Here is a 54,646-nt window from a genome sequence, read left to right on the forward strand (position 1 = left end):
TGAGGACTACCTGAAGTAAACTGTCTCTTACAGATAGTGATGGGCTACCAAAAATTTTACTACCACACTGTGGGCATGGCTTATGCATTTTCTTTCAACATCTTTCAGTGCAAATTGGGTGCTCTGGGGAAGGGAAACTGATGCTTTTCTCATAGAAACATAGAAGATGGACGGCAGAAAAAGACCTCATGGTCCATGTAGTCTGCCCTTATACTATTTCTTGTATTTTATCTTAGGATGGATATATGTTTATCCCAGGCATGTTTAAATTCAGTTACTGTGGATTTACCAACCACGTCTGCTGGAAGTTTGTTCCAAGCATCATCTACTATTCTTTCAGTAAAATAATATTTGTATTATTATTATTATTATTATTATTATTATTATTAATAATAATAATAATAATAATAATTAGATTTGTATGCCGCCCCCCTCCAAAGACTTGGAGATTTTATCACGTTGCACCCTCTGAACCGGTTCCATGATGTCATCGTGACATCACCAGCAGATTGCTACCAATTCAGGTGAACTGGTCCGAACTTGGAGGAACCCACCTCTGGTACCATACCCTTCTATTTGTAGAACACATTCGTTTAGAACATATTCACATACCCTTCTTTGGATGCCTTCCTTTTTGCCCAAGACTGGTGGTGTGAGGCCTTCTTCCATCCTTCTGTCTTAAGCTGATGGAGTCAATTTTTTTCAATATTTTAATTGCCACAGATGGCTATGAAGTGTCTCTGATAAGAACCAATGGGTATAATATTGCACCAGCATAGCAGAATCCCCTCCCGCAAAAGAGAAAAAAGGGAGAATGCATTTGCTCTGAACTAGAAAATAGATAAAACATTTAGAGAATGTCAGTGGAAAACCACTTGGATAGCATCGCTAGGAAAACAAAGTCATCAGGAGTCAGGTTTGTCTCAAGTGAGAATCTACCTTTTACTGTAGGTTTGAGATAATGAGCAAAAACCTGTTTCTCTTTCTTTTCAGCCTTTATATTCTCTCTCAGTTTATGAACTTTATCTCCAGACTGCTTAGTTTTATCAGCTGTTTGCAAAGTGTTTGATGTTTAATTTTATTGTAGTATTGTATTTTTAATCTTTACCACTTCTGAATGCAGAAAAGCAGTGTATGAATATAAATAAATAAAATTACCTGCCTCAAATCAATAAGCAAGCAATGCAGATTCCTGCTGACAGATTGTCCTGCGAAGGACAACCAAGAAAACAAACCAATGCACCATCAAATAAACCAATCTAGAGTTTTCACTTGAGTTGCAAAGGACCAGGCTCAAATTATCCAGCTCTGGATACATTATACCAGTGATGGTGAACCTATGGCACAGGTGGCAGGCAGAGCCATATCTGCTGGCACATGAGCCATTGCCCTAGCTCAGCTCCAGCTTGCATGTGCATGCCGATCAGCTGATTTTTGGCTCACATGGAGGTTCTGGGAAGACATTTTTGGCTTTCGGAAGGCCTCCAGGTAGGTGGGGGAGGGCATTTTTGCCCTTTCCATGCTCCAGGAAAGCCTCTGTAGACTGGGGAGGGTGAAAAACAAGCCTACCAAGCTCCCTAGAAGTTGGGAAGTGGGCTGTTTCTGGCCTCCAGAGGGCTTCTGGGGGGCAGGGGAGGCAATTTTTCCCTTTCCGGGCATTGAATTATGGGTGTGGCCATTCACTCAGGTGCAATAGTGTGTGCACATACATTTTCGGCACCTGAGGGAAAAAAGGTGCTCCATGACTGCATTATACTATGAACTACCTGTCTGGAGAAGACTCTAATGCTAGATAAGTTGTCAAAAAGAGAAGAAGAAGGCAACCAACCCACATGGTAGATGGACTTTGTTAGGATGAACTTATGAGAGCACAGAAAAACTGAAGGACTAGATTAGGGAGAGATATCGTGGAGGATATCTGCGCGGTTGCTAAGGGTCAACAACAACTTCATGACATGTAATCCTAAATCACCACAATAAGTTCAAACATTAATATCAGAGTGTAGAAACATGACTTGATTTTTTCAAAGATGGTAAGTCTTTAGTGCCAAGCTGATTTAAGTTTTCTAACTATGTGCCTGTTGTACATACTCCTGGTCAGTTGGAGGATGATGAAGATATTGAGGACTCTGATTCAGATAGTGTTTATGAATTAGTGGTAGTAGAACAGGTGGGAGGCCAGCCACAGGATGGGGCTATGAGTTCAGGATCTAGCAAGGGAGAATCAGACGCTCGCTGGATTAACCCTAAATTCAGAAGGGCCCAAAAACGTAGAGAACAGAGGTCTGGAAGAAGATATTAAGGAGAGGAATGGGTTAAATACTGTAGTGATATATTTGGCACATCAGGGGGTCACTGGGGAAGAAGGGTGGAGTTTCAACTTTGCTGATGAGAAAAATTGAGGTTTTTCTTGCCGCTCTCAAGTAAGCAAAAGTATTCTGTGTTGATTTAACAGTCAGGGCTGCTGTTTTTAGAGATCAGGCTGTTGGGAAAATAAATCTTGTTAAGTGGAGAAGGAGAAGGAATGTGAGAAATGCGGTCAAGGGAGATAACAGACCAACAGATAAGTGCGTGTATGAAATGTGTTTGAATTCCAGAAGAGCAGAGAAATAAATGGAGTTTCTTTATTCATGATATAATGCATTTAATAAGAGTTATTTGTAATTGATAAATTTCTACCAGAAACCAGAACAGTGCCAAACAAGGAAAAACTCTAATGATATATTGATAACAATTGCCATTTCACACATTAAAGATGATTGACTTTGAACTGGAAGAGTTTGTCTTGCATTTGCAGAACAGACGTTGACATCCATTGATTGATTGATTGATTGATTGATTGATTGATTGATTGATTGATTGATTGGTTGGTTGGTTGGTTGGTTGGTTGGTTGGTTGGTTGGTTGGCTGGATTTATGTGCCGCCCCTCTTCGAGGACTCGGTCGACTTACAACATATAAAAAAGACAATGAGAAACATCTTAAATCCAATTTAACTTTAAAATTAACTAATCTAAAAACCCAAATTTATTTCTAATCAATCATTCCCATTCACATAGCAACCATACATTTCATTCATCAGCCAGGGAGCAAGTAATTAATAGCCCCAAGCAGTGTTCCCTCTAATTTTTGGGGTGGGTGGGCAGAAAAGTATAGTGTCTGAGTGGCAGTCCCTTCGGGACTGGGCGGCACAGAAATAAATAAATAAATAAACAAACAAACAAATAAAAAACCCACCCTGTTTTGCCTCAGAGAATTTCAAAATAAAATACTGTACTGTGTGTGTATAACAGTGAGCTCATAATAGGGCAACTCTATCAATATCAAAATGCCACTTAAATAGTTGAGCTAGTTTCAAACTAGATTTTGATTTTCTTTCTCTCTTCCTTATTCCCATTCTTTTTCTTTTTCTTCCTCTCTTTTTTCTATCTGTTTCTCTCTCTTCCTCTCTCTCTCCTTCCCTCTCACTCTTTCCCTCTTGGCTTCTGGGCAGGTTTGGAAAACTCTGAGTTGATGATGATTTTTAAGTGAGCGATTGCTCACTGCTCAGCTTAGAGGGAACTATGGCCCCAAGCCTGACGGCACAAATGAGTTTTCAGACTCTTGCGAAAGACAGTGAGGTTGGGAGCAGTACAAATCTCTGGAAGGAGCTGGTTCCAGAGGGCTGGAGCCCCCACAGAGAAGGCTCTTCCCCTAGGTCCCGCCAAGCGACATTGTCTAGTTGACAGGACCTGGAGAAGGTCAGCTCTTTGGGACCTGACCGGTCGCTGGGACTCATGTGGCAGGAGACGGCCCCTTAAGTAATTTGGTCTGATGCCATGTAGGGCTTTATAGGTCATAACCAACACTTTGAATTGTGTCTGGAAACCAATTGGCAGCCAATGCAGCCCGCAGAGTGCTGGAGAGACATGGGCATACCTGTGAAGGCCCATGACCCCTTGCGTGGCTGCGTTCTGCATGATTTCTAAACACTCTTCAAAGTTAGCCCCATGTAGAGAGTTTTACAGTAGTCAAACCTCAATTACTCAGTTTCCCTAAAAATAACAAGTCAAAAAGTTCATGCTGGAAGAACATCTACTGTGCTAGAACTCTGAGCGTTTTTTACTTTTAATGAGGCAGAAATTTCCCTTTGTCTTCCTCTCTCTGCAGATACTCGGCCAATACATATTCCTTTTCCACTGTCCTGTTCTCCAGCCATGCCTCAGTTTTTATTCCCCTGATTATCTTTGTTTTTCCTTCTTTTGAAAGGAGGGGAAAGTACATATGTGGGAATGAGAGTGATGAAAACAGACACATGCATACATATGTTCAGTGCATTATCCACACATTTTTTAAGGGGAAAAACAAAGTAACTAGGATTTATTTCATCTGGAACTGGTCACTTTGGTAGGACAGAGAAGCTGGATTCGTTTTCCTTTCTGTAAATGCAACAATAACAAAATAAAGCTTGCCTCGAAGTTATCCCCTCTGACCTAGCATTCAGAGTTATTTGGATTCCTAGATGTGGATGCCAGTTGTGGTGAAGTTTATGGAGGAAAGTTACGTTGTGCAGGTATTTAGTTACTGCCTCCATGTTTCAGAAGGTAGCACTGCCAAAGGAAAGAATAAGTCCTGCCTTAAATTTCATCTGAGCAAACATGAATCAAAACGGAGTTGGGCATGCATGTCAATCCTCACTTCCAGCCTTGGGAAGGCTAGTATGTACATTTTTTGAAAGGCAAATGTCATTGAATTTACCGTGTTATATTGCTGAAAATACAAATTTAATTGCACTGTGAAGAATTGCAGCAAAGGAAGTTTTGCCAATGAGAAAAATTGGCATTGGTTTTGCTAGCTTGACAGGGGGGAAGTTGCAGGAGGAATAGCCCAACTAAACTCAGTCCCTAAGAGAAGAAAAGTGCTTGATGAGTTTCCTACTTCTGAAAACACTTTTTACAAAACATCTGAGTGGGTTCTTTATGTACCTTAGCCTGCATAATTACCTGATTTCTTGCTACTCTATAATAGCTTTTGGGAAAACTGGAATTATTTACACACACTGGATTAAGTCACTATGGAGGCAAGAGGTAAGATTGGGCCCTCCTTGTTGGCACCACCAATATTTAAGATTCAGTCCAAAGAAATCTGGAACAACTGAAATCCCCATTAGGACCAAAAAAAAAAAGCCATAAAATGCTTAAGACTCTGATTAAGTTCCAGCTCATCCCGTTTCTTTGGATTTCATCCAATAGACACAAATAGGATGAAATATGTTGCATTATGAAAGCTCATGTTCTTGGTAGAACTGCCAAATTCTAAATTACATTACTACCCAATCCACAATTAGAGCATTTGAGCTAAGTGTGTTTTTAGAGAAATAGGAATTGTTCTAAAATGCAAATGTAAAGCTACACTAATCAGAATATGTATTAGATTAAAATGGTTGTCTACCTGGAATTTATATCTGACAGAAACCATGCAAGTGAAACTCAAATTATAAAGAGAAACAAATCTTAAAATACTGAAATTATACTGAATGGCTTAATAAAAAAAATCAGCTACTAGCAAGTTCTGGGCTGGTGGTTCTCGGCATTTTTTAAATTCCCTGGCCTCCAAATCAGCCTGCGTTGTTTGTCTGTGGCTTCCGGGATTTGAGGAATCATACTCTCTAACGTATGTGGTTTTCTTATGCTTGATTATTTCTTTGCTAGTCTGTATACAATTTTCTTTTATTAATGGACTCAGAATCTCATTTTTTGAAACTTTAGACCAGTGATGGCAAATCTTTTTCAAATGTGCACACGAACCCCAAAATACAATGTGAGCATCCCTATGCATGTGCCCCTGTGCATGTTTTCAGAGAAGGGCAGCATAAAAATCTAATAAATAATAATAATGATGGTGATGGTGATGGTGATGGTGATGGTGATGGTGATGGTGATGGTGATGGTGATGGTGATGGTGATGGTGATGGTGATGGTGATGGTGATGGTGATGATGATGATGATGGTGATAATGATGATGATAATAATAATAATAATAATAATGATGATAATGATAATAACAATTGATGATAATGATAATGATAATGATAATGATGATGATGATGATAACAATTATTAATAATAATGATGATAATGATAATGATAATAACAATTATTATTAATAATGATGATGATGATAATGATAATAACAATTAATAATGATGATGATAATGATAATGATAATGATAATGATAATGATAACAATTATTAATAATAATGATGATGATAATAATAATTAATGATAATGATAATGATAATGATAATGATAATGATAATGATAATGATAATGATAATGATAATGATAATGATAATGATAATGATAATGATAATGATAATGATAATGATAATGATAATGATAATGATAATGATAATGATAATGATAATGATAATGATAATGTGCCCACCACCACCCATTTTTGGCTTCCAGGTTGCTTCAGGAGGCCTTCTAGGTCCAAAATGGAGCATGGGAGGCACATGCACATGTGCGAACCCCCAAAATGCAATGCAAGTGCCTCTGTGCATATAGCCCACCCACCCATGCCTGTCAAGCCGGTGCAGAAGTTGGGAATAACTTAATGGTTTGCCACACTATCTATAGAAGGCCTGATGGTTATAGGAATTTGAGAGTCAGGCCCACCACCACACACACCAAATGCCTGGCATCAGATCCCATCCCTCAGCCAAAGGCCAGATCACCTCCCCCTTCCAGGGAGGCCCAAGACCGCCAGAATCAGGATGGCTGGCTCTGCAGTGGAAAGAACACCCTTCCCCTCCAGACGATGATGAGACCTCGCCTACAGAAGAACACTCCAGAAGATAGGTGCAAAATACAGAAAGATCTTGACAACCTTGAACAATGGACACTATCTAACAAAATGAAATTCAATGGTGAAGAAAGTAAGGTTCTACATTTAGGCAGGAAAAGCAAAATGCACAGGTACAGTATATATGGTTCATTGCTCAACAGTAGTAACTGTGAGAGGGATCTTGGTGTCCTAGTGGACAACCATTTAAATATGAGCCAGCAGTGTGCAGCAGTTGCCAAAAAAGCCAACACAGTTCTAGGCTGCATTCTACCCCTGCAGAGGGATAGACTCAAGATCATGTGAAGTGTTAATACCACTTTATAAGGCCTCGGTAAGGCCACACTTGGAATACTGCATTCAATTTTGGTCATCATGATGCAAAAAGGATATTGTGAGACTCTAGAAAAAGTGCAGAGAAGAGCAAGAAAGATGATTAGGAGACTAAAACATATGAAGAACAGTTGCAGGAATTGGGTATGGCTAGTTTAATGAAAAGAAGGACCAAGGGAGACATGATAGCAGTGCTTCAATATCTCAAGGTTTGCCACAAAGAAGAAGGAGTCAACTTATTCTTCAAAGCACCTGAGGGTAGAACAAGAAGCAATGAGTGGAAACTAAACAAGGAGAGAAGTAATTTAGAACTAATGAGAAATTTCCTGACAGTCAGAACGATTGATCAGTGGAACAGCTTGCCTCCAGAACTTGTGAATGCCCAGAAGTTTTTAAGCAGATGTTGGGTAACCATCTGTCTGAAGTATTGTAGGGTTTCCTGCCTAAGCAGGGGGTTGGACTAGAAGACCTCCAAGGTCCCTTCCAACTCTGTTGTAATAGTAGTAGTAATAGTAGTAGTAGTAGTAGTAGTAGTTGTTGTTGTTGTTGTTGTTGTTGTTATTATTATTATTATTATTATTATTATTATTATTATTATTAAGAAGCAGTAACCTGTTGGGAAAAAGAGAGCAGCAATGAAGATGACCCAATGGTGAGTGAAGTAGTTCACCAGTTCCTCATAAACGCAAAGATTAAAGTGCTGAAAATGAGAAAGGAGGGGGAGATATATGCTATAATAGATACAGGTTGCTCGTGGTGCCTAATCAGTAAGGTAGTGGTGGAAAATCTGGGGATCTACACAGAGCCCTAGCAAGCCCCATCCAGTTCCAACAGCTGGACAGATCATTAATCAGGGAGCCGCAGCCACTCTCCTCATCAAGCCCATAGAGTTAAGGATGGGGAGACATTGCAGAAGTCTTCATTTTATAGTAGCACCCAAGATGTCAGAAGCCATCATCCTGGGCCTGGCATGGCTAGACAAGTGGATATCAAAGATGGGAGGATGGGTACCGGAAATTAACCATGCACGTTGCCCGTCTGAGGGACCAGAACCACCAAGAAGGACTGATGTCTGGGGCACCGACCAATCCTCAACTGGCAGCCCTTGTGAGAGAAGCCACTTCATCAGGTTCTCAGAAGATGCTGAGAGAATATTGAGACTTTAGAGAGGGTGTTTAGTGAGGAAGAATTTAATGAACTTGCCCCCCACCAGCTGATGCACTGCGCAATAGAATTTGAGCCAAGTGTAATGCTCCCAAAGCCAAAGATGTATTACATGTTCCCAAAGAAACTGGAAGAGTTGAGGAGATATATCGATGCCAACCCAGATAGGGGTTCATCCAACCAGAAAAATCAAAAAGAAGAAAGACGGTGGGTGTATCAGATTATGTGTTGACTTCCAGGGATTAAATGCTCTGTGTGTGTGTGTGTGTGTGTGTGTGTGTGTGTGTGTGTGCAGAACATCTATCCTCTTCCCCTCATGAAAGACTTGCTGACCCACTTGTCCAAAGGCAAGATATTTACCAAGCTAGATTTGAGAGAAGCATACTATCACATCTGAATCAGGGAGGGAGATGAATGAAAAACTGCATTCAACTACCCTCTGGGAAGCTTCCACTTTGGACTGCAGGGAGCCCCCACAGTTTTCATGCAGTACATCAATGAGGTGCTCCACCCCAACTTGTACAAGGGAGTGTTTGTCTATTTAGACGATATTCTCATCTTTAGTGAGACACTGGAAGAGCATGTGAAACTAGTGCGACAAGTCTTGAAAAAACTCCTAGCCATCAAATTTCCAAATGCAAGTTCCACAAGACTTCACTGGACTATTTGGGATACCATATCTCCAAGGACGGAATCGAGATGAGAGCAGTACTCGATTGGCAGCCCCCATGCACTCACAAGCAATTGCAAAGCTTCCTGGGTTTTGCAAATTTCTATAGGCAATTCATTCCAGCCTTTGCTGAAGTAGCCCTGTCACTGACAGAGCTGTTAAAAACAGGCCCAACACCCACCAAGCCAAAGCCAAATCAATCAGCTGGATGATGGATTGCCAGAAAGCCTTTGAAAGATTGAAGTGGCTCTTTTCCCAGGAACCAATCCTCCAGCACCCTGACTCCAAACAACAATTCATCATTCAGTTGAATGTTAGTGATGTGGCTGTGGTGGTGGTGCTGTTGCAAAAGAACTAAGAAAGCCAACACCTTCCATGTGCTTACATCTCCAAAAAACTGAAAATGACCAAGAGGAGATGGCCCATCTGGGAGAAAGAAACCTTTGCTATTCACTGCTAACCAGGAGGCAATTCCTAGAAGGGGCCAAGATACCTTTCGAGGTATGTACAGACCACAAGAACTTTGAGGCTCTGAAGGCCCCTAGGAAACTTTCACCTAAGCAAGTGCTCTGGGTGCAGTACTTTAGGTGGTTCTTCCCCAAGGGGAAGAACCAATTGGCTGATGTGTTGTCCAGGAAGCTGCAGTATGACAGTCAAAGAGAATAAGAGTTCCACTCCATGATTCCTGTCTCAGCAGAAGAAGCAGTAGGCACTTCCCCCTCAAAGAGGGAACTAGTAGCCCTTGTCCTCACCAGAAGCCAGACCTGATGGTCAAGCAGCCAAGACCAGGGAGAGTGGACTGAGAAATTTAAGGCAACTCTGCCTAGTAATCCCTGGCTTAATAAAGACAAGGATATCCTAACCATGAGAAAAGGGCTGGCATGGAAGGGGTCCATGTTATACGTGCCTGCCAGCCTCAGATTGCAACTGCTCCAGAAGAGCCAAGATGCCAAGCTGGAAGGACACTTTTTGTTTCTGAAAATGCTCTATCTGACATCGAGACAGTTTTAGTGGCCAAAAATGAAATCAGAGATCGAGGACTACATGAAGAGTCTGCACTACCTGTGCCACCAAGAAACACTGGCCAGATAAACCACCCAGACTCCTACAGCAGATAGCTGATCCCAGTAAACCCTGGGATGAGATTATGATGGATTTCATAGTGGAACTCCCAGGCAGCAAGGGCAACAATGTAATTTGGGGCTACCTTTGAAAAGTGTTCGGAAACTTCAGATCATGCAGAATGCAGCTGCGAGAGCAGTCATGGGCTTACCTAGGTATGCCCATGTTTCACCATCACTCCGCAGCCTGCATTGGCTGCCGATCAATTTCCGGTCACAATTCAAAGTGTTGGTTATGACCTTTAAAGCCCTTCATGGCACTGGACCAGAATATCTCCGAGACCACCTCCTGCCGCACGAATCCCAGCGACCGAATAGGTCCCACAGAGTGGGCCTTCTCTGGGTCTCGTCAACTAAACAATGTCGGTTGGCGGGCCCCAGGGGAAGAGCCTTCTCTGTGGCAGCACCGACTCTCTGGAACCAACTCCCCCCAGAGATTAGAACTGCCCCTACTCTTCCTGCCTTCCGTAAACTCCTTAAAACCCACCTTTGCCATCAGGCATGGGGGAATTGAAACACCTCCCCCGGGCATGTTCAATTTATATATGGTATGCTTGTGCGTGTGTCTGTTAGTATATGGGGTTCTTTTAAATCTTTAAATATTTTAATGTTATTTGGATTATTTATGATTTGTTCTATCTTGTTGTGAGCCGCCCCGAGTCTTCGGAGAGGGGCAGCATACAAATCTAAATAATAAATAAATAAATAAATAAATAATTTGGATGGTCGTTGACTTGTTCTCCAAACAAGACCATTTTGTCACTTGTTTCGGATTGCCATCTGCCAAACACTTAGCAAAGTTGTTCATCAAGCACATCTACCACTTGCACAGGGTGCCCAAGAGGGTCATATCCGATAAAGGCATACAGTTCGCTGCCAAGTTTTGGAGAGAACTCATATGCATGATTGGGTCCACACAAGGACTTAGCTCAGCTTTCCATCCAAGTACCAATGGTGTGGTAGAATGGGCCAATGCAATGGTGAAGCAGTTCTCTGTTGTTATGTAGATTACCAACAAGATGACTGGGCGGAGCTGCTATCATTTGCAGAAGTAGTGATCCTTTTCCAAGTCATCAGGAGCCAAGAAACTATCCATGGAAGTACCCACTTCCATGTCCCTGGCTTAATGGATGGAAACCTTAAAGAAAGGATGGGAAAACACTAAGAAAGCACTGACCAATGCTGCCAAAGTCTACAAGAAGCAAGCTGACAAGCACCGATCGTTCCAACTCACTTTCCGAGTGGGAGATAAAGTTTTCCTATCCACAATATGTATCCCATTGAGATTGTCCAGCAAAAAGCTAGGGCCAAAATTCTTAGGGCCCTTCCCAATAGTCAAAATAATAAACCCAATCACCATACAGTTTGCATTGCCCATAATATTGGGGAAAATCCACCCAGTGTTCCATTGCAGTTTATTAATATCAGTGATAAGATATGAATTAAGCCCACAAACCCTACCACTGCCTCCCCCTTTGTAATAGAGGGAGAGATGCATTATGAGGTGAAAAAAAAATCTTAGACTCCCAAATATTTAGAGGACAATTACAATACCTCATTCATTGGAAGGGGTATCCTTTGTCTTAATTCACAGGAGTAAAAAAATTGGAAAGTGAAAGCAGACAGATTAGTTAAACAATTTCATAATAAATATCCAGATATGCCCAAGGGTCCCCCTGGGGGAGGGAGGGGTGGCTGAACTGATTAACCCCTTGTGATCTCTCTCTCCACTGCAGGATATGCTTCTTTTCTTGAGGGGAGGCTGCCTGTCAAGCTGGTGCAGAAGTTGGGGATAAATTAATGGCTTGCCACACTATCTATAGAAGGCCTGATTTAGATTTAGATTTAGATTTAGATTTAGATGATTTAGATTTAGATTTAGATTTAGATTTAGATTAAGATTAAGATTAAGATTAAGATTAAGATTAAGATTAAGATTAAGATTAAGATTAAGATTAAGATTAAGATTAAGATTAAGATTAAGATTAAGATTAAGATTAAGATTAAGATTAAGATTAAGATTAAGATTTAGATTTAGATTTAGATTTAGATTGATTTAGATTTAATTGGATTTGTATGCCACAGATTTGTATGTACAGAAAAAACAGGAAACAATAATAACAATCCAATTATACCTTAAAAACAATCTTAAAATTCTAATTTAAAACTATCAATATCATTCATTCAGCAGTCAAACTAAGCATTCATCAGTCAGGGGGGGAAATCTAAGGAACCCCAGGCCTGGCGGCTAAGATGAGTTTTTAAACTTTTTCAGAAGGCAAGGAGGGTGGGGGCAGTACGAATCTCTGGGGGGAGCTGATTCCAGAGGGTTATGCAATGGGGGTGATTTTCATACGGAACACAGCATTATTTTGAGTAGTTCAAGGCCACCCTATGCCCACCCACTTGGGCGGAAGTGAAGGAAGGACTTGCCATTCTGGCACAATCTGCCTGGGCAGTGTGAAAAGTTTGTGGGTAGGGAAAAGCAATGTGAACTTTCATCTGGGTGGGAAACTCAGATTCAGGTTTCCCACTATAGGTGCCAGAAGGGCTCCGGCAATAAATTGGGACTTTGAGGAGTATTTTGACTTGGACTCTGATTTGGTTTGGATGCCACCTAGAACCTTGAAACCTGCGCACCTCTGCATGTGTGGTAAAGACCTGAAGACTTCATTATTATTATTATTGTTGTTGTTGTTGTTGTTGTTGTTGTTATGTCAATACAACACAGCAAAGGAGATCACTATGCTGGATTTTGTATTTCATCACCAGTCGGACGCTTCCCAAGCACCTAGGACTGCGTGATGTAGCGGCGAATTATGTTTGCCGATCCCAGTAAAGAGGCCTTTTGCAATTGACAGATGGAGATTTTGTCAGTTCCAGTGGTTTTCAAATATCCGCTGAGATCCTTTGGCACTGTGCCCAGCATGCCAAGTACCACTGGGACCACTTTCACTGGCTTATGCCAGAGTCGTTGCAGCTCGATTTTTAGATCTTCGTATTTCACTAATTTCTCTATTATAATTATTATTATTATTATAATTATTATTATTATTATCATCATCATTATCATTATTATCATTATCATTATTATTAGCAGTATTCACCCTGAAGGAATATGAGGGATGCATACATTTTTATAGACAATATATAAACCTGTTGTACATAATTGACAATACCTTCATTCTCTAATATAAAAATTAAGCCATTTCCTTCACCCATCACTACCCCGATGTTACTGCCTTGCAAATGTGAGGTCATCCCGCATAGGAACAGGAGCATCCAGGATGTATGAAGTAGAACAAGAATTGCTTTCACAAAAAGGGGGTAATCTTTTTTATTATTATTATTATTATTATTCTTAGCAGTATTCACCTTGAAGGAATATGAGGGATGCATACATTTTTACAGACAATATATAAACATGTTGTACATAATTAACAATAACTTAGTTCACTAATCCAAAATTAAGCCTTTTAAAAAAAAAAAAAAAAAGAACCAGAAAATACTGCCAAATCTTTATGTTGATATAAGTACAAAATAATTTAAATCCTGACTGTGGTACTTTTATGCTGCAGTGACTGGCAATCTATTGCACTTGGTCAACCTTGGACTTGGTCCAGCAAGCATTTATGACGTGCAGCCTCAGTCATCCTTAAAAGGAGGCATGAGTAGGCCTCCCCTTTGAGAGGGCAGCAGTGATACTGGGTGGATTTGTTTCCTACCATTATTATCTCCCTTTTCTCTCACCCAGCCATTCCCCCCAACTTCTGACCCTCACAAAATTTGAACTGATTGCTACAAAAGGTGGATAACTGTACCATATACGTTTAAAATCCCCTTTGCTCTCTCACACACAAACACACACACACACACACACACACACAAATTAAGGAAAAGGCGTAAATAATTTCCATCTTGGCTAACAGAAATTAACATTTATCCCAGGTGGAATTTCTTTCAGTTTTTGGTCTGGGGGTGTTTCTTGTGGGGCTTTTTTGTGGTGGCGTTGGTGGGGCATTGTGTCATTTCTACTTCTTCACAAAGTGCAGCTACATTATGCCTACAGAAACCAAAACAGTGAGAAAAGACATTTGCTCAGAATGTTTGGTCCATTGTACCAAAAACTGAATTACAGACTTAGGAGGAAGCGAAAACAATGTACACCTGGATTTTTGTTTTAAGCAGACTTTTGCAGTTAAAGATACAAGTTGGGCTTGACTTGGGGGGGGAAATACATTTAAAAACTTGCCACAGAGTTAGCTTTATGCGATTTACATTATCAATCCCCTTTGTTAATTGGGGCCAATTTTTCTTTCATCAGAAATATAGCTACATATGTACATCATATGTTATATTGGACCTTGTGATCATGAAAGTCATCAGATCATAACAATCAGTAGAATACAGTTCATACTGGCAAGAGTTTTATTCCTCAGCTGTTTACGTACAGTATGGTTTCAGAATGAGAGACAACTTTGTTTCTGAACACTTTGATTTTCTTGAAAAACAAATCTATTTATCTACATATATATATATATATATGCTATGCGAAACCATATACCCCATTTTCCCCATGCGCAGATTACGTTCCTTTGATGTTGCTATGTCTATCAGAAGAGTTGAAAATATCTTCTTTTTCCCCTCCTACCTCGCAGACCTTTATTTACTTATTTGTTTTTCACATGTAGTCAAGCAGAGCATTTGTCACAACATCCATGCCTACAGGTGGCAAATTCCATCTCAGCTTGGCCAAAGTGTTAATAAGATCATATGAGATGAACTCTGTGTATCTTGGGCAAATTTCTTAAGAAAACAGATTAAATTGAGCCACCGCAAGGCTGATCATCTTAAAAGGGTTTTTCTTCTCCTGCCATGAACTGAAAATATATTAAATCTAAGAATATAGTGCTCTAGAGCAGTGTTTCCCAACCTTGGCAACTTGAAGATATCTGGACTTCAACTCCCAGAATTCAAATATCTTCAAGTTGATATTTGTCAAATATCTTCAAGTTGCCAAGGTTGGGAAACATTGCTCTAGAGCAATGTTTCTCAACTTTGGCATTTTAAGATATATGGGCTCCAACTCCAAAAATTCCTCCCCCAGCAAGTTGGCTGGGGAATTCTAGGAGTTGGTCTACAAACCAACTTTTGGGAGTTGGTCTGCAAACCTTAAAATTGTGTTTAAAGGTTAAGAAACATTGTCCTAAAAAAGGGTGATGGTAACCTAGCAGCATCGATGTTTTGTTTGTCAAAGGTTTCATAGGTTCAGTACTTGGCACAAGACAGCTGCTGCAGAATAGAGTTGCTTCAATGGCAGGCATGGGTTTGTCTGGTCTGTGTAAGGCAATTCACTACCGTGTCAATCTGTCTTTGCATAATACAGGCAAATTGTCCTAAGTCTGAATGGTAGAAAGGCCTCAGTAGCTAAATTGTGGGTCCTACTGCAAGATAGTATTGCAGGTTTTCAACCCAGCAGACTGAACCAGGAACGATTATTGTTAAGACCCACCTACCGATTCATTTAGCTGCTCTGCATTAAATAGGGAGGAGGGTAATGTCCTCTTAGCCTTTGGCAGATGTCTTGGGACCTCTCTCCTCTCACTGTAGTCACAGTCACTGTAGCCTAACTTTGGAGAGGATACCACACTGGGAAAGTCTGGGCTAAGGCAATGAAATAAGTTATGAGAAGCTACCTGATGTCTATGCTGACTTGCAATTGAGAGAGCAAAAAGGCAGCCTTTAGGACACGCTAGATCAGTGTTTCCCAGCCTTGGCAACTCGAAGATATCTGGACTTCAACTCCCAGAATTCCCCAGCCAGCATTCGCTGGCTGGGGAATTCTGGGAGTTGAAGTCCAAATATCTTCAAGTTGCCAAGGTTGAGAAACACTGGGCTAGATGGTTTGAGGTGGAAGTGCCCCACAGGCAAGTATGATGAGAAAGACACCTGGATTCCCTTTATTTTACTCTCCAGCCACAGCAAGATCGTTCCCTGTGGAAAACCTTTCAGCCAGTTGTCCATGTATCTGCTCTCTTGTAGAATGCCACACTTTTTACATCAAGGTATTCACCCCGAGAAAGAGACTACAGAAATGATGTCAGAATGATCCATGCCTGAGGCTATTTGTAACCAATGATAAAGCCAACCCACTTCCCTCTCACACACACATATCCCCTTTCCTAGTAGATTTCTTTCCAGAAAAACAACAACAAAAACTAACAGCAATGAAGAAAAACAAAAAAACGTGGCCATTAAAGCAATAAAAATAATAATAATTAGGGGGAAAAAACTGTTTTCTACTAGGTTGCATGTTTCTTTAAAACAAAATAAAAATAAAAGATCCATAAATTCATGCAAGAGTTTTGAAGCTCTTTCTGGAGCACAAGAGCAAAAATAAATAATTATTATTTTTTTATGTGACTGGTTTTTTTTTAATAAAGCTGTCCGTTTTTCCTCCCCACAAAACACAATCCAGGGTAGAAATTCATCAAGGGTGGCTACAGCTGAGTTGCCTCTGCTTCAGGAGTTGATTTAATCGCTTTACAATATTCACAGTAATGAACAAAAAGGAAGAAAAACGGGCTGTAGTTTTCTTTCACTACTTTGGCCGTCCTTCCTTCCCCACTGGGACAAGCAGGTATCATATCAAGCAGATGAGTTCCTCTTTTCTCCTTTTACCTGAGGGAGCAAAGTGCATAACAGGCACCGTTAAGCATTTCTGCAGAAGACCCATCATTGCAAAGTTTCCATTGAGCAATAGGAGTTGAATTCTACTGGAACAAGATCCCCCTTTAATTTTTATTTTTTCCTTTCTTTCATTCTTGTATTTTCTTTCCTGGGCAAAGTCTTTCCTCTCCTGTCCTCTTTGGCCAAGCCCAGTTCTGGAAGTCCGTGAGAGTCCTTAAACTCTATCCCATAGCGGTGACCATGCTGGATGGATGTGGATGCCCAAATGAGATGCTGGAAGATGGGTGGATGGGGGTAGGAGTTGGGAGGATATGTCCAGAGTGGCTGAAAGGTGGCAAGTGGCCCATTGGTGTCATGTGACCAGCCAGGGCAGCAGCACTGAAAGGTGAGGACTTCTCCTGCATGCATTTAGACAGTTCCTCAAAGCATTCAGAGCCTTTCTTGCTCTTCTTCGATTTGTTGGACATTTTCCTATTTCGGGTCTGAATCCCTTCCTTTTTCATGGTCAGCGGCCTGTTCACCTGCAAGAAATGAGAAAATCAGGCTCCTGCAAGCAAAGCAGTGTCTTTTCTGCAAAAAGAAAAAAATGTTGAACAACCCCCTAAATCTTCTCTCAGCAGCAATCATTTTGTGCCTTCCTCCCCCTAATCCAGTGGTTCTCAACTTTTTTAATGCCGCTACCCCTTGAAACAGTTCCTCATGTTGTGGTGCCCTATCACAAGTCTAGTGCCAATTCTGCCAACAAAGCTTTAAGCTGATTGGTAGGAAGGTCAGGGGGACACTCCCACTGTAAACGCCTGATTGGTCAGATTGTAAAAATATGTTCCAACTTGCCAGAATAGAAGCTTTAGTTCCTAACACCATGGGAAATTTGTCTTTTCTCATGGTCTTAGGCGACCCCTGTGAAACAGTCGTTCGACCCCCACAAAGGGGTCCCAACCCCAAGATTGAGAACCAGTGCCCTAATCCATCATTATATAGTTCTCACTTCATTCTCCTAGCAACCTGTGTTTATAACTTAACTTTATTGGATAGAAATACACTAAACTCAAATACTATCTGGTTGCTTTTACTCTTCCTTCCCTTACTCTGGCTCTTTAGCAGTAAATCAACTCTATATCCTTTGATAATATGTGCGTATGGGAGTACATACACTTTTAAGTCAATCTTGACTCCTAGCAACTATATAGACAGGGTTCATGCAGGACAATATTTTTGGAAGTTGTTTGCCACTTCTGCTTTCATAGGGCTGAAAGTGTGACTGACCCAAAACCTCTCAAGTGGCTTTGATGCCTAAAGATGGATTACAGCTCATAATCTCTCAATTTTTAATTCAGTGTCTGTAACTACTACACCAAACTGTCTTTCATATTTGCATATTTAACTTTAGCTCTCTATCTATCTGTACATACACAGAATATTCAGCACACGTTTCCACACTGATTTTGTACCTGGAGTTTTAAAACTCCCTCAGCTTCCAATATTTTCTCCTTGAACCTAGTCTGAATTTTTAAGATTAATTTAGTTGTTGTTTTGTTTTAAATCACCATTATATAAAAGTGTATTCATTCATTATATAAAAAATCATTCATTATATAAAAGTGTATTAAATATCCTCTGGATTTTTTCAGTACAGTAGGGAAGAAATGAATATGCTTTAGCAATAACTGTGAATTATAACTCTCTTTTGCCTAGATTATCTGGGCTTTAGAAGCCAAGCTAACACATTGTAATGTTATTGAACCCAGCATCACTATGCCAACAAAGAATTATTGCGACTTCCCCAGGGAACATTAAAGAGGGTTGAGGGTTTCTTTTCAAAACGTCCCTTTGCAATGAATGCAAAAGCTACTGGACAGCAGTCAGTTAAGGCATCAATCTCAGCTAAGCAAGCAAAAGAAGACACAAGGCAAGAAAATACTCACATTGTGCAATTTGTAATACAGTCCACAGGCATTACAAACTGGATCCCCATTGGCATTACGTCGCCATAAAGTTGTGGTGGTGGTTTGGCAGTTAGCGCAACAGGTGCCTGCTCTCCTAGCAGCTGACTAATTAAAGATGAAAAGAGATAGACAGATATTGGAGAAGATGTTATTTCAGTTTTGACTGTTGCATTAGTTTCAAATTAAATATTAAATATTCAGCCACCCACTCTTAAAGTTGTCAGTCTTTTTTAATTTTGTTTGTAGCTATCCCATTTAAACATGCATGGATATTTGATGGATAATGTGAATTCCACACCCAACTCAAAATCATAAATGCTTATCAATGTCCCCGTTTTCTTTAAGTGTTGGACAGCTTTGTGGATTTACAGAAATCCTGTCTCCACACTCTTCCAAGCAAATGTCTTCTCATCCTTTGCACATGGGCAGGGGAAGTCAACTAGCCAATGAATAGTAAATTACAGCTATGCGTGAAAAACTCAGGGGCATGTCAGAAATCAGAGAAAGTTGGTGTTCTTTAAGTGAGAACACATGTAAAAACCAAGAGACGGAGCCTGTCGGCCACCTATATACTATTTATGTGTCAGGTCTGTAGAGGATATTCTTTTCATTGTCATTCTCCACCTCTAGATATACTGGGTCTACAATTCCCATAATTCTAATTCAACTTCTTAAAACTATTGTATCACACATGAAGAGTGGCAAGTTGGAAAAGAATGAATATGCAAACCAAGAATCTGAATTCTACAGATAACTACTCAAATGCTACTCTTCCCTTTTCTTATTCCACTTCATCATTTTAACTAATTTTCTCCCAGCCAGCCTCATAACTGTAGTAGGTAAAAACTGCTTAAAGCAGAGGAACACAAAGCTAAGCACGGGTGAATCTCTAGTAGTTTCCTTAACTAAGAAATCTGGACATAAAAATGCCAAAACAGAATCTTGCTTTATATGAGAGGGAGTCTCAAGAAAACCTACAGGATCTCTGTGAAGAATATTCAAGCTAACTTGCAGATAAAGTCTAACTTACACTCGGAGTTGGACTGAGGAGCCTAGGGCTTTGGTCTTTCAATCTCTGCCTCCTGAAGTAATGGACGATCCTCAGAACTGGAAGCAAAGTCACTTGTGTTTGAGATCCAGGCCCCCTGAGCTGTTAAATCTGCCTAGGAGGTGACGTGCAGTTACATGTGATGGTGACAGGATAGCTTAAGAATATCATAAAGATATCTTACATCTTCCCTTTGGCCTCACAGGAGGAGCAATATAGTCCCACAAGAGGCTGTCAGTGGACCTAAGAATCCTAACTGTGGTGTCCAGGAACGGGGGCGCACCACTGTAGTGGTTCTCCTCTTTTTCTGTAGTCAACATTGATGGGGAGAAGTCAAGCTTTGTGGAGTGCCTCAGGGCTTAATATTCTTCGCCTTTCTGTTGAACATCTACATCAATGGTGGGTTCCTACTGGTTCAGCCTAGTACCCCCCTCCAGTAGCGGCCTGCTGATTGTGCAATTCTGGCATGACGGTTCCGGTCTGTCTTTGCCAGTCTGTGCGTGCCGCCATCTTTTTTTTTCTAATTTTCCACAAAATTTTCCTCTGAGTATGTGCAGAAGCAAAATTGTCCATCTGCGCATGTGCAGAAGCAAAATCATACCGAGGATATGCATGTGCGAGCAAGCGTAGCGAGCGGGAGCACACACAAAATGTCACAATGCGTATGCAGCGCACTGGTAGGAAAAGGTACCTGATCGGCACGACTGCTTGGTGTAATCATGAGGTTCCTTTTTCTAGTGAGGAATCCTTAAATTCATGACCAGACACAGAGCCTTAATTATGTTACTATATTGCATTGTCTGATTGTCTCTAATTCCTCTCCGCATTTATTTGTTTGCTATTCTTATGGCGTATTCAAATGCCAAGACACTACAAATATCAGACTTTAAATTAGCGAGTGTATTTTCACCGTCACTCATAAAAACAAGGTAAATTAAACTCTATGTAAATGCCCCATTTCTGATTAATAAGGACCAAAAGGCTTTAATCCCTTCAAAGACAAATTTAATTATTTAATTTTAATAACATGCAATTGAAGGATTTGGAATATTTAGGCTACTTGTTCCGGTACTTAACACTCTTGCCTCAGCAACCCGATTGTAGTAATAGGAATCTATAATACTGAAAAAGAGTTGTATATTTCCTTCCACGTAACAATCATAGTTGTAAAGATGATGAGGTTACAGCTGTTACAGCTTTCACTTTAATATATAACTGATAACTGTCTCTTCATAGCTTAAAAGAAGTAAATAAAATTGCCCCCCATAAATTAGCAAGGAAATGCCAAGCCTTACAGCAGCATCTATTTGATTAGCTCATTTGTTCTATAAATCTTTGTGTTCTGGCTGAAGTTTTGAGCAGCTTAAATAAATGACTTGTACTAATAATACATTGCTGTGCTAATATATGGCAAGATTGCTATGGATTTCAATAGCAATTGCATTAATTCCTGCTTGGCCCTAGAGGGCTGATTTTGTACATGGAAGTAAGATTTACATTGAGACAAAATGCCTTTTCCCCTTAAATTGGTTCTTGGCGGAGTGACCCATAACCCTGAAAACAATAGGGTCATTTCAGGAGTTTTTAAGAGTGGAAGAAAATGCACCCTCTCTTTTTACAAAAGAATCTTTAGTGAGAACGGGTTCCTGTTTCAGGAAATAGTTTTGCCCCCTCTTTAAGGGAATATGTGGAAATAGACGTTTTTTTCTCTACATTTAATCTGTGAAAGAGGACTTTTAAAATCAAATTAATTTCTCTGCTGATTCTGGAAGCAGCCATGCAATAGTACCACTAGCCACTATATAATCCTGATTTATTGAGAATGTAGATCAGACCAATATTTCTCCACATTTAGATCAGATTCCCAGGTAAAAAAGCTGGTGGGTTTATTCTAACCTTGAAAAAATGGTGAGGACATTATCATCAAAGGGGAGAATTTTTATTTGAGATGAAGATGCATTTTTGAAAATAAAGATGGAGTTTGTCCTTCTGCTATTGGCGTTAAAGCATGAGAACCATGCAATTTTAAATCTTAATATATTTTTTTCCCCAAAATCTTGGACTGAAGAGTAGGGAAGAAAGTCCAGAACGTAGCAAGCTGAAGTGTCCACAAATAAATGTGGTGAAAGTGCTTTCTTTAATCTAAATTGAGGGTCCCATAAAACAGACTTTGTTAATATTCTGTCTAATCTCCGCTGCAAGACAATTAATACTGTGTACTGTATAGTCTAAAAATGGTGATCATGTCTGAGAATTATGGAAATTGTAGTCTAACAAATCTGAAAGCACAAAGCAATTAAGAGAGTCTAATTTATATGTATGCCACATATTAATACTTCCCCTATTATATTATATTATATTATATTATATTATATTATATTATATTTATTATATTTATTATATTTATTATATTTATTATATTTATTATATTTATTATATTTATTATATTATATTATATTATATTATATTATATTAGTATATATACTATATTATAATATACACTAAGAATTATCTACCTTGTACATTCAATTTCTTATTAATCTTGCACAACTTTCTTTTACAAATTCAAGAATAATAATAGATGTGTATGAAGAGATTCCTTTACTTCAATGGACGTTCCACTTGTTTCAACGGGACTCACACTAACCCAGGCTGTGTACAACTTTATATCATAAATCATACACTTCAACAGTAAGAAAGGAAAATCAATGACTGTGACTAGTACACCCATTAAAGGATGTAGAATATAACTGACTCTTTAAAAATCCAGTACATAGCTGAATGTGGCATCTATGTCAAGTAGAAGAATTTAAAATACTTTAAGAACAACAAAGAAAAACAGACCCAATCCTCAGACAATTCTTCTATTAAATCTAACTGGAATTAATTGGCATATAAACAACATGGGAGAAGAAAGTCTACTATTTTAATTTTTTAAAATGGGGCCAGGAATACATTGGAAAAGCCGCAATTACATCATTTTGCTCACTAAAATGTCATTGGTAAAAAGCTGCCTTAAAACAAATTGCATCAGTTTTGTCCATATAGGTTAGTCTACTCCAAATACTAGTGTGGCCCTGAGAAAGAAACTCTCCTGTTCATTTACCTAATTTTCCCCCATTTACCAAAAATTAAACTTCTCATTGTCTGCATGGAAAAAATATGTGCTCTACCACTGATCTACAGCTATTGCCAATCTGCAAGACTGTAAGCCAGAGAACTCTTACTTGAGCCAATCCACTGGAAATGCACCAAGTCTTAAGATACCTTTTCTTGTTGAAACCCCATAAAAAGTTACTGCTGCCAGGACCTTCTGAGTCTAAAACTGTGTTTACCAACCATGGTGACTTGAAGCTGTGTGAACGTCAACATGACTGACAGGGGAATTCTAGGAGTTAGAAGTCCATACATTTTCAAGTCTGGGAACTCTGAATTAACAGATGGCAAACCAGTGCATCAATCAATATAACGAAGCTCCTGCTAGAATAGGATAATTCTCTTTTATTAGGCTATTGGCTTAGAATAAGATATATGAATAGTCCCCTTTCGATTCAATTTTTTTTCTTGTTTTAAAATGTGACAAGATAAAATTGGGTTTTAAAATGCATCTCGTTTTTCACCGGACAAGAGAATGATGACTATATTGATTTGTTCCAAGTTTTAAAATTGCCTTCTCTCTGATCCAAATTTTAACACGCACGCATAACTATGGAAACTCACCTGCTAAAAGCCACACTTGTTAGGGGAAGTGGGGGAAAAGGGGGGAAAGAGAGAGCTATGTTTGCATATTTGGGATTTCTTATTTCTTATTCCAGTGTCCTACTAGACACTGGCCTTTAACTCTGCACCCTGTCCCGTTTAGTCTGGCGTGGAGCTTGCCCTGTCAGAGACAATAACACTTCCCTGTTATCTTAACATTTTTCGAGTTGTGCTGATCACTTCAGAAGAAAAGTAAGTCATTAAGACAATCCGCTGCTTGAAGTTCTGACCCTCACAATCCTTGGCATCCTGTCTCAGCATTAGATCATTAGAACGGTTCCTTCAGCCTTATAATCATTCTGGAAAAATGCCCCCTGCCAAAGAGCAAGGGCATTTTTGGTCCCCCCTAAATCACATTGTTCCATGTGTGCATGTGTGTGTGTGTGTGTTCTCCTTTTTTTAAACAAATATTTGTACAGCAGAGCCTATTTGCAATTTCAAAACAGACTGCCTGAATAGCGTGGCCTGCCTATAGAAACTCTTTAAAGCTTTTAGAGCCAGGAAACAGATACACAAAGTTTCCTTATCTTCAGAATACAGATATCCGGATAGGAAACTACTACCAGGAGCTCCGCATTTTTTTTTTCAAAAATTAAAAAATCAACAACCCTGAAATGAAAATACGAAGTATAGGTGACTCCATGGAAAAATAATCAGCTCTTGAAAAGGGCAATTGGAGGATCACTTCTAAAGAAGGCTAATGTTAGTTTTAACCATGGAATCTCTGACTACAAAACCATCCAGATAAAGACAGAAACAGGTTTGACTCATCTATTATTTTTATATATACATAAATATTAATACTTTCTGTTTTGGGTCACTTTTTGTACTTTTCAGCAGGCAGGCAAGAGCAGTTCTTTCAGCCTGAGCATCCATCTGACCTGTCCAAGAGGTCAAATGAATTAAAGCTGCCTTTTCTGGATAAAAGAGGCAGAATAATGAACAGGAAGAAGTAGCCTGGTTTAATTGGGCAAGTACACTCAAACAAGCAGGAATGTGCCACAGAGATACAGGCGGGCAGAACGTCAGCATGGGTAGGCAGTGTCAGTCGGTGCCACTGGCCTACTTCATAAGATGGTCGTACGGCCAATAAATCACAGGACTTCTAAAGCTATGGTCAAGAGTATACTAATGCACGTACATATCCTTGTATGAAATAGCTATTTTTTCAATATCCTGCCATGTACATTGCCACGGGTGGGATCCTAGCCGTTTGTTCCTAGGCTACTCTATGGCCTAGAGTGTATCTAACTTCCATGCCAGCTCTGAATCCCACAGGTGGGCTCGTCCTTCATACGCAGAGATGGTCCCACGAAACCATTTTGCCCCCGAACCGGATAGAGAAACAGGCACCTACCAGTCTCCGCTTAGGTTTAATGAGAGGTCGGTTTTGACCGTTCATTTTGTGGTACAGCCCGCAGGCGTTACACAGGTAATGCCCAGTACCGTCTCTTCTCCAGAGAGGGGTAGCAGTAGCTCCACAGTTGACACACTCTCTGCCTTCTAAATGGAAACACGAAGAAACCGGATTTCTTTCTTTAAAAACAAATTCACAAAAGCTTTTTGCATTGTCCATTTAGGTAGTATTCCACATATCAAAACAGCACAGTTAGTTACTATTCAATTTAATTTCAAAGGGAAGGAAAAAGACAGGTCAGCGGCACAACATTTACAGTACATGCAATAAAGGTAGGGACATGCCGTTTCCAAGCATTTACTTTCTCGTGTAACAATAAACGCTGCCTAACCTAGACAGTGATCATTTCTTTTTCTTTTATTACAGCTGCCACATGAGAAAACAGACTCTCTTCCAAAATGTAGAGTCATAAGCTGTTCTTTCCTCTCTCTCTCTCTCTCCTCTCCAACTTCTAAGAAGTTATGTTGGAACCGAAACAAGAAGACACAATCTTTGTTCATTAATGTTTTGGAGTTTAGAGAAAAAATTCTCTTCCTCTGGCTTGCCCAATTCTTTTTCTCTCTCCCCCTCCCTCCCCCTTTCTTTTAAATGTTGCACTTTTTAGAATGAAGCAGAATTCACTTTTGTTTCTGGGAATTCCATATACCCTCCATGTATCCAAAATCTAATTTATTATGCATTCTCTTTGTTATGGATTTAAGATTGATCTGGCTCAAAATGCTTAAACAAGGCTGCTTGTTCAACAGGGGTCTTTTTTTATAAAAAAAAAAGAGGGAGAGGGGGTTGGGGGGGCAAGAATATTAACTAAAAGTTCATTTGTTTGAGGGCAAGGAAATTCTTTTGAGCAGAGCTTATGCAAATCATACAGTATTTAATGCAGAGGAAATACACTTTGGCAGTAACTTGAGCTGGCCATACTAGGTTCAGCTGTGTCTGTGTCTCCTTTAATCTATGGAGTGGGTGGTTTTTAAACAGCCCTGGCTGGAGTGAAAAATGAGGGACCTCTGTGAAGCCCTGGAGTTCCTAGCTTTTGTCCCTCCTTAAGCAGGAAACTGCAGGAGTCGCCTTGTCGTGAGCCTTGCTTCTCCTACAAAAACATTAAATGGTCACGAACTTTCCCCAGTTGCATCTATAAGGCAGGATCTCCATTACAAAATGCAGGGAAACTTCTACATCTAATAAAACAGTATAGAGTAGGGCAAAGGAGGACAGAAGTCATGGGAAGAAAGCTGAAACCAAATTTCCCGATGATTCCTATTGCAATGGAGAGCAGTTTATATAAAAGTAGCTGATTTTTTAAAAAAATGTATTTGTATATAAATATATATACTGTTTGCATATAACACAAAATTCAGGAATTTCTTTAAAGAATCCAAACAGAGAAGCCACAAAATGTACTATACTTTTCTTGCAATGATCCTAAAAGTGTTAATGTCACTGATTTACTAGCCTTGTTGAAACAGAGATGCAAATGTATCTCGTTTTGTTTTTCTTCAATGTTGCAATAAATTTCATCTTTACTGATAAAGCCATCACAGAAATATAAAATTAATATAAATATTCTAAATTTGGTTTCATGTGAGTATTACCACTATTTATTACACTGACTGCCTTTTAAAAAAAACAAATCTAAAAAAGGGCATGTGTGGCTTGAAAGGTAAATGATAGACAAATAAGTTGCAGGTTTAACGAAGAAATGAACTGGAGTTAAGTAAGACATATGATGTTCCTCCAGTTTTATTGGATTCATTTAAACTATCATTTAAAAAGTACTTTGGAAACCTGCTGTCCTATGTAAACTATGTTTGAACTTTGTTCTTCCTACGATCTGGAGAAAGCAAAGTTCTGTACAAGTTCTAAGAAAATGACCTTGTAAATTTCGGTTCTTAACAGCTGAGCCTTTATAAAGCCCCTTGCTTAGTGAAGATGAACGTTATTGAAAGTTAAAAGAAATTTACAATAAGGTTCGTCTTTATTAAGCAGTTAACAAATTAATTAAAATTTTCAGGCATGTGATCCCACCCAAGAGAGTGTAAGGCATATCAGGCTTTTCCAATGAATTTAGTTGCCCCAGACTTTCATGGGGTTGCATTAAGAGGTTTACAAATATAAACTCTTATCTGCATAATTCTGATCTAGGAACTTTGTGTGTGTGTGTGTGTGTGTGTGTGTGTGTGTGTGTGTGTGTGTGTGTGTTTTCATGGATTATGGCAGCTTTTGGGCTCAGCAATGAGTTAATTTAATGGAGATAAGTGACTGGAACAAAAAGAGACCTGGCTTGCCAACTAATTAGTAAAAAACTAAAATTATGAAAGATAACAAACTGGAAAGGCTCTTCTGCTCCACATTCTCAGAAAAAAACACTGATCACTTAATTTAGTTACACATTCTCATGAAAATGTAGGCACATGAAAATCCATTCAAATCTGACCAGGAAATTTTAAAACTGGCCAGTTTTTTGTTTGTTTGTTTTTAAAGCTTTTAATGCTTTAAAATTTAAATTTTAATGCTTATCCTTTAACATATTTAACCACACATCAAGGAGAGTTTTTGAAAATGACCCTGCTCCAGAAACTCACTGATACTTGCAATCATGATCTTTATCTCCCTGGATTATTACAGTGACAGGATCAAAGGGGTGATTCATTTATTTGGAATTATTAAACCAGGACTGAACAGAGAATAGCAGTTAAGCATTCATTTCTGTTCTGTTAAGATTATGTTTCTGCGTGCGTGCATATTTTAAAAAAATCAACTGAAATATATTTGGGGAGAGGGCTAGTATTTTTTTCAATTGGACACATGGTCCATATTATCCCATCTAATCTATTTAAATCCAAATCCTTGCTCTTATTAAAATGCTTGCACAGATCTTTACCTAACTTCTTTTCCTTATTCTTCCTTTTGTGAATTATCTAAACAGAATAATAAATCCTGCAGTTGCAGAGGAAGAACAAAACCCTGATCAGGCCCATGCTTATATCCCTACAGCTGTTATTAAACAATAGATGTTTAATAAACAATAGATTTTTTTTTTAAAAATCAACAAACAAGCATTTGTTTAATAAACAAATATTGTTAAACAAATAACAAAAGTTATTTACAAAGGGGGAAATTCCAGAAATGTACAATATTTATGCCACGATTTATCCAAGAGATGTAAAGGCAAGCAAGCAAAGGTTCAAAGATGCAAAAATATTATTTCTAACGCTTACATAGCAACACAGAAGATTCACGGCAGAAAAAGACCTCATGGTCCATCTACTCTGCCCTTATATACTATTCCCTGTGTTTTATCTTAGGATGGATATATGTTTAGCCCAGACATGTTTAAATTCAGTTACTGTGGATTTGCCAACCACGTCTGCTGGAAGTTTACTCCAAGCATCTACTCCTCTTTCAGTAAAATAATATAACTGCTCAAAAAAATAAAGGGAACACTCAAATAACACATCCTAGATCAGAATGAATGAAATATTCTCCTTCAATACTTTGTTCTGTGCAAAGGTGCATGTGCACAACAGCATGTGAAATTGACTGTCAATCAGTGTTGCTTCCTAAGTGGACAGTTTGATTTCACAGAAGTTTGATTTACTTGAAGTTATATTCTTTTAAAGTGTTCCCTTTATTTTTATTTTTGAGCAGTGTATTTTCTCATGTTGCTTCTGATCTTTCCCCAGATCCCCCCTTGTTCTTGGGTTCACCTGTCTGATACCCGGCCTATATTAAATACAGTAATCAATACCGAGGAGGAAAAATACTTTCCCCCCCCCCATCTCACCACCCACCCACCCCCGCGATCCCAAGGCAGGCTTTCAGAAAGACTCGGGAAGGAAGGAGAAGCGCTCTTACCTGAGCAGGACCTGGCTTTGCTCCTCTGCTTTGGGGTGAAGCTGGAGGCGGGTCCCCCCAGGAAGCTGCCCGGGTGGAAGAGGCTGCCGCCATAGTCGTGAGCGGCGGGCACGTAGGAAGGGTAGGTGGGGATGGGGTGGTGCGTGGAGGGTTGGGCGCCCATGGAAGCGACCAGGCTGGTGCGCAACGGGCTGGCGCTCTCCATCTTCATGCCGTCGGCCAGCGCCACTTGGTACTTGAGGGGCTCCTTGTCGTCCTGCCTGCCGGCCGAAGCTGAAGCCGGCGAGGCGGCGCTGCTGCCCGCGTTGGGGTCCGGCGAGACTTCCTTGGGCGGCGTGGGCGGGAAGCCGAAGAGGTGGGAGCCCGCGTGGGAGGCCGGCGTGAGCGAGGAGGCCGAGGCGGCGCTCGAGGCGGAGCCGCCTCCTCCTCCGGGGTAGACCGAGAGGGCCCCCGGGGGCGCGCCGGCCGCCGAAGGGTGCAAGGGCCCCTTGGTGAAAGGGTTCACCGTCCACGGGTTGTGATGGTGAGCCGCCGCCGCCGCCGAGAGCGCCGCTTTGCCGCTGTCCAGCCAAGGCAGGCCCGGGCTGTGGAGCAAGTGAGGCCGGCACATTTGGCCGCCGGTCAGACGGGCTGGGGGGGAGAAACAAGGAAGGAAGGGGGGCGAAGGCGCCAGTCAGCCAGGCCGAAAGCCTGGGGGTAAAACAAAAAAATTGGTCTCCCACTCTGACACACACACACCCCTGCCACCCCCAAAAAGGTTTCCCTCCTGGTGGAGCGGGGCTTGATGGACAAGCGGACGCCCCCTCCCTCCACCTCCCCTCCTTGACCTGTAATTCCCAGGACGCGCCAACGCGGAGATCTGCCTGCCCAAAAATCAGAATTGGAAGAGGCAAAGTGGCTCAGCTGCCTTTGCGCGTTACCCTTGACCCCCCCCCCCGTTGGAAATGCGACCCCCCCCCCTCACGCAATAGTAAGTAAATAAGTAAATAAATAAAAAAACCAAACAGGCAAAAAATATAAAGATGGGGGCTTTCCAAAGCCATCTATAGCAAGGCCTCCGCGGGGAAATGGATGGGGGTTTAGGAGAAAAGTCTGTGCAAAAGTCTGTCCAAGTTTGTATACTTTGTATACTTTGTCCACTGTCTCTCTTCCTCCCCCTTCCCCCTCGCCTCCCGTTCATCTGGGACGCCCCCACTTCGAGCTTTAATGGACGGAAAGGAAGAGCAGGCGTCTTTTTCTCTCGAGCCCCAATTGCTCCGCAATCGGAACGCAGAAATTCCCCGGAACGTGGAGGGAAGTAAAATGTCAACTGGAGTTAAGCCGACAAGCCAAGAACAGGCGCCCCCCATCCCCACCTCCAAACCCCAGCTCGCTTGCTGCTGCTTCCCAAAGAGGCTTGCAGACAGACGGCGTTGGAACACTTATGCTTAGGAACAGAGGAGCACATATGCTTATGAACACACGAGACAAATGCCTATGAATATAGGAACACATATGCCTATGAACACACGAGACAAATGCCTATGAATATAGGAACACATATGTCTATGGAAACATATATCTAAAAACATATGAACACATGCCTATGAACATGGGAACACATATGCCTAGGAGCATATTTTGCGATTATTTTCTTTATTTTCCAAAAAACTGAGTCCTGGGCAAACCCTCCTCCCCCCCGCAGTTCTTATATATATATGGACCCTGACAAAGGACAAACGTGTGTGTGTGTTTTGCAAAGCGTTTCAAATTACGTTAAGGCTTCGTATCCGGAAAACGGGCCTGTCTTGCGGCTGCGAAATGCATTTAATAACCCTCTCTTCCTCCACGCACAAGGACGTCGCTTCCCTTTTCTCTTCTCCTCCCCCCCTCCAGCCCCCGCCGTGAATTAAAAGCGGGCGTTCAAACGGGCGAGCTAATCCCCCCCTCCAAGGATTAAAAGCCCACCCTGGGCTCGCCCCTCTCTTCTCTTGCTGCTTTGCCGCAGAAAACCTTCCGGCTCGCTTCTCCCCCACCAACCCACCCCCACCCACCCCGAGGTCATCGGCAGAGGAGCAGAAGGAAACGGGAAGCGAGAAAAGGGGGCAACGGGGAAGGCCAAAAACATTTTTTTTAAAAAAATTACCGTGCGCCTGGCTGTAGGAAACTCGGGCTCTGGCGTGGGCCGAGTTGGCGTAGTACGGGTTGCCCTGGGAGTCCAGGTGGTTAAAAAACACGTCCACTTCGTCCGGAGGTAGGAGCTGCGCCGGTTCCATGTAGTTGTGAGCCAATCCCGGGTGATGCGTCTCCGGGTGCTGCCCGTTGAGCACGGCGTGGTGGGCCATCCAGCGTGGCTGGTCCGTGGCTACCTCCATGGCCGGTAGGCTTCTTCTTCCCAACGCCGCCTCTAGCCCCCACCCCACCCCGCCGCCTCCCTCCAAAAACACCCCCACCCACCCCAAAAAACCCGTTTGGCCTTTAGTTTCGTTTGGCTTTTAAAATCGCCGAGGAGATCTCTCAGGAGCGGCGAGGTGGCCTCGAAAAAAGGGGAAAGGAGGGGAAAGAATTTTTTTTAAAAAATAAAAAAAATGCAAAGGTGTTTCTCTTTCGGAAGGCGGGAGGCTGCGGAGGGAGGGTCCGGTTGCCCCGACGCTTGGGATCGCCACCTGCAAAAGGAGGAGGGAGGGGGAGAGAGAGAGAGAGGAGTTACGGAAGGGGGGTTGCAAGGGAAGGGAAGCGCGGCGGAGGCTCCGGGAAACGCGGAAGAGGGGAGGGAAGGCAGGCGCAGAGCCATCTTAGGGCGTCCCACCCCACTCCGTTCTCCCCTCCCCGGTCTTTTGGGCATCCTCCTTAGGCTGCTTAACGACCTCCTTGAACTATAACGACGGCGGATCTTCCATCCACATTTTGCCTACAAAAGGAACTCAGGCCACTTTTCCAAAAGGTCCTAAAAGGCTTTTTTTTAAAAAAAAAAAAACAACCTGGAAAGCGTTTATATTTCTACAGAATTAAAAAAAAACTTTCGCTTTCCCCCACTCTCCCCACCCCACCCACCCCCAGCCCGCGTTCGGGTCCTCCGCATACTTACAAGGAGATCTTCCCGAGCGGACTGAGTCGAATTCCAAACGTTTGCAAAGTTTCTTTCGGTTGTAAAAGGGGGGGGGATGGGAGGAAGAGGGAGTTTGGGGGGGGTGAGGGATGATTGTTGGGAGGATGGAAATGCAAAAAAATAATAGTGTGGGGAGGGAGAACGCGAGAGGAGGAGGATGGAGGGCTCTTACTCAGATGGCGAGCTCCACTTATTCTGGCCTTTTTTGTCACATCCCCAAAGCGCCCCTGTGTCAACTCTGGCGCCAGCTGGACTCAGTTCAGTAGACATGAACTAGGGGGCTACGCACGGGCTAAGAGCCTCCGTCCAGCCAATCAGCAGCTCGGCCTCTAGCCTCGCCTTCCCATTGGCCCCAGAAAATCCATTCCCTCGTTTCTTTGCTCCAAACAGCTAAAAAAGTGCTGAACCCGCCAAAGAGAAAAGACGTTCGCCACCCCCTCCCTTTCTCCCCCCCCCGGCCACTATCCCCCCTCCCACCGCGCGCACATACACACCCACCCACCCTCCACTGCCTTTTTCGACTTCTCTCGGCAATAAACTTCTGAGATAGCCCCCCCCTCCAGCTCTCTCATCTATCAGAGTTTTTTTATTTATTTTATTGATTGATTGATTTTGTCCAATACACAATGAGGGTTTGAGTGGGTACACACATAGTAAAATACATAACGAAGGTTATAGAGGATATACTCATAGTAAAATATATCTAAGAAAGAATAGAAGAGAAGATATAGGAATAAAACATATCAATGAAAGAATGGAAGAGATATAGGAATAGAAGAAAGATATAGGAGAGAAATAGGACAGGGGACGGAAGGCACTCTAGTGGGGGGGGGGGAGAGTGGGGAAAAAACCCCAAGAGGACTTCACCAACTTGAGTGCCCGGCACACATCGAAGGTTTTGGGGTTTTTTTTTCTAAAGTCCGAGGGGACTCCAATAACCCCCAAGTGGTTTGAGGGAGGTGGAGGTGGTGAAGACTTTGAGCAAAGCGATTTCAACAGGTACCGCCTGGGAGGCAGAGCAAAAGGATGGAGAAATTGAGGGGCTTACGAAAATATTGCCCCCGGCTTGAAAAATATGCTTGCCATATTTCCCCACCCACCCCCGCAAAAAGAAAAAATCCCATCGACCCAACATTTTAAAATGATTTTTTTTAAAAAAAAAAATCTTTATTTTGCGTCGATCTACTTGATTTAACGCCAACAATTCATTTAGGTGGTTTACCAAAACGCGCCGCAACTGAAACTTGAAAGTTAGGAGTTTTAAGGTGTGAGTGAAATCTTTTCACTTTAGGATCGTACTGTGCGCGCCCAATTTCTTTTCTCCCGATTGTAGTAGGTGGGTCATTGCATTTGCGTTGTTTCGTTCTCTAGAATTGCAACTTTCCTGCAATTCTAGAGAATGGAATAATGCAAATTATTTTACCTAGGCACAAATGCGGCGAGTTGTGGAAGTTGTAAATAAATTCAGGCTTGCACTGAAGTGTATTTTTTTTGTTTCCTTCCGAAGGCGGTAGCATTGATTATAAGAAAGGCCTCGCTTTATTTGATATACCAAATGGCTTTAAAGTAGAAAACAAAATACAACACAAGCAATCAACTTGGAAGTAATTATAGTATGAATCTTGAGTATAAATAAGTATAATTATTTTTTAATTTTAAAAAGAACCGTAATATTTTGATTGAGACAAAAACACCAGATTTACAGTACTTTGAAAACAGAAACCTTTCAGAAAACTGAGTTTATGCCAACAAACACAGAAAAACAACTGGAATTAAGAGTTGGACTATAATTTCTTGCACCTAGTAAGGTCAAAGGAAACCAGGACACACAAAGGTCCAAAATAATAATAATAAAAATAATAATATCAAAGCTGTTGTTTTACTTTTCACTTCTTATACTAACTGAAGGCGGTTTAACAGAATGGGCCCTCCTATTTAAATTCAAGATGCGTTTTCACTCCAGCGACCTTGTGTTTGAAAACCCTCGAAATCTTCTTCTTTCTGTTGCCTTTAAGGGACTTTCAAGGCCCTCGCCTTAAGAAACGGCTCTGTCCTAAACAGCCGCTAGTGGGGAAAGATCCGGCGGGCGGACTCCGCAAAGCCCTCGGCTCGGCGCCTTCCAAGGGTAAAGACCAACCGAGGAAGGGTCGCTTGGAAACCCACAAAACACAACCGCTGGGCGAAAAAAAAAATCCGTTTCAACGGCGTAATTCCTCCCTCCCCGCCTTCAAATCAATCCCCCACTCGAGGACACCAATTATTTGGCGGCGTTTTTACACTAAGCCATTTAAGTAGGACTATTAAGTCGGGTTTTCTTTTCCTCCCAAAATCGCATTGGTAGTTAATGTCCTTTAAAAAGAATTTTTTTAAAAGGCAAAACAAGCAGTGAAGGCGGCCACCCTCCTTCCCTCGATTTTTGTTTGGGGGGGGGTGTTTCCTTCGAGCTCTTTGCTCGCTCGCTCTCGCTCTCTCTCTTTCTCTCTCTCTCTTTCTCTTTCTCTCTCTCTCTCTTTCTCTCTCTCTCTTTCTTTCTCTTTCTCTCTTTTTCTCCCTTTCTCTTTCTCTCTCTCTTTCATTCTCTCTCTTTCTCTTTCTCCCTCTCTCTTTCTCTCTCTCTTTCACTCTCATTCTCTCTCTCTCTCTCTCTCTCTCTCTCTCTCTCTCTCTCTCTCTCCTGCCCACTGGCGCGGTTCTCTCGGAGGCTGGCTGGCTGGCTGAAGGACGCGGCCCTCTCGCTCCTCGTGTTCCGCCTGGCTCCGTATCAGATTCTTCCCCAAGTGCTACTTCTAAAGCCCACCAACATTTGGCCAGCCCGGTCCAATCGCTTCGCCTGCCCGCCCAGTTCGCCCTTTAAAAACTGGCTTCTTCTGCGTTTCAAGGGCAGCGGGAGGGAAGAAATAGGGTGGGGGCTCCCTAGCAGCGAAAGGCGCAAAGGGCGCCTGCCCTGGATCGCGCCGGGTTGGCCCGGCTCCTATTTAGTGGAGGTCGCATTCTCGCCTCCGCTCTTTCTCCTAACGAAGGAAAACGCACGAATTCTTCCCTCCCACCAATACCACCACCACCACCACCACCGTCCTCCTGCTTCCTAAACCCTTCATGCCAACGGGCAGGAGAGATGGGCGGTTATTCTTAAACGATCAATCTGTAGCCCCTTGGGGATGCCCAACAAAGTCTTTTTGAGTTGGGCAAAATTTCGAACTTCCAGGAACTCTCACTCTTTCCCGGACGGAGGTTATTTTTTTCCCCATATCCCCATTGTTAATATTCCGTTTTAATGACAGCCTACTACTTCCGTCTGTCGTCCCCCCCCCTCCCTTTTCAAAGCTGCATGTGAAAATTCCGCTCATACACGTAACGCAGCTGCAACTTTTGGCCAAGATTATTGGGGGGGGGGCTCTCCCCGCGCGTACCTCAAAAGGTGATCGGCTTGGGTTGGGCTACACTAAATTCCCAACAAAAGGGGGGGGGGATCTCATAGCCAAATTTAGCTAGTGGTGAGGAGAGGGAACTCCTGGTAAAAAGGCAGCGAACGAAACGTGGACGGAGATCTCTCCCTATTTGTAACCCACCCGGCAAATGGGTCGGTGGGTAGGTGAAAGGGGTGGGTAGATCAAGGAGATTCGCGGGAATTAAGCCCAATAACTTCTTCGTTCCTTTTCTCCATTGGCTTAGACCCCAGGTTTTCCCTTTCACTTTCGCGCAGCCCCAATCCTGGGTGCTTTTAAGTGAACTTAACCCGAGTTGAATCCCCTTAATCAGGGCGTTCAATACGTCCCTTTTTTTCTTTCCGTTGTCGCCATTTGCCTCTTGCCTCCCTTTTGCGCAATCGGGGCAGGATTTTTAACCCCTTTCCTTTTAAGTGCCGAGAGCAAAATCGACTCTCCTCGCCACCCCTTCCCGCTCTTCGCCAGCCCCTCGACTCTGGATCGCCTCCTCATTCCCAAAGTGAAGGTGGGACTCGGTGCTGCGTCCGAAGCGAAACTGGCGCCAAGAAGGGAGCAGAGCGAGCGCTTTGTTGAAACCTATCTCGGCGAAGTTGCCCAGAGTTTCTTCTGAACACAATAAAATAAGATAAAATAAAAAATTTAAAAATCCCCAGCTCTCCTCTAGTAGAGGATTCCTTTCTTTTTATTTGGCCCTTAACCCCTTTCCTGTTCCGGAAGTCAAAGCGGGCAGGCAGGCCTTGGACTAGGCGGAGATTTGAAGATTTGTAGGCCTTTCTGACTCCTGCCCGTTTTTCCGGAATCCTTAAAGGCGATCGGATCATCCGGGGTTCACCCACAGCAGAAGCCCAGGTTCTCACCCACCTGTGGCTAGGACACCGTAGAAGAGTGGAAGATCTAACGGAGGAGTAATCCGGTGTGATGCCATCCTATAAAACCAGAGTGCTTTGAGGCCTCAGTAGAAGGTACCTCAGGCGCCTAACGAAGGCTTAGGCGCACAGAAATGCGCCCTGTTCTTTGCAAAGGATCTTTCCTGAGAATACCTGTTTCTCGGGTCAAAATCGATTTTGTTTCCTTCTGGATTAAAACTTTCCAGCAGCCATAGAAACGAGCGTTCTGCCCCTCTGTCGGTCTCTTTCCCTCTTTTAGGTATATTTTACAACACTGGCGCTTGTGGCATCTTTTAAAAATCTAAAAGATTAATTGGGGCAGATCCAGCATCTTCCCCGTTGTAAATGAGGGGTTGCGTAAAGTAAATTTAGATATATTGATGCTCCAGAAAACCAGATCTGGTTTTGCAGCAGGGTCTGCAGAGGAATTGCAACTTTTCTCCCAGAAGGAGATTGAGAAAATCGGTGGTTTGAATTAATTCGAAATCTGCCAAAAACGCCCCACGCGGTTTTCTTCCTCTGTCACCCTGAGAGCATTACCTAATTTTTGAAAAAGAAACCAACCACCATCACCTTTTGGTAACAGCTGTGAAGAACTCACCCAAACTCTTCCAAAAGCGCAGTGTCCAGTGACACTTTCCAGCATCTCCTGAAAAGCTCGGCACCAGGTAACCCCAGAATTAACCAGTTTTTAAATTAATGAACCAGATTTAATAGGTTCGCTTTTTTAAAAAAGCCACTTGTACATTAAGAAAGTTCAGGTTTCACAACTGTTTGGTTTGGAGGTTATTTTTAAAGTGGATGCTTGATTGGTTTCAACGGGGCTTAAACATGAATCAAGATATAGCCACCAACATATAACAGGGAAGAAACTACACACTTTTTCCCAGTAGCAGAATTAATATTCAGTATTAGCAGTAAAAACACAAGGGGTTGAGATCAGTAGTGACCCTGATATTGGCCCCCTCCTGGCTATTACATAAAGCCCTTCTCCACCCCCACTCCAAGCTTCCTTCCACTTCTCTTAACGTTCCCCGGACTTGTAAACAGAAAGCAGCTATGGCGCCTTTTATTTGGGGGGTCACTAAGGAGATCCAGCCCATTTAGTGTAAACTCATTGGGTGTAAATGAAACGAGTGTCAGTATGTCTTATCCATATAAGATAAAAGGAGCGGGAGAGTGAAATCGGGGAGGCAAACAAAACACACACACACACAAATCTTTCACTCTTTCAGTACAGCTACTACTGTATTGGAGTAGTGCGGGAGACAATGTGTAAACTTTCCCTTTTTCTCCACCCTTTGCCTCCCCCCCCCCAAAGAGTCCTCCACATCTGGAAAGTTTGCAGCTTCATCCACTGGCTAGAATAGAATAGAATAGAATAGAATTCTTTATTGGCCAAGTGTGATTGGACGCACAAGGAATTTGTCTTGGTGCAGATGCTTTCAACGTACATAAAAGAAAAAGATACATTTGTCAAGAATCATGTGGTACAACACTTAATGATTGTCATAGGAGTCAAATAAGCAATGAAGAAACAATCAATATTATAAAAATCTTAGGATACAAGCAACAAGTTACTGTTTACTGTAATGAAAAAGGTGGCTGAATGTTCGTCCTCCATACACACACACACACACACACACACTTTCTTTCTTTCTTTCTTTTCTTTCTTTCTTTCTCTTCCCCTTCCTTCCTTCTTTCTTTTTAACTTTCTTTCTAACTTTTTCCCTCTTGGCATAATCTTCCCAATCCACTTCTAGGTGATCTTGGACAAGAATGAAACGGATTCTCTCCTTATATGGCGATATGGTTGGCGCACACACTCATCTTAAAAACGGTGTAGCCTACGCACATTGTGCGTGTGTTCGAATCGGCAATAGCGCTTGATGCAAGCAGGCAGCGCCCTTCTTAGAATAGTTGAGGTGGTCATCCCTTTTTGGGGTGAAAGGTGTTTTTTAAAGGCCTTATGGAGGAAGAGAATTTGGGGGGGGGCTAAGATCAGGTCTCGTGACCTGAATCCCCTATTGACGAATTTACGGTAATTAGGCTAGGTTCAAATCCCCCCCCCCCCAATACCTGTTGAATGTATGAAATCCCGCCTTCCCGCGATAGATGGGGGAGAGGAGGGTGGAAAGAAGAGATGCGGGAAGTAAGTAAGGTCTTAAGCATAAAACGTATCAGGAAAGACTTAATGAACTCAATCTGTATAGTCTGGAGCAGTGTTTTTCAACCAGTGTGCCGTGGCACACTAGTGTGCCGCGAGACATGGTCAGGTGTGCCGCGAAAAAGGAAACTCAGATTCCAGCCTCACAACTTTTGCTGAGAGAGAGAGAGAAAGCAAGAGAGAGAGAGAGAAAGAGAGAGAGAAAGAGAGAGAGAAAGAGTGAGAGAGAAAGAAAGCAAGAGAGAGAGAGAGAGAGAAAGAAAGCAAGAGAGAGAGAGAAAGAGAAAGAAAGCAAGAGAGAGAGAAAGAGAGAGAGTGAGAGAGAAAGAAAGCAAGAGAGAGAGAGAGAGAGAGAGAAAGAGTGAGAGAAAGAAAGCAAGAGAGAGAGAGAGAAAGCAAGAGAGAAAGAGAGAAAGAAAGCAAGAGAGAGATAAAAAAGAAAGAGTGCAAGAGAAAGAAAGCAAGAGAGAGAGAGAAAAGGAGAGGAAGGGGGAGAGAGAGAGAGAAATGAGCAAACAGGAGAGGAAAAAAGAGAAATGAGAAAATGATTGAGACAGAGAATGAGAGGCAAGAGAGAAACAAAAGAGAGATAGAAGTGACTCTTGATTAAAGCATATGATAAAAAGCAACCAAAGAATAATAGACAAAAAAAACCCAGCCCTCACCTGTTTTTGGAAATGGTTCAAGAGTGTGTATACACACACACACAAAGGTGGGGAGGAGACAGGGATGGAAAAAGAGAGGAAAGTGTCTTAGGGTGTCATTTTGGTTGGTGGTGTGCCCCAGGATTTTAAAATGTAAAAATTGTGCCGCGGCTCAAAAAAGGTTGAAAATCACTGGTCTGGAGGACAGAAGGAAAAGGAGGGACATGATCGAAACATTTAAATATGTTAAAGGGTTAAATAAGGTTCATGAGGGAAGTGTTTTTAATTGGAAAGTGAACACAAGAACAAGAGGGCACAATCTGAGGTTACTTGAGGAAAAGATCAAAAGCAACATGAGAAAATATTATTTGACTGAAAGAGTAGTAGATGCTTGGAACAAACTTCCAGCAGACGTGGTTGGCCAATCCACAGTACTGAATTTAAACGTGCCTGGGATAAACATAGATCCATCCTAAGATTAAAATACAGGAAATAGTATAAGGCAGACTAGATGGACCAGGAGGTCTTTTTCTGCCGCCAGTCTTCTGTTTCTATGTTTCTAAGCTAATTTCCCTATAAAACCTTCACTTTCTTGGCCAAAGATTTCGGGAAACAGGGAAAAATAGGGGGGCCAAAGACTTGAGAATTGGACTTCCTCGCTGAACGTTTATTTCCACACGAAGCAAGGGGAAAGGTGGCTCATTTCATTTCACCTCTTTTCTGCCTGCCTAATGGTGCGGGGGGGGGGGAGAGGGGGAGAAGCCCACCTTTCCGAAGGGAGGGAAAAGCAGGATTGACAGCCAGGAACCGGGCAATCGGAGTCTTAGTTCTTCTCAACCGGCGGCCCGTCAGGGAGACGCCTGGACTCTGACGTCAACCCGCCGCTGCCAAATTCGCCCGGAAATGAACTTGTTAATAATAAGTCTTCCCCCCCCCCATACACACGCTGAACCCCCCCCCGCCCCGCCCTTCATTGCCTTCCTTCTCCCCAAAGCAGCCAGGGATTCTGAACCCTCAACCACCCTTCTCCGTTGCCTCTCGGTCACCTTCCCACCCAGACAAAACAATCCCAGATTCTCCAACGCGGCAGGCGGGAAGGCGCACTCGAAACTCCCCCCCTCAATACCCCCCTCTCCTCCTCCTCCTTCCCCTGCCCTCCAGCTTCCCACCGGGCATGTGCTGCGGGAGGGGGGGAGAAGGTAGAGAGAAGGTAGACAACGCTGCCCCTTTGAAATCTGTGGTTTCTTCCCCAACCCCCCCCCCCCCAAAAAAACCCTATAACTTTAGACTGTTTTCAGTCCACTTATCCCCGTTTCTAAGAGGTCTGTAAGGGGCGTGCATAAGCGCACTATTGTGCCTACTGTCCCTTTCCCACTGTCCTATTGTCCTCTTTTATCGTTACTTTTTTAAAAACTTATGTTTATACAATTATTAGGAAAACCTGTGGTCTAAGTGGTTAAAGCTACTGCTTACAGGCAGATTCTCCAGGCTCAAATCCAGGTGAGGGTATGGCTAGCCGATGAGAGCAAAATAGCTGGAACTTGATCTATACTAGTCTCCCTTTTTTTTCATTGTCAGCAAAAGATGATACACAAACTACGACTGTCCTATACATGTTTGACTAATAAGTAAGTAAGTAAATTAATTAATATCTAAATAGATAGCTAGATGAGAGAGAGAGAGAGATGAAAGGTAGATAGATAAATGACAGATAGGTACATAGGTAGATAGGTAGATATATGAAAAATAGATAGATAGATAGATAGATAGATAGATAGATAGATAGATAGATAGATAGATAGATAGATAGATAGATAGATAGATAGATAGATAGATAGATACTGTAAATAGGCAGACAGACAGACAACTTGTGTGATAGGTACTGGTAAGGTGGTTAGGGAGACCCAGGTTCCAGTAGGTAGGTAGGTGAAAGAGAGAGATGACAGATAGAGAGGTAGGCAGGCAGGCAGGTAAGTAGATAAGTGAAAGAGAGAGAGTAGATAGATAGATGGATGGATGGATGGATGGATGGATGGATGGATGGATAGATAGATAGATAGATAGATAGATAGATAGATAGATAGATAGAATGATAGATAGATAGATAGATAGATAGATAGATAGATAGAATGATAGAATGATAGATAGATAGATAGATAGATGATAGATAGATAGATAGATAGATAGATAGATAGACAGATACAGATAGATAGATAGATAGATAGATAGAATGATAGATAGATAGATAGATAGATAGATAGATAGATAGATAGATAGATAGATAAATGATAGATAGATAGATAGATAGATAGATAGATAGATAGATAGATAGATAGATAGATAGATAAGATAAGATAGATAGATCTTTTTCCAGTCTGCCCCCAGCTCCCTCCCTGCCCTTTTGCATGTAATTCCAGGGGGAAAACCCCTTTTCAAAGCACAGAGGAGCCGCCAAACTCCGGGTGGACTGGGGGGCTGGGGGCGGCCGATGTGGCAAAGGCGCCGACCCGCGAATCCTTCTCTGCGGCAGAAGCCCGGAGGCCGAACCGGGGCTGCGAAAGGCAGGCAGGCAGGCACCCACGCGGGCCAGGCAGGCCACTCCTCTTTCCCCCGGCTAGAAACCGAGAAGACAAGCGACATTCTTGGCCAGGCAAGATCCTGCCCGGCAGAGAATGGGGAGGCCTGGAGTCTAGAAGGCGCCTCTTGTCCTTCGGGGTCATTGGACGCCCCGGGGGGGGGTGGACAAAGGTGCCCGCTTAGACCCGCAGCACATCACACACACACACACACACACACACACATACACACACAAGCCCTAGGTTGCAAGGCGAGCAAGCGCTCCCGGGCCCGGAGGCTGCTTGCTGCTGCTTTCCCCAGTCACAGGTCCATATCCCCCCCCAAAAACCCACCTTTCTGGTTTTCCATCCAGCTTCTGCTTTGCATGCGAACTTAAGAGTCCCCCGTGCTCGAACTAGCAGCACCCAACAAAAGACACACACACACACACGCACACACACGTCGTAGGTGGGTCATTGGCGCGCGGGTGCGCGCGCGCTCGTGGGGAATCGAAAACAATGCAGCAGCAGCAGCAGCCACCAGGAAAGTGACAGTCGGATAAACGGCGGGCTGTGTGATCTACTTAAATGGAGAGTCCGCAAAGGAGCGGAGAGGACGAGATCCCATCGCTAACCCGAGACCTTGGAATGGAGGATTTAAAAAACAGTCGAAGGTTTTGGACAATTCAGCAAAGAATTCTGCATAGGCACCAAAGGCAAATTCCTTGTGTGTCCAATCGCACTTGGCCAATAAAGAATTCTATTCTATTCTATTCTATTCTATTCTAGTCTAGTCTAGTCTAGTCTAGTCTACGCTACTCTATTCTATTCTATTCTACTCTACTCTATTTTACTGTATTCTACTCTACTCTATTCTAAAAAAAACCGCGCCTGCTAACCACTATCAAACATGGGGAGGAGAGAAACCTGCCTTCTTCGTTATCTTCCCCTATACCCTTAACAAGAACGGGATTTGAAATAATACGAAAGAAAAGGCGTCGTTTTTAAGAAACGCCCCGAAAATCAGGCTCAAATACAACAAAAGTTGCCCCGCGTTTTGATTTCGGGGCATCTTTTCTCCTCCTTCCGGCTTCCAGAGATTCAACAACAGCCGCGGGGCCAACCGGGCAAGATTGTAACGACGAAGCGACCCAGCGGTTTTTTTCATTAGAGACCACCAAGGTCCCAGTCCCCAGAGTCGAGAGCGTCACCGAAATCGGGTGGGGATAAAAAGGAAACTGTCGCCGCTGCCTTCCCTCCGCACCATTTGGTTAACCCTGACCTGAATAACATTTGTAGCAATCTCTTCTGAATTAAAATCGTTTTTAATTCAAATTAAAACAAAAAAAAAAGAATAATTAACCCTTCCTCCCAGGCAACAGGGCCTGAGCTTTCTGCGGGGAAGAGTGGAAGGTTTGTTTTAGACAAGTGATAAAAATCTCGGTTAACGAGCTGATAATTCGCCCTTGTTGTTTTAAAAGACAAATTGTAAAGATTAATCAAGCTGGTTGATTTATGGAAGGGGGGGAGAGAGAGACCCTAAGACTGCCCAGGAAATTGTAGGGTCAAGTTACCTACAAGCGGTTCTTGATCAGCGCTGAATTAGCCCCCCGCCCCCGCCCCACCCCAACCAAACTGGGCACCCGCCCGGAAAGGAAAGGGCACCCTGTTGCAAACATGTAGCAGATTAAAATATATATTGAATAGGTTCAAATCCCGGTAAGAGTACGGCTAGCTGATGAAGCAAACTAGCTTGAAATAGATCTATACTAGTCTCCCTTCATTTTCATTATCAGCAAAATGTTACACACAGAGAGACACGTGTGTGTATTGCATATGTGTGTGCCTATTCCAAAACCCACCGCCCCCAACTCTCCCTTCCAAACATTTCACCATTCAGAATTCGCAACATTATTCGGGTTACAGTTGTTCTTGATACAATAAATACCATGATCGTCACCACCGTCGCTACCACCGATATTGTTACTACTATCACATCTGCCCTTTCTTTTTTCCTTTTTTCTTTTTAAACACCACCCTCCTTCCCTGGTTTTGGGGAGGAGAATCATCCTTCGAGCTTTCTCTCCCTCCCTCCCTCTCTTTTCTCTCTCTCTTTCTTTCTTTCTTTCTTTCTTTCTCTCTCTCTCTCTTTTTTCTCTCTCTTTCTTTTTCTCTCTCTCTCCTGCCCACCGGCAAAGGCTTAATCCTCGGAGCAGCAGCGCCCTGCGGTTCTCTCGGAGGCTGGCTGGAGGAAGGACGCGGCCCTATCGCTCCCCGTGTTCCGCCTGGCCCCCCTTCAAGTCCTGCTTCTAAAGTCCCAGCAACATTTGGCCAGCCCGGTCCAATCCCTTCGGCCGCCCGCAAACACACACATATACGGCTTCTTCTGCTTTTCAAGGGCGGCGGGAGAGAAGAAACGCGGTGGAGGTAGGAGGGGGGGTGGGCTTTCTCCGGTTCTCCCCACGGCGCCTGCCAGGATCGCGCCGGGTTGGCCCGGCTCCTGTTTTCCTAGGAGAGATCCGATTCCCGGCTTCTGGCAACAAGGGAAGGTGCGAGAGCTCTTCCTTCCTTCAAACCGGTTTTCTCCCAGGCTCTTCAACCGGGGCGCTCCGAGGACTCTTGGCCGCTCCGGCTTCCGAGCTCTTTTGGGCAGAGGAGTCCTGGCTCCTTCGGAAGGCCCCGGTGGTGATTGCGGAGGGGGGGGGAGAGAAAATGGACTCTCTTTGCAACGCCTGCGGGCAGCCGATGCCGCACAAAGGCAGCCGCCTAAGCAAAGGATGCCTTGCGGTCCGCGAAGGCGGCGCGTCCTCGGATTGAATTCGTGCCCTGCGCTCATTCTCTGGGCAGAAGAAGCCGCACGGCTGGTTAAACAACCCATTTCCTCCTCCATTTCATTCCATTCGCCCCCCCCACCCACCCCCTCTGGAGAGAACCCGCTTGAACGGGCAGAGGAGGACGCGGCGCGGTGGGTTAGCAGCAGTCACCCAGCCAGCCAGCCGGCTCCAAATTCCCCGTTGCTCCCTGAACCCAGGATTCAAAGACTGCGCTATCCCCCCCCTCCACCCCCGCCAAAAGCCTCTCGTTTCCTGGGGTCAAAAGGGAAAGAGAATCGGGCGGGAAGGAGGGGAACCGATTGGGTGAAGTTGCAGACGGTTTCCCCTAAAGTAAATGGGGATGGGGATTATTATTATTATTATTATTATTATTATTATTATTATTATTATTATTATTGTCATCGTCATCGTCGTCATCATCTCATTATTATTATCATGATCATTACCATTATCAGTATGCGTGAGTGTGGACTTAAGACAAGGAGCGATGGGTAAGTTTATACACTGCTCAAAAAGATAAATAAAGGGAACACTTAAACAACGCAATATCACTCCAAGTAAATCAAGCTTCTGTGAAATCAAACTGCACTTAGGAAGCAACACTGATTGACAACCAATTTCACATGCTGTTGTGCACATTCATCTGTGTATAGAACAAAGTATTCAATGAGAATATTTCACTCATTGTAGAATGTGCTATTTGAGTGTTCCCTTTATATATTTTTGAGCAATATAGTTCGCTCCTGGTAAATTAATTTTACCCCAATGTGTAATTTGTGGAAGGAAAATACCGACACCGTAGCCGCCCTTAGGAAAATACGAACTTTTTTTTATTTCTCGTTAATTTTCTATTGTCAAGCTTATGAGAGGTTTTTTTTGGTGGTGGTGAGGACATTTTTCCTTTTAATTATACGATTAAACCCATAATTTGCTTCCAATTGCTACCCATTCGTTTTTTCCTGCTCTGAGAGTAAACCCTTTGCTTTATCATTGTTATATTTTCTTGGACATGGGGTCTATTGTTGAGATTTTTATCCGTCCCTTCATCTTTGTGCCGACAGACACATTCGCAACGCACAATTCGGTGGTGTGTTGTTTTTTCCCCCCAGCCACAAAGACACCTGTGTTCGAACGGACGCAGCAAAGAGCGTTTGTTTATATTCACTCCGTCCTCTTTCACACACGCGCCACCCGCTTTCCTGCATACTCTCCCGCTCCCTCTCCCCATTTATCCCATTTTAAGAGACTTTAAAAGAAAAAGACTATGAACCGGAAAGAGGCTGCCGTAAGAACCGCAAGTCAGGCGTGTCACTGGGAAGTCCGATTAAGACACGAGTTGTCGGCAGCTATTCATTCCAAAAACGCGCCCTCCTTCCTTAGGTGTCCTGTCACCTGCGGCTCCCGTCACTGACACTCGCTTCAAGAGTTAAGGGTACATTCTTTAGGATACAAGCAACAAGTCACAGTCACAATGTAATGGAAAAGGGTGGCTGAATGTTCGTCCTACACACACACACCCGTTCTTTCTTTCTTTCTTTCTTTCTTTCCTTTCTTATTTCTTTCTTTCTTTTCTTCCTTCCTTCTTTTTTCTTTCCTTCTTTCTTTCCTTCTTTCTTTCCTTCCTTCCTTCTTTCTTTTCTTCATTTTTATATTTCCTTCTTCCTTTCCTTCCCTCCTTCTTTCTTTTCTTCCTTCCTTTTTTATCTCCTTCTTTCTTTCTTCTTTCTTTCCTTTCTTTCTTTCTTCCTTCCTTCTTTCTTTTTCTTTCTTTCCTTCCTTCCTTATTTCCTTCTTTCTTTCCTTTCTTCCTTATTTATTTTTCTTTCTTTTTTCCTCCCTTCCTCCCTCCCTCCCTTCCTTCCTTCCTTCCTTCTTTCTTTCCTTCCTCCTCCCCCCTCCTCCCTCTCTTCTTCCTCTCCCTCTCCTGGTTTGGGTGTGCAACTTCTCGCCAGCCACACGCCTGAGATTAAGTCCATTCCGTCGCCCGCTTCCAGCCTGCCCTGCTCGACCTTCTCTTCAAAAGAAAGAAAGAAAAAGCCCCTCGCTTTTCTCTGCAGAAGGAAAGCCGAAAGGGTCTCTCACACTCCCCTTTCCCCCGCCTTTCTTGCATCCTGCTAATATCAATCCAACCGGGTCGCCCTTTTCTTGGGTGGCCTTTTCTTCCCTTCGGCTGCCCGCGGGATAAGAAAAGGGACACTTTCGGAAGCGGGCCCGCTTCGCTCGGAGCCTGCCGATCTATAAGGGCGGCTTCTCCAGTTGCAAACTTCCAAAAACGCCGAGCGCTAAGAAGTTCTACAAACCGCGCGCCCTCCCGGCTTTCTCTCCGCAAACTCGCCTTTGCAAACTCGCCCGGAGAAAGTCAAGCAGGGAGATGGGTCGGGAAGGAAGGGGGGAGTGAGAGAGAAAATAACCCCGATTGGAATAACAACCGGACCACCAGACACACAAACACACATATACACACCACGTCCGAGTATTAACCCAGGAAAATACTGATCCTGACGCCCCACCGGAGGAAAAACCCGGGACAGGCGCGACTTCTCTTTTGGGGGGGGGGGGTTGCGCAGAGCCAAAGCAGCCTCGGATACTCACCGCAAACCGAGGGTGTCTCCCTCTGGGCGCCCGATCCCCGCGGCGGCCGCGACAACACAGGCAGCTGCTCCAATGCCAGCCGCGGGCAGAGGGGAAAAAAGGGAAAGGGGTTGGGAGGGGTGGGGGGAGCGGCCGGGAGGAGGGGCACCAGCGAGGGAGGGACTGGCTGCGCGGAGGGGAGGAGGGAGCCGGCTCAGGCGGCAGGCGCGGCATCGACCCCTCGCACTGTTCCAACGAACCGGCTGGGGGCAGGTACAGAAATAGAAGCACGTACGACTAGCGTCAGAAGCGCACACGCGCGCGCGCGCACAGTCACAGAGAGAGAGAGAGAGAGAGAGAGAGCCATACACGCACTCACTCCACTTCTTCCTCCCCGCTCTCGCCTTCCGGGTTAGCAGCCCTCAGCAAGCAGCCTCCCCAGAACTGATTTGCAGCAGCTCTAAGTGGTGGTGATGCAAAACGAGATGCCGTACTCTGAGAAAATGTTATTTTACTGAAACGCGGTTGCTATATCCGCAGTAACTGAATTAAACATGCCTGGGATAAACATATGTCCATCCTAAGATAGAATAAAGGAAATAATATAAGGGCAGACTAGATCAGTGTTTTTCAACCAGTGTGCCGTGGCACACTAGTGTGCCGCGAGACATGGTCAGGTGTGCCGCGAAGCTCAGAGAGAAAGAAAGAGAGAAGAGAGAAAGCAAGAGAGAAAGAAAGCAAGAGAGAGAGAGGAAGAAAGCAGAGAAAAGAGAGAGAGAGAGAAAGAGAACAAGAGAGAGAGAAAACAAGAGAAAGAGAGAGAGAGCAAGAGAGAGAAAGAAAGCAAGAGAGAGAGAGAAAGAGAGGGAGGGAAGGAGAGAGAGAAAAAGACATAGATGGAGGTAGGGAGGGAGAGAGAAAGAGAGCAAAAAAGAGAGGAAGGAAGGAAGAGAAAGAAAGGATGGAAGACGGGAGGGAGAAAGAAAGAGGAAGGGAGAGAAAGAGGGAGGGAGAAAGAAATAGAATGAAGGGGAGGAAGAGAGAGAGAGAGAATTTTTTTGTGCAAACTTTTTTAGCCCCCCCCCCCTCAATGTGCCCCAGGGTTTCGTAAATGTAAAAAATGTGCCACGGCTCAAAAAAGGTTGAAAATCACTGGACTAGATGGACCATGAGGTCTTTTTCTTCCCAGTCAATCTTCTATGTTTCTATGTTTTTCTTAAAAGAGGATCGCGGGGCCTCCCCTCCACCCCGGAATTAGGGGGCAGCGACCCAAGAGAACCGGAGGGGAGGGGAAGGGAGGGGGGATTCGTTGCTCTCTTTCCCCTAAAACAGTGCTTCTCGATTATTTTCTGTTACACCCCCCCCCCCTAGGAAGGAGTAAACATTTCGCGTGCCCCCCCCCCAACTCTCCAATCAGGGTCCCAATGGAATTTGAGTGTTAATATTTATTATTTTACTTGTTACCAGCTGCAAGCAAACTATTGGCTGGGGAAGGCTGCTCTATCCACCTGGGAGTAAGTCACACTGAATTCTGTGGAGCCTGTTTTCGGTTAGGAGAATCAATTGAGAGGGAACAGCATATTCCCTGGATTCACACGCCCATGGGGGGGGGGCACCCCACTATTTGAGAAGCACTGTCCTAAAACTGCCCCCCCCCCTCCTTCACTTCATTTAATGCCACCAAAACCTCCGGCGGGTTCCTGGGATGCTTAGCTAGGGGCAAATTCTGCCTGGGGATCGGCAAACTTTGGTGATGGGAGATCCTAAAGCCTGCTTTACCCCGAAGTCAAAAAAAGCCCCGATCTTGTTTGCCCAGCGGAGTTGGCTTCCTAGTATATAAGCGCGATGCTGAGGCCTAGAGTTAAGGACTCCTTTGCAACTGGTCGACGGGAGCAGGAAATTGGGGTTTACTCTCCCGTAGCTGCCGATTCTTCCTTGCTTTGTCCCTTGAGTGGGACTGAGACCCGGCGAAAAGAGGGTGGGGGTGGGCGCATAGGATGTGTCCAAAGGGAGGAGAGGATTCCTTACCTCGCCCACCCCAGGAGTGTGTCGCTTGTCCCTTCTCCCAAGGGCGGAAGGGTGGAAAAACGGCGGGCCTGCCCTTTCCACTCGAAAGGCAATGAAAATAGCAAAAGCAGACTTATATACCCCTTCGCGGTGCTTTAGAGCTCTCTCTCTAAGCCGTTTACAGAAGCAGCATATTGCCCCCTCCTGAATGAAAAGCCAACTCAAGGTTCCTGCCCAGGTTCTTGGCTGAAACTCTCTCCTTTCCAGAATCAGGCCCTCTTAGCCTTCCTTGGAGAGGGACGGCATACAAATCTGATAAATTATTGTTGTTGTTGTTGTTGTTGTTGTTATTATTATTATTATTATCATCATCATCATCATCACCACCATCATCACCATCATCATTATACACCTTCCTTTATCCCCCCCCCCCAAGACAACCTTCCCTGTCTCTCCCCTTGACAGCTTTGAAGAACTGGACGGCTGTGGCTGAGGTCGCCACCCTCCTTTCTACTCTCGTGCAGCCAAGCCTTTCAATGGTTGCAATATATAATATATACCTGACGACGTTAGTAGAGGGCTAGCGAAAGCTTAAGTTAATTTTAGTAGTTTTTAATCCATTTTAAACGTTCCGGAGATTCCTTCCTCACCAAGCTTAGAGGGATTTGGAGTTTTTCAGATATTTGAAACCTTCCCATAAAAAGGGGAGAAGGTTGTGCAGTGGTTTAGAGTGCAGTACTGCAAGCTACTTCTGCTGATCATTGGCTGCCGGGGCAGTTTGGCTGATCCAATCTCAGTAGACTCAGCCTTCCGTCCTTCCAAGGTGGGTAAAATGAGGACCCAGATTGTTGGGGGGGAAGGCAATATGCTTACTCTGTGTAAACCACTGTAAAGCACTGTGAAGCGGTCTATAAGTCTAAATGCTGTTGTTAATAAAAAGGAGGAGAAAAACAACGCGAAAGCTCCTTGACTCTCTGCCTTCGCCTTCAGTCTTTCTTATCATAGAACCATAGAAGATTGGCGGCAGAAAAAGACCTCGTGGTCCATCTAGTCTGCCCTTGTCCTATTTCCTGTATTTTATCTCAGGATGGATATATGTTTATCCCAGGCATGTTTTAAATTCAGTTACTGTGGATTTACCAACCACGTCTGCTGGAAGTTTGTTCCAAGCATCTACTACTCTTTCAGTAAAATACCAAGGAGGGCGGGAGAAAGAGAGGTCCTACCTGTTCGCCTTCCTCGGCTCGCTCTCTTTCAACCGGCCCGCAAAGATGCACCTGACAGCTTGCAAAATTCGTGTGCCAGGGGCGCACAATTTGTCAGCCCCTAAAGTCGCCCGCCCCCCTCCCCTCCTCTCCCCTCCTTTCCAGCAGAGTTCTGACGTGTCTCAGGCTGGCTTTGCAGCGGTTTCTGACTCCAAAGATACATTGGGCTTGTCAGCCCGCCCGCTTCAGATTTTTAACCCTCACCGGGGCTGGAGAGGGTGTGTGTGACAGAGAACGCCGCCTTTGCTAAAACTCCAGCCCACATGCCTCTCGCTTTTGGAACCGGAACCGAAGAGATTTGAAAGTCCGAACCGTTTTCTTTTAATGGGAAGATGCCAACTGCTCTCCCGTTTCCGCTCGGTTTTTCTCAAAAGAACCGAGGCTGGAGAAAAAGAATCCGAGGGATATCCAGAATATTTTCCCTCCAAGGCAGAAATGACAATTTAAACGTATCTTCTTTGTTCAGGCAAATCCTCTTCCGATGGGAATATGTGACATGTTTTAATGCACCGGGGGTTTTCTTCTTGCGATTATATATAGGTGCCGAGGTGCATATCAAAACTTCAAAAGGGAAAGTATAAGATGGTGGAATAGTATTTCTCCACAAAGACGTTTATACCTGCTAAATCTACATTTAACGGACAACGTTTTTATGCGTCCGGGTTCAATTAAACAGGGAGTGTTGCCATATTGATAAAAGTTGAAATAAAACAAAGAGATCATTTCTATTCCATTTGGAAAAAAACTTCCCTTTAAACAAAAACTGTCTATTTCTACCTGTTTTAAATGCTTTTTATTCTAAGCCTCGTATTATTATTAGATTTTAAAAGAAGTGGTGCCTTATTACTCTCTTCTAGTTACACCTTTTTTAAAAACTCGTGAAAATAATGTTAAAACTCGTTCTAAAAAAGAACCTGTAATGCTATTGTAGGCAGTTGTGGTCGCTAGAACAAAGATAGGAAATGGCTATTTAAGCCTCCCTCAATATTGAGACTTGATTAGGTTGATAGCTGGGACTTTTACTTTTTAAAAAAATCCTTCAGAATAACCTCTTATTAAACCCTTCTCCGTTTTGATGGAAAACATGCCTGAATGGGGGGGGGGGGATTTGGGGGGGGGAGATTTTACACCAACAGAAGATGGTGGATGGTGGGGAAAGAAAAACAAACATTTTAAAAACTGATGAGGAGGAGGAGGAGGAGATCGTAGAAGGACTGCAGCCTAGAGTTTGAGAGTTTTAAATCATGCAAAGTTGTGCAAATTCCCTGCACGGACTGGGACCAAGCAGCCTCTCTGAGCTGGCAGGTGCAGAATGGATACCAGCCGGAGCTCTTCGGAGCTGCGGGGGTTTTGGGGGGGAGGAGAAGGAAAACCCTCAAAATCTCCTCGCGTCTTTTTCAAATGCCCAAATCTCAGAACAATCAGAAAGTGTGCCTGCGTTTTGACCGCCCGGGAAAGGTGGAAGGGGGGCGGTGGGGGGGCGGTTAGGGGGGGGAGAAAGAGTAGAAATGGAAGAGTGCCGCGGCAAGTCTTTTAAACTTTTCTCGGCCCGGCCACTTCGGTTATCTATTGGCTGCGACCCAATCCTAATGGCAAGGCTCCTGGGAGTTTGTGTATATAAATACATTTGTCCCCGAAACTGGAATCCAGGAGAACACTTTTGAAAGAATCGGGCGCTTCCTTATTCGACAGTTGACTTTTCTGCGCCGGCCAAAGACAAGACTGCTAGGGCTTCTGGGCTTATTTGTTACGGTCAGGATCTCCCGTGAAAGAGGGTCCTCAACATGGACCTGCAAAAGTTTTCTTCGCTCAGGGCCGAAGGTGAAAAGGACGCGGAGGCAAGAGAGAGAGAACGCGCATCTCTCTCTCTCTCTCTCATTCTCTCTTTCTTTTTCTTTCTCTTTCTCTCATTCTCTCTCTTATTCTCTTTCTCTCTCTCTCTCTCTCTCTCTCTCTCTCTCATTCTCTCTTTCTTTCTCTTTCTCTCATTCTCTCTCTTATTCTCTTTCTCTCTCTCTCTCTCTCTCTTTCTCTCTCTCTCTCTCATTCTCTCTCTCTCTCTCTCATTCTCTCTTTCTTTCTTTCTTTCTTTCTCTCTCTCATTCTCTCTCTCACTTTCTCTCTCTTTCTCTTTCTCTCTCTCTCACTTTCTCTCTCACTTTCTCTCTCTTTCTCTTTCTCATTCTCTCTCTCTCTCTCTTTCTTTCTTTCTCTTTCTCTCTCTCTCTCTCTCTCTTTCCATGCACAACTCGGATTGCAAGGCCTTGTCGCTTGGAAACTCCTGTCGCCCATCCTGTGAAGTCTTTTATCTTTACGCCTTGCCTCTTCGGCACGGAGGATGCCGAACTGTGTGGGTCGTGGCTCGCAACCGGCCTCCTTCCTTTTCTGCTCGCTAGAGATCTTTTTATTCCCCCAGTCAGCAAAGCAGATCTGCCCTGCCCTGTATTTGACTTCCCAACGAGCTGTCTCCTATTTATTTATTTATTTTTATTTATGTTTTAAAATGCGCCTTGGATCCCTCTGGGATTCTATATGCATGCATACACACACCCTTCCTCCAACAGGCAGAGGTTGGCTCTCAAATGGTCGGACGTGCAAGCACTCTGGTATTCACACGTGGAGCCTGGTCTTCTCCCTCTCCCTCCCTTCTCTCTCCCTCCCTTCTCTCTCTTTCTCCCTCCCTCCTTTCTTTCTCTCTCTCCTTCTCTCCCTCTTTCCCTCCCTTCTGTCTCTCTCTCCCCCTCTCTCTTCCCTCCCTTCTCTCTCTTTCTCCCTGTCTCCCTCCCTTCTTCCCTCCCTCCCTCCCTCCTTTCTCTCTCTTTCTCCATCCCTCCCTTCTCTCTCCCTCTCTCTCTCTCACCCCAGTTCAGTTGATCCTCCAAGGTTTCATTCCAAGCAGGACGGGTCCCCCACCCAAACCTCCCTCCCCAAGTGGTTTAAACAACGGCCAGAGCTAACAAGAGAGCGAGCGACAGAAAGAGCAAAGCAGGGCCAAGCTAGGCCCAGGCCTTCTGCTGTCCCAACAGCGTTCCAGGTCCCGTCTGCGTCCCAGGCAGGAAGGAAGGGCTCCTCCCTTCGCTCCCCCTTCCCTCCTCCCCGAGAGACATTGTCCCGCGGCGCTTTTAAGGAAAGGCCCATCCTTCGCCCCTTCGGTATACTGTACCCCTATTTTTTTCCCGAAAGGGCCGACTGGCCGGAGGAACAAAGAAGTCCGGCCACCTCTCCCAGGTGCGTCTCTGGGTGTGGCCTCTGCAGAACACCACCACCCCCTCCGCCATCCGACGCCGCCTGCTCCGACGCGTCCCCTTACCTTTCCCTTCGCTCCTCTCCGTGCCCCTTCGTTCCCTTGGGGTCGCCTTCTTCCCCTTTGGGAGAGTCTCCGGCTCTCCGGCTACCAGGAGCTGCTTCCTGGGCCAGCAAGACCGGGCTCCGCGCTGGCACATCTGGATTCGACAGCTTGTGGCCGCCGCCCTCTCGCCTCCTTCCATGGCGCTCCTGGTGGGGGGTGGGTGGAAAAAGGGAGAAGCCGCGGGTGCGGGGCAATGGGAAGTCAACAGCGGGCTGCTGCGGGCACGACAGAGGAGGAGGAGGAGGAGGAGGAGGAGGAGGAGGAGGAGGAGGAGGAGGGAGGAGGAAGGGTTACCAGGGCGGTCGAGAAAGGGCGGGCGGGTGGGCAAGCAAGCCCCTTCAACCTGGCAGCCCCAGCTCGGGGTCTCTCTCTCTTTCTCTCGCTCGCTTCACACTCTCCCGCGTTCGAGGCCGGTGTGGCGAGCCAGGGGTGTATTTATGTACATAATAAGGCAGCTCGTCCCTTCGCCTTCATTTGCATCCCTTACAATATTCTCGACAAGCCCCTCGCATTGTCTGCGCCTGGCACCTTTTGTTGCCTTTCCTGTCACCGGCGACGCGACTTGACTCGCGGATTTGCCAGGAGCGCGGGTGGGAGGGCGCCGGGCGGGTCCCTGCGCCCAAGCCAAGGCGGCCGAGAACAGCCCCCCCCCCCCGGCCGCCCGTTTTGCGTGGAGCTGCCCCGGGGCGGTGGAGGAGGGGGGCGAGGAAGGCGAGGCCATGCACTATCCCTCCCCTCCCCATTCCCTTTAATTTCCAATGGTTTCAAGGAGGGGGGAGGGAATGCCATCGCCCTCCCCCCCATGGATCATCTCCTTCTTTGGAGAGGCGGAGGGTGGGGGGAGAAAAGCCCCCCCCAAATCCCTCGGCGTGGTCATCTTCTCCCGTGGCCTCCCTCCCATCCCCTGAACCCTAAGACACGGAGGGAGGGGGGTGTTGGGTATTACAGGGGGGACCCTAAACGATGGTGGTGCTCCTTCCGCCTTAAGATGGGAAAAGATGAGGCGAG

At 44.0% G+C, this 54,646-nt stretch overlaps 1 protein-coding gene across 2 annotated transcripts; it reads right to left on the reverse strand.

The window, feature by feature from the left end:
- Nucleotides 1-16,620: 16,620 nt before the first annotated feature.
- Nucleotides 16,621-47,270, reverse strand: GATA2 (GATA binding protein 2). 2 transcript variants are annotated; one of them, XM_070738395.1, is made up of 6 exons: nucleotides 47,039-47,270; nucleotides 30,951-31,470; nucleotides 28,826-29,455; nucleotides 24,914-25,059; nucleotides 18,729-18,854; nucleotides 16,621-17,324 (listed from the first exon to the last, which is right to left on the reverse strand). In XM_070738395.1, the coding sequence occupies exons 2-6, from the start codon at nucleotides 31,177-31,179 to the stop codon at nucleotides 17,025-17,027; spliced, it is 1,431 nt and encodes a 476-aa protein (XP_070594496.1). In that variant the 5' UTR covers nucleotides 31,180-31,470; nucleotides 47,039-47,270; the 3' UTR covers nucleotides 16,621-17,024. The 2 variants fall into 2 exon arrangements, with proteins under 2 accessions (XP_070594496.1, XP_070594495.1); XM_070738394.1 differs by having other exon boundaries at nucleotides 24,914-25,092.
- Between the last annotated feature and the right edge of the window lie 7,376 nt (nucleotides 47,271-54,646).

The sequence above is a fragment of the Erythrolamprus reginae genome, chromosome 2 (genome assembly GCF_031021105.1).
Source record: "Erythrolamprus reginae isolate rEryReg1 chromosome 2, rEryReg1.hap1, whole genome shotgun sequence".
NCBI lineage: Eukaryota > Metazoa > Chordata > Lepidosauria > Squamata > Dipsadidae > Erythrolamprus > Erythrolamprus reginae.

Excerpts from the sequence above, each read along its gene's own strand:
- GATA2 (XM_070738394.1), bottom strand. The coding sequence starts at position 31,179 with ATGGAGGTAGCCACGGACCAGCCACGCTGGATGGCCCACCACGCCGTG. Across the intron at positions 25,093-28,825 it reads CAAAGCCAGGTCCTGCTCAG|AAAGAAATCCGGTTTCTTCG; the intron begins GTAAGAGCGCTT and ends TTGTTTTTAAAG. Across the intron at positions 17,325-18,728 it reads TGTATTACAAATTGCACAAT|GTGAACAGGCCGCTGACCAT; the intron begins GTGAGTATTTTC and ends CATTTCTTGCAG.